Source organism: Bidens hawaiensis, unplaced genomic scaffold, assembly GCF_021521415.1.
Source record: "Bidens hawaiensis isolate Kalapana, Puna unplaced genomic scaffold, B.hawaiensis_p1.1 tig00012729_1, whole genome shotgun sequence".
NCBI lineage: Eukaryota > Viridiplantae > Streptophyta > Magnoliopsida > Asterales > Asteraceae > Bidens > Bidens hawaiensis.
In genome coordinates this window covers 14,207-66,776 of record NW_027492054.1, presented here as the reverse complement: position 1 = coordinate 66,776, position 52,570 = coordinate 14,207, and the positions used below count along the sequence as shown (strand labels likewise).

The window sequence follows — 52,570 nt, the reverse complement described above, 5'->3', positions numbered from 1 at the left end:
AAACATTAAGAAGCTTACAAATAATTATTTTATCCGTTTGTTTAATTTTTTGGAAGTTAAAGAAGCTTACACATTAAGCAAACACAAAATAATACTACACGCATCCACTAACATCCCTAAAAGGAAACTATTATGGATTATGACATCGACGTGCATACTTTTACACTTTTGTAGAAGTCTATCTTTACATGTGCTTTCTAGTTTTATACAATATTCCGTGTAATTGGAAATGAAAAATAATACATGACTATTATTATAACAATAAAAAGCAAACGACAATTAGGATATCACCATCGATCCAAATCCCCAATTATCATATGTTCTTCATTTTATGTGAGAAACATATATATTATAACACATATTAAAACCGCAATTGTTTTTTTTAAGTGATCACTTGAGGGCTTGCTTTTATTTTAATCACAAGGAGGTATTTCTCACTTGCTAGTGGTGAATTAAGATAAACCACAAGTGGGTAATTAGTAGGTTTCACTAAATGTAAGTAAAATATGTAAGTAAAGTTATCATGTAATATGTTATTTCACCACTACCGACAGTGAATTAAAGTGTTTTTCTTTAATCCTAGTGCTAACTAATCACCATTGTGAGATCTAAGAATGAGCAAACATAAATATAACGTGATATCACTCGGTTGAGGTATGTAAGAACTTAATATATACGTGAATAAAGTTTGTTGACCATAGTCTAGTCGTAGAAACTATGTAATGGTATATAAGGAACTTAAAGCTAGAGCTTAATCTGACATTTTAAAGCTAGAGCCTGATCTACATGCTAGGAACTTAATCTCATTAACCTTTTTCACTGCTTCGTTTTCTAACATTTTAAAGCTAAAGCTTGATTAGCATGCTAGGATAAATACTTATAATTGGACATAAATGTTGATAAGGTAAGAGGTTAAACTTCTTCCTTCCTTACATATAAGGTAAAAAGCATTTGGAATTCATCTAGTGTGTTTTGAAGGTAAATAGGTAATTTCCATTTTTTTTAATGGCCAACTAAGTAACGCCGGGTACCTCGTACGCGGCCCCCATTGGCTAAAGGTAGCCCGAGCCGGCCTTATTGTCTTTTTTTGGTCAAATGTAGCATCCATGTAGCATTTGTACACATGTATCCCTTATAGTATCAAACAATGCACATATTTAACTCATAAACGAAATACAACGTTTAAAGTTACCCAGGTATAAGACCAGTCATTGATTCCCAAGGCTCAAGCTTTGCAAGTTTCCATCAATTGTCAAGTCATTCATGTGTGAGCAAAATGGATTACAACGCGTGAGTCATCATATGATGATTAATGAACCAGTTCGGTGCTATGTGCACTTATGAGTTATGATTTTTATCAAAATAAAACTGAACAATCAATGTTAGAATTAGTTATTTTCATAAATGCCTCTCATGTGATTCACACAAAACCTCAGTCCTCATATAATGTCATCTAGTTTTATGTTTCATGTATCATTTGTACGCCTAGCAAATTTGAGGTTAAAACAAGGCAATACATGTCATAGGTGTGTTATTCGGGTTGTACTTTCAGTCGGGTTCCTCGGGTTTGAGAAATTTATTTCTAGTACTCATACACGACCCTAATCGGGCTCGGGTATCATGAGTACAAGTTAATCGGTTTTGAGTATTTGTCCTAGAAAACTAAAAATAAATATACATGTTAATACTCAAGCAAATATATCATTTTCAAAATTTAACTTACATAATCAAATAACAAATCACATAATCCAAAATACATAATCCTTAAACAACCGAAATTAATAAGTCAAATAATCAAGCATAAAAGTCAAATAATCAAGCATAAACGTCTTCAGTTCATGGCCGAATGATCATTTCTTCCTCCATTTCCACTGCTATATTAAAAGGGAAGGAAACTAAATTCAGTATTAGAATTGCTAGTTATTACATCGATTCGATAGGGTCGGAATGTTTGAATATGCGATAAAAAATTGGATAGTCAGCGATATAATATAATGATTGAATGGGCGACTAGGCCAAATTAATTATTCGGATTTACCCAGAACCCACTAAAAGTCCTCAGCACTCAAATTAGTTCGGGTTTATTAAATTCGGGTTCGTGTTTCATGAGTACATCTGCTTTCTGGTCCTCCCACGAGGTCTATATGGTCATTTCACACAAATACATTCCGTCAAACAAACCTTTCTCGTCTGCTCCCTCTTTTCCACCACCGGAAATACCGAAACTACCCTCAACAAGCGCCCTTTTAGTTTTCTCCATCCAACCTACAAATACTCACCGCCGATTTTCCGATCAAATTCCGCCACCAATAGCCGTCGTCGATGACTCTCATGACTCCGCCTCCCATTGACGTAACGCCACCAATCTTATTAATTCATTCACACACACTAATTCACACTTATCCACGTACATGCACACGCTATTCATATCTGTAACCGTATGTAATTATACACACATATCGATTCAACTTGCTTAATTACTCTGTTTTGATCTGCTAATTAAGTTTCGATCTTATAACCTAATCGTTTTGAATGTGATTCGTGATCTAATAGTGATACAGCTTCTCGATTTCGCCTTTTTTACTGTGAAATGCTTCGTTTTAGGGTTTTGAAATTTTATTATTATAAACTGCGATATAATTGTGTCTAGATCCAATTCGTTTATGTTAATTAGTTTGATTTTGCAGCCGGAAGAGGAAGAGATGCTAGTTCCACATTCTGAGTTGGCAACTACTGAAGGACCTGAACCAATGGATGGTATTAATTGAATTTGTATTGTAACTACTGTTATGTCTTATGTTTTTGTATGAATTAGTGTTGTAACATGGTTTGTGACCTTGTGTGGTTACTTGTTTTGCAAGTAAACTAATGTTATGGAGTTATGGCACTTTTGTTTTGTTAGTTGCACCTGCAGAGGCTGCTAATACAGTTGACGCGCCAGTAGTTGATGATCCACCGTCAGCGAGGTTCACATGGACGATAGAAAATTTCTCGAGATTGTCTGGCAAAAAGTTGTACTCGGATGCTTTCTTCGTTGGAGGATATAAATGGTATCTTTTGTTTGGCTGTAGTTTTAGTTAAGTTGTCCATATGGTGTTGGTTTAGAGTGTTTTGCTGATATGGTTTTTGGTTAGGCGTGTGCTGATATTCCCAAAAGGAAACAATGTGGACCATTTGTCAATGTATCTTGATGTTGCTGATTCTACAGCATTGCCGTATGGTTGGAGCAGGTATGCTCAGTTTAGCCTAGCTGTGGTTAATCAAGTTCACAGCAAGTTCACCATGAGAAAAGGTAAACCGTTCTTTTGTTTGCTCTTAACAAACTAGACTGTTGTACGTTAACAGTATTTAAGTTAGAACACACTTCATGAAATGCATCTATGCAAGAAGTTAAGTATTGTATGTAGGAAGCTTTGCAGAGAATTTAATTGTCGGATGATGGTTGAGAAATGAAAATTTTCTTAAAATATGACTATATGAGTAAACCACTGTATAGTCTACGCACATGGATATATTATTGTCTATGCTGCCAATAAAATTTTAATATCAAGTTGTGTGGTTTTTCCTTTGTATATTTTATTTGATGTCTTTTCCTGTCTCAACAATTAATTTGTCTTCTGGTGGTTATGACATCATATGACAAGCAAACTTATTGGATGGTTAGTTAGAAATAATTTACTTTTTTAAATATTTAACTAGCGCCAAAAGTTCTTTTAGATTATATTGAGCAATATTGGTACCCCTTAATTTCCACAACCCTCCCGCCAAAAGATGAAAGAATATTGAATGGAAGATAGGAAGTCAAAGATGACCTCAGGGTAGCATGTATACTGCAGGCTATGATGTAAGACAGTTTTTTTAAAATGGATAGCTTGATAAGGAATGGAGAAGATTCTGGTTTCCATCATAGTAGTTAAAGGTGCCACAGGCAAGCATGCAGCAAAACCGCCTTGAGTGAAGCAAGGGGCACTGAACCGGGAAAAAAGAGGGCCTGAACCTGGAAAAAAACGGGCCTGAATCGGCAAAAGCCTGCCTGAATCCACCAAAAGTAGTTTCAAACGGCTGAACCAGCCTAAACAAGCCAACATACGGATCCAATCACGATCTTATAATAAGAACAAGATATTTTTCTCGATCAATCCCCTTGCCCCTCATTTTTCGAGAATCAGAAAGATCCTTTCTAAACGAGATTATTTTGGAATACACATTGAATTATGAGATTAAGCATAGAATTTCTGTAGTAGATCCATAATAAAAGAAGTATTTGTGATTATTGCAATTGATTTCAATTTTGGCCAATTATAATTTATAATAACTAATAAAAATTGGCCTTCTAGATAAGCTTCACGGAATGGCTATAAGTTAACCCTTGTCAAGGGTTAGTGATAAATCTTGTTAATGAAACGGGTCCGATAGCCCTCCATCTATTCCTAATTTCCTAGGGAAATTAAAAAAATTGTCTAAACCAGCAGAAACTAAGTCTAAAACAGCTAAACGGTGACCTGGACTGGACATGTGTCTTGCACTCTTGCTCGTCTCAGGCATGCTCTTATTAAGCGATTCACCGATTCGTGTCTAGGTGACAGACTCACCATTTGCGCTTTGAGCCCACCTTGAACCTTATATAAACATGGAACTTTCTTTCAGTTATACTCCTTATCTTAGCTCACAACATTGGTCATTTTACCCAATGTGATGGGTCTGGAGAAGGGGTTTAGATGAAAGAAGGTTCCGTGTTTATTTAAGGTGGTTGTTCTCAAGATTTTTGTATGATGAGTTGAGCTTCTAAATTGTCTACTTAATATCATGATGTTATATGTGAGGCATGCAATACTTTTGGAATCTCGATAACTAGATTTTTATCTGTTTTATTATTGAAGGTATTTGGGACAAATGAGCAAATTTTGTATTAGAGAATTCAGATTTTCTTTTATATCAAAGTAGTTGTTTTCCCAAGTTTTCTCATGAGAAAGGCTTGGGAAGAGCGAAGGAACTTTAAAGTTAACTTTCTTTTGTTTTTTAAACTACCATGTGGGAAGCATTTATAAATACCGTGATGAGAAAGGAATGCCAATTAGCTTTACAAGTAGTTAGTGGCGAGCATGGGCCAGTTCGATCATTTGCTAAACCATCTGTTTCTCAATCGGTTCAGTTTTTTCTGTTATGGTTACGTTATTTGATTTTGTGCTTACTCTTAAGTAGTAATTGTTTGTTGTATTTTTGTTGGTTTCAACTTCAGGCATAGATTATTAAAGTCTGTTTTTTGTTAAAAATTTCATGATGAGACATAAGAGGGCATATAATGATATTGGTGTTTTTCGATACAAAGGATGATACTATGATAGGATGTCCACCGTGTGGTGCGTGAATAATTTTGTCCATTCAAGAGTGTTATTCAACACTTTCGGTTTAGAATGTTTATGTCCTGTGTATTGTGTGTTTGACAATGAAAAACATTGTTACCTAATACCTTTATATTATTTTAACAAGGTAGCCTTAGTGGTCAACACATGTATGTATGAAGTATCCTGTTGTAAATTCGGAAAACAAAGTCATGATAATTATGACTCTTTACCCTTGCAGATACCCAACATCAGTTTAATGCACGAGAAAGTGATTGGGGGTTTACATCATTCATGCCTCTTAGTGAGCTATATGAACCTAGTAGAGGCTATCTTCTGAATGATACTTGTATAATTGAAGCTGATGTGGCAGTCCGTAAGGTTGTTGATTACTGGTCACATGATTCAAAAAAAGAAACTGGTTATGTTGGGCTTAAAAATCAAGGTGCTACTTGCTATATGAATTCTCTACTCCAGACATTGTACCACATCCCGTATTTTAGAAAGGTTGGTAGTTACAATGATTATTTGAGATTTAAGTCTTACTGATATCAAGTAGTGGGCATTTTGTCCCATTTACATGTGAACTGGTCAGTAGGGTTGTATTTTGTCTCTTTACAAGTCAAACAGGTTAAATATTAAGAAGGAATCAAAGTTTAAAGGGTTAGAGGTCACACAAAATGTATTCAAAATGCAGTTTTGTTTTCATATATTTTTTTTTAATACTGATTAGGAGGCGGGAATGGGGTTCTAAGTAAAGTTCTGAATCGATTTCTATAGTCTGTAGTGAGGATTTAAATATATAGATCTGAATTATTCTTTCAATAGAGTAGGTAAGTAACTCTACCTTCATTAATCAATACCCATGAAAATGTAATTTATATAATTTAATAATTAAGAATTACTATAAGAAAGTAAGAAAGGAGAGTTAACTTATTTTTTCGTGACCATATTTATAAAACTATACTTATAAATGAATGCATTGTTTTATGCTGTCATTGTAATCATACACAAGCCGTTACTTATATTTGTGTTTTGAACCAGGCTGTGTATCATATGCCAACAACTGAGAATGATATGCCATCAGGGAGCATCCCGTTGGCTTTACAGAGTTTATTTTATAAGCTTCAGTACAGTGACACCAGTGTAGCCACAAAGGAGTTGACCAAGTCTTTTGGTTGGGATACCTATGATTCTTTTATGCAGCATGATGTTCAAGAACTCAATAGGGTTCTTTGTGAGAAGCTTGAAGACAAAATGAAGGTATATGATTTTTAATCTAAAGTTTAATATCTTTATTGATTATGTACCCTTAATTGTGGTTTAATTGTGAAGGGAACTGTTGTAGAGGGAACAATTCAACAACTGTTTGAAGGACACCATATGAACTATATAGAATGCATAAATGTAGACTACAAATCAACAAGGAAGGAATCTTTTTACGGTACAAGTCTTTGATTAGCAGTTAAAGTTTAACTATAATCTCTATAGGTGGAAAACAGTTTGTCTAATGGGTCAAAACATGTACTTTTTATATGCCAGTCAATATGGGTAAAAGAGTAATGTATAGACCATTGTATACTTGGGAACATGCAATTCACTCTTGCCCAATAAAGTGTAAATTATATGTTCTAAAAAGGGTAATCTTGGCATAAGCACAATATTTTTTTATAGTTTTTTGTATTGATATTACATTTTTATTGGGAAAAAGGGAAGTAAGTTCTCTTAGGTAAATATTGACCAGGAGTACATTATCCTTTCATTTAATTTTCCATATTAGATACGATATATTAAACTATATCATTAATGTTATAACTCTTTTTAATAAGATTATTTAGGATGTTCTAACTTCTAAGCATTTGGCGCGCATCAGTCTTGGCTACTTTTTTGCATTATAGCTGTTGGACTCAACAACTGGAACTATCATGTTTTCATAAATTGAGTTGAAAAGGCCACTTGTAATAATTCTAGTTTTTTGCTGAATTTTGTATGTCGTGTTAGACCTTCAACTTGATGTCAAAGGCTGTCGTGACGTCTATGCGTCCTTTGACAAGTATGTGGAAGTGGAACGACTTGAAGGTGATAACAAGTATCATGCTGAACAGTATGGGTTGCAGGTTGGATATATTTCTTTGAGTTTTAGTTAATTCTTATTTATTTGGGGTCAGGATTCAATTTTGGTGAAAGGGTAGGCTAAAGTTGTCATGGGTTGATGATCTCAAGATTTGACCATGCGAATGTTAAGTCACTTGATAAAAAACAAAACATAGACTTTTGTCATAGAGCATCCATAATGGCAAAAAACTGAGACGAGTGCTTGCTTTATGATAAATGTGCTACACAACTCTAAAAGCTTGATTACAAAAAGTATATTGTTAACAGGTAATCTTTATGTAAAACGGTTTTGGCATCATCTTCTAATTTAAGTTGGTATACTGTTTACTTTTGTGCAGTATGATGCACCATGTGTTTGGCTTTTCACAAAATAATCATGTAAATATGTACTTTCAGGATGCGAAGAAGGGTGTCTTATTCATTGATTTCCCCCCTGTTCTACAGCTTCAACTAAAACGTTTTGAATATGATTTCATGCGAGATACAATGGTGAAGGTCAGTTAAAAATTTAAAATTAATCTGCAGAATAGCTATTTTATTTTGCATTCATTTATACAACCACTACATTGTTAAGAATCATTGTTTAGTAGTTCTTTTTGTTCATGATATATCTGCCTTTATTTCTATTTCTTTACGTTTTACTTTTCGCTCTTTGAAAAAAAATTATATTTTTGTTTACAATGATAATTGTTGCTACAAGAAAGCTACTAGGCATAACATTCTCATCAGATTCTTTTTATCAAATTTGACAGATAAATGATCGATATGAATTTCCGTTGCAACTTGATCTTGATAGAGAAAATGGGAAATATCTATCACCCCAGGCAGACAGAAGCGTTCGCAATCTTTATACTCTTCACAGGTATTACATTTCATATCATATAAAGAAATATTTAATCTATTTATGATAATTACATTATTACATATTTTAAAAACACTGTGTAAATCGTCATATTTGGGTACGATATGCCCGAAGGATATCGATATCAGCATTTACTTTTTTTGACAAGATTTTCCCTAAGTTTTGTCGACCATAACAGCTTATTTTGTTTACAATTATATAAAAAAATCATTACAAGCTGTAATCATAAAAACTTAAAATATCAAAATTGACCACCTTTTTTTGTCTTGGGTTTCAGAACAAGCAGTGGGTTTTTTTTTTTTTTTTTTTTTTTTTGGGGGGGGGGGGGTTAAAGCTTTGGTGTCTTTGTTTTTTTACACTGTGTTCTACAATGGGATCCACTTCACCAGATGTAAAAGAAACTAACCTAGAAAATGACAATGGTGTTCAGTTTAGTGATTGAATCGAAAGGTTACATGGTGCTCAGCAAAGTAATTCCACGTCAAGAGTAAAATTGAGGGTACCATGGTAGAACAGAGTAAAAAACAGTTGGTGCTAAGGTTTTACCCCCCTAAGACCCTACTACTATAAAACCTGAGACAAAGTTTTTATACTTAAGTGATATAATTGTAGACAAAATAAACTGTTACCGTCTACAAAACTTATTGAAAATGGAAATGCTGACATCGGATCTCCTTTGTATTGAATTGATACGGTGTTTTTTTATAATAAGTAATTATCATGAATAGATTAATTATTTATTTTTAAATAACTTGGTCAGGGTAATGAAATATTTATCACCCCTCAGTCAGTTGCATCTTTATTTTTCGAATTCTTTAGTTATCCATTCTTCTCATGTTTTCCAAACTTAACCCTCAAGCATGCGGAATATATCCTAATACTAATATACATAGGATCATTTATATTTAAAATAAATCCTATACTTGTAGGTAACCTGTTCTCAATTTTATTGATGATTAAGTAGTTTCCTATCCAAAAGTTGAAGACCTATCTAATAATTAAATTAGTAACTTCATTATTTTTAACAATCCGAGTCCTATCATGGGTAGAACTCTGTTTTTTCAACACTGATTGGCGATAGTGTTCTTTTTTCACATATTGTGGTGGATATTTGTATTTGGTGCTAAGACAGCTTACTTAACAGATTCATTGTTATCTTATGCAGTGTACTGGTTCACAGTGGTGGGGTCCATGGCGGACATTATTATGCCTATATTCGACCAACACTTTCTGATCAATGGTAAACATTATTTCTAATTAGTAAAGGTGGCAAAATGGTTTTGGGAACTGGTCATTGTTATGTTCTGTTAGAAACAGGTCGGAGGGTGAAACTGTCAAAACATTTTTTCGAATTTGTAAAATCTTTAAAATATTTAATGCATTTAATTGTACAGAAACCTATATTGTTAAAAATATAAATTTTGTTTAAGTTAAAACGATTTAGATTATATTTGACTCTTTTAACATGTTTGACCCGTTTGGCACCTTATATGTTTCAACTCCATTGATATATTTTAGTGCATTATCAAACTAATACAACCCTAGTTGACCTGTTTTCATACTGACCAGTTGAATATCTGCATGTACGTTTTCTTATTTTCTGTTTATGCAATTCGCTCACAAACCGTTGTAGGCATTGAAGTTCTTAATTTTGCATTCACTGAAGTGAGTTTGTTATAGGCTGAAATTTGATGATGAACGAGTAACTAAAGAAGACATGAAGAGAGCGTTGGATGAGCAATATGGGGGTGAAGAAGAGGTAACTGGAAACATAATTAATATGCTGATGTGGCTTTTGGTCAAAAGTCTTAAAATTGAATTTTACATCAAAGCCAATTTTTGTCAAACATCTTATATTTTCCATTACGATAGATTTTGCTGAAAGTTTAGTTTATTTTAAATTTGGTTATGACACGCTTGACCAATTCTTAATCTGATGGTTACTTGTAAAGCGTTTTTGGAATAAATCCAAAGTCAAAAAGGGCCAAGGCTAAAGCCAACTTGGGACGGAGCCATGGTGGTGATATCTTTTTTTTTCTTCAAAGTATTTCTGACTTTACTTTTTTATTATTGTGGAACAGTTACCTCTAGCAAATCCTGGGTTCAATAACTCCCCCTTTAAATTTACAAAGTATTCAAATGCATACATGCTTGTGTATATACGTGAAAGTGACAAAGAGAAAATAATCTGTAATGTGGATGAGAAGGATGTGGCAGAGCACCTGAGGGTAAGATCGCTAATTTGTTTGTAAAGTTTGTTATGAATGGGTCGATTTATCTCAAATGGTTCAGATAGTTCAATATTTTTAACCTAAAGGCTAAAGTGGAACTTCGAAGATCTTGTTATTATTGTAATAACTAAGAATTTGTGATCATATTTTAACTCATTTTCTAATGACTACAGATTAGGTTGAAGAAAGAACAAGAGGAAAAGGAGCAAAAAAGGAAGGAGAAAGCAGAGGCACATTTATATACTATTATAAAGGTTACAACTTTCCGTGACCCATTTAGAAAAAAACAAGGTTTATTTATTACTGTTTGTGAATCAGTAATTTAATGTGAGTAGGTTGCCCGTGATGAGAATCTTCATGAACAAATAGGGAAAAATATATTTTTTGACCTAGTGGATCATGATAAAGTACGTAGTTTCCGTATACAAAAGCAGATCTCATTTGCTCTTTTCAAGGTATTATTACTGACCAACTTTCTTATTCTAGATTATTTTAATTTTCATTTTTTCATAGATCTTATTTTATCAAGCTCCAAATGTTACTTTTTCAGGAGGAAGTAGCCAAAGAATTGGGTATACCTGTGCAACATCAACGTTTCTGGCTTTGGGCAAAACGCCAAAATCATACTTACCGTCCAAATCGTCCATTGACTCTTTTAGAAGAAGCTCAATCTGTATGTACTTCTGATATTTTTAATTGCTTGGTGATCGTTAATATTACTGAATTTGAATTTTTTAATAAATGTTTAGGTTGGACATTTGAGAGAAGTATCAAATAAGGCCAACAATGCTGAGCTTAAGTTGTTTTTGGAGGTAGAAATGGGACAGGTGATATTCATTGATATAAATTATACACCTTTCAACTCTTTAATATATTTTAATATTAAAAATTTTATTTTATTAATTTACTGATTCTTTTATTGATGTAGGATTCACAGCCAGTTCCCCCACCTGTGAAAACTAAGGAGGAGATCCTACTTTTTTTTAAGCTTTATGACCCTTTAAAAGAGGAGCTTCGGTAGCCACTTCTCTTTTTCTCACACAAACACACACACACACACATATACATAAATGTTTTGTTTGCTGAGAACTGAGAGGGGAAAGAAATAGACGGGTAGAATTGTTGAGATGAAAAAGATTGGAATTAATTTAAATTGTTGGTATTGTAAATTGAAATTTTGTATAACTAAAGACTCTTTATATGCTCCCTTAAGGCCATATTTTTGCGATATTTTATCTTGTTTTATATGTTATTTTTCCATCTCAGCTATGTCGGACGGCTCTTTGTGAAGGGTACAGGAAAGCCTACAGAAATACTGCCAAAGTTAAATGAGCTTGCTGGCTTTGCACCTGATGAAGAAATAGAACTGTTTGAGGTCAATCTTTTTGTCTGTTTAATTGATATGATTTTATGCTATACTATTAATCATTTTAATTGTTTTCTAAACTCCCCTCTTTTCTTTCAGGAAATCAAGTTTGAACCTAATGTTATGTGTGAACATATTGATATAAAGCTAACATTTCGGGCTAGTCAGGTATGTTTCCGTATCTTTATGGCAGTTTCTTCTTTTTGGCGAGTGTTTCAAAATTGACCATTTTTGTTTTGGTTTATGTTTTATTAGCTTGAAGATGGAGACATTATTTGCTTTCAGAAACCTCTTCAATCTGGAACTGTAAAATGTCGTTATCCGGATGTTCCATCTTTTCTGGAATATGTTCATAATCGTCAGGTTTACCGTGAAACCTTTTTTCATTCAATTCATGAAGTTTCATGGTTATCTTAAGTTTGTTAGTGAAGGGTTTTTATAAGAAGGCATAAAGATTAATTTCATATGCATCCTTATGAATTTCATGATCATATTTATACTTTTTAATCATGTTTCTAAAGGTAATAAAATAAAATCAGTTATTTATAATCGTTTGTTTCATTGAATTAAGAAGTTGGAAAACAAGCATGAATCATCTAAGGGCATAATGTTTTTATTGTTCCATTTAATGAAATAGAAGTATGGATTTTTGAACTTTTAAAAGGATGTATATTGCGGTGCGCGCATATAATGCATATATGTTTGAACCCTCGGGTGGGCAAAAGTGAAATTGCACTAATTTTGACGTTATTTTACTAATCTCGTGAAAATAACTTTAAAAGTGACGGAAGTTTAATCAGGCATCATGTGGTGGCGTTGATAGCCGAAAGACAAGGGTACATGCACCAATCAGCCGGTGTCCCGATGATTGAGTGCTATGTGCCTTATGTCCAAGGCTTGATACAAAACTACTATCGAGCTGGGGGTCTCGCCGGAAGCAGCCTCTCTATCCTCATGGGGTAGAGGTAAGGCTGTCTACATCTTACCCTCCTCAGACCCTACCGTAGCTTTGCTATTGGTGGGATATACTGAGTACGATGATGATGATGTATATGAGTTTGCTCCTAATAAAAGAAAGAACGCAGTCTCACTGTTTGATTTCAGGGCAAAACTGGAAATCAGATAATTTTATTATGCTGTTTCGGTTGATTAAATAAATCAGTTTTATCAGTTTAACATATTGATATTATTACTAAATGACATAGGTTGTGCGGTTTCGTTCACTGGAGAAACCCAAGGAGGATGAGTTCTCATTGGAATTGTGAGTTTCCTGAAGATTTGCTCTTCTATATTTAACCAAAATGAATATTTTTTTATCTTGCACTTTTTATTTTGAATTGCAGGTCAGAACTCAACAATTATGATGATGTTGTCGAAAGGGTTGCGTCTCATTTGATGTTAGATGATCCATCTAAAATCAGGCTTACATCTCATAATTGTTATTCCCAACAACCCAAACCTCAACCAATCAAGTACCGAGGAGTGGAACATCTGTCCGACATGCTGGCCCACTATAATCAGGTTATTTTGTAATTTTTATGTTCACATAAACGAGCCAAGCCGCTCATGAGATTGGCTCGCTAGAGTGAGGCGAGCTTAAACAAGCTTAAGACTAAAATTGTAATTAAAATATGTATAAATATCATTATGAAATTTTGATAAAATTAACTAAATAGTATACATTGTGTTTTATATAAAATTAACAATTAAAATATGTTTAAACATAATCATGAAAGATACCAATTCACTTTTAGAAGAAAAAAGTAGACTATTATTGAAGTAATGTAACTCTTGTAATCATATGTGACATTAGTTACTTTTTAAAGAAAGTTTTGGACAGTTTTTGGGTCATCAAAAAGCAAGCCTTACCAAAAATCACTAGTTTGACTTTGATTTGAACATATGTTTTCCCATCACACAAATTTTGTCACTTTAGGATTACTTTTATTACATTTACATTTTTTTATATTTGTTTAATAATGATGGTTTTTTGTGCAGACTTCTGACATTTTGTATTATGAGGTACTCGATATTCCTCTTCCTGAACTGCAAGGTTTGAAAACCTTAAAGGTTGCTTTTCATCATGCAACAAAAGATGAAGTAAGTGCTGGCTTTTACTTTTCACTTGTTTTTTATTTTTATTTTTGAATTTCTCATTTTGTCTTGATATTTTTCGTTTGACCATCGGTAGGTAGTCATACATACCATTAGATTGCCAAAACAAAGCACTGTGGGCGATGTGATTAATGACCTAAAGACAAAGGTAAGTCTACCAACTTTGTTTGACCCATTAGATATGCAAAATAATACGATTCAACCCATAAATAAGTAAACGGGTCGAAATCGCCACGCCTTCTTTAGTTGACTGGCCAATGTATTATGGAACAGGTGGAGTTGTCTCACCAAGATGCAGAGCTTCGTTTGCTTGAGGTTTTTTACCACAAGATTTACAAGGTATTTGATATTTGAATATTCTTTTGCATTTACAAAAATGTTGACTTTTGACTTGTAATTACTTTGACCTTGTTTCTTAAATTCTATTTATTTTCAGATTTTCCCTCTGAATGAAAAAATCGAGAACATCAACGATCAGTACTGGACTTTACGGGCTGAGGAGGTTTGCTCTAAATGCTTTTATGTTTCATACCAACCTTTTGTTTTTTATTCTTTTTTAATGATATTTTGTTATTTACAGATTCCAGAAGAGGAAAAGGACCTAGGTCCTCTGGATCGCCTAATTCATGTTTATCATTTTACTAAAGACTCGTCTCAGAACCAGGCTGTATGTACTTGTGATTTACTAAAGACACACATATATATACAAGTCATTTTAACAATTTTAAAATGCAAGATAATGGTTGAAATGCAATGTTGATTCATCTCTTCTAATATCCTAAAAAAATATTTAAACAAAATTCGTTTGTTTATAGAATAAAAAAACATTTAAGCAAATTAATTTTGCAAATTCTCTTTTGTATAACAACAGCAAGTTCAAAACTTTGGGGAACCCTTTTTTCTTGTGATTCGAGAGGGTGAAACATTAGCTGAAGTTAAAGCACGCATACAGAAAAAGCTACAGGTTTCAGATGAGGAATTTTCAAAGGTATGCTTTATCTTTCTACCAGGAATATTCTCTCAAGCTTATACCAAATTATCATTATTATTTTTGTCTTGTTTTCTTAACTCTTTTTTTTTTTACTTTCAAATCATATTTTAACAGTGGAAGTTTGCATTTCTCTCTTTGGGTCGTCCTACTTATCTTCAGGATTCTGATGTGGTCTCCACCCGTTTTCAGGTTAAAACTCTCTCTCTCTCTCTTTATACATGTATACACACACACACACACACACATTTATGTATTATACTATTAATAAAATAGTAATAATCATAAGGGCAAACTGCAAGAAATAGACTGATGTTTACTCATGTTTGTAGTTTTAGAAACCATTTTGAAATAGCCAAATAGGTGTAAAATAGAAATAGAAACTAACTTATATATCATTACTGATTTTAACAACCAAATTACCTTTTTCATTACATGATTGTAGCAACAATTGAATTGTTCAACAGGTTAGCAGGTCATTCTTTTGCTTATTTTTCCAATAATCTTGTCAAGATATCTTATATTTCATACTACTGTGCATGTCTATGCCACATTGCATCTGATGTGACACTAAATAGTTGTTTTTCATTGTGGCGCCTGAGAAATTCTAAAAAATCAGTTTCAACTTTTTTTTTTCTTTCGGCACGCCTCAATCAAATAATAAATGACACTGGTTGCTAAAACAAATAATAACTTGTAATGGTTTGTGCTAAGTTCGTGTAAACGTAAAATTTTGTTATAGTTATGTTCACATATATGCATGTTAGAGTATGTATATATTGTATGTGTATGTATTAAGTGGGCGTGGTTAGTTTCAGAGAAGAGATGTTTATGGTGCCTGGGAACAGTACCTAGGAGTGGAACATGCTGACAATACACCTAAACGCTCATATGCTGCAAATCAGGTACATTAATATTGTCATATACCATAATTATGTTTTCAATCCCAAAACAGATAAAGAGTTTAAATTTGCCAAACAATCAATCCCAGAAGTAGATGGTTGTGTTAATTTTTTTAACTGACCAAAATACCCATAGGTTAAAAAAGGAATACAAAATTAAAACAGATGGTACCCACTTAATGTTAAAAAAATATGTATACTAATTTAGTAGAAAAAGGATGGGACCCTTAAGATATAGGTTTTTATTTTTCTTAATATGAAGGGGTGTTTTTGTCATTTAAAATACACTTAAAAAGAAAGTCTTAACGTCAATCCACTTCAGGGACCAAACATGTTACCCGTGCGCAAACTATTGGTTTAAGCCCATATTTTCTGAAAGTTAGGGGAAAAAACGATTTGAACATACCACAATGACTACTGTGTAATTTACTCCTTTATACAGGTAAAAAGGTAACAAGTCAAACAGGTCAAAAGTGATGTGCATAAAATCGTATAAAACGTTTTGCTAAATAAAGCCTAAATTACTATTGAAATAATATCACTTTTGAAACTATATATGACTAATGAGTAATGACGCTAACTATTTAGTATTTACACAAAAAAATGTTTTTAACAGACCGTTCAACCCAACCTGACTCATACATGAGCACATGTTTTGTCATACTTAAGCACATGCTTTGACTTGTAATCGAAATAAACACATCATATAGAAGCGACTCAACGATTGCTGTCTATTAATTGATTATATCATTTGGTTTATGCAGAACCGGCACACATTTGAGAAACCAGTTAGAATCTACAACTAGCTACAGGCATAAGGTGTAAGGGCATTTTGGGAAACATAATTATGGTTGTGGTAGATGTGTTTTGTGTAGCATCCCTCTATGGGGTGATGTAGTTGTAGATGATTGTATGTTATTAGAGAGTATTTATCATGCATAAGATTTTGGAGATTGGGATGTATAGATAGGTATAGATGTGTCTCATGTGTTGTGTGTTCTTCAACTTCAAATTTTAAAACCTTTTTTGTTTTTGTTTTAATATTTAACAGATGATTGTCTTCTTGTGATTTCATTAGAAGTTATATAGCGATTTATTTGTGGCTATCTATTATTGTCCACATACATGTGATAAAGCATCTTCATACCCAAAATGTGTTTATTCCTTGATACAGTGCAAGAATGCATGTTTCATAACATAGTGTGTATCTGAAGTTTACATTAAGTCGGTTTCTGATCCTTAAATAAAGTGTCAATTCAAATAAATGTTCACATGATGCATTGCATCTTAACTCGCGCAAGTATATCTTTGGTACAAACCATTTTACATATACAAAAAATGTATTTAAAGACATTCGTTAATAGAAACATATTTTAATAATGCATGCCTAGTTATGTGAGTTAATAATGTGATATGACGTATCAGAACTAACAAAATTTATTTAGGTCTAAAGTATCCTAATTTATCGCTTGCCATTATATCTTGTCGGCACCCATACGGTCTTAAAATTATAAATCACTGTATTCGTTTATCTTTGAATACAAAATGTAATGTAATGTAAAAATTTGAGTCTAATTAAGAACCATTTCACTATTGTCATTATAATCATATATACTTGTTATGTGTGTAGTACCTCGGATTGTAGCATACTAATACCACAATACATCAAAAATTATTCTAAATGACTATAATATGGTTAATAATAGCCAAAAATAAAAGTAACTATCTAATAATTATGTATTGATGTAATATCGTTATTGTATTTTGTTAGGGTGGCAATATCACTTTTATATTATACACTCGTACTTGTTTTAATGGTGTTAAATAGTAACTTATTATTTTACATCGAATTAATGTACACAAAAAAAATACTACCTATTCACGTCCAATACAAGAAATGCTCAAACAAATTATATTCTCGTTTTAAAAAATATGATTAAAAGAAATAGTCAAGCGGGCTAACCATGATAAATACATCGACACTCATGTAAATATATATTTTTATATGTCTAAAACCTGCTAAGTCGTTTTCACAACAAACTAAAGCATCATTAAATACTATCTGATGTAATCTAAATAAAATAATGTATAAAATATTCATTATCATACATAAGCACGTATGCAATAAAATTATTTAAGTTACTAAGCCCATCCGTATTTGAAAAACAAGTCAAGTTTTATAGCTCGCTAAGATATGTGAGTGGTGTAGCCTTTTAAACATATTGTAATCAATTACCGGACTATTCTTTATTTATATGTAGCTTACGGTACAAGGTAGGAGTCTTGGAGTGCATATAAAGTTATCTAGATAGCTATAGATATTTATCAACTTTGGATTAATTATCTTATTGTTTTTATTATAATATTAGAGTCCTAGTTATAGCCTAAACGAGTTTATGCTTAACTATATATATCAAGTCATGATAATAGTTGCAATTAAGTTTTAAGTTATTTTCTTAATTAATAAAACTTTAGAGTTTATTCCAAAATTAATTTACTCAAATACCCGAAGAAATGGGTCGTGTTTGTGGGCCACCTTGAGAATACAATTGTAAAATGGGTCGTGTTTATGGGCTACCGGATTGACTCCAAATTTTACACGAGCTCGAAAACCATAAAAACCCAAAAAAAAAAAGAAAAAAGTATGAACACGTCAACCTAAACATGAAACAAAGTTTCACGGGTTAGCATGACAATATACAAATTTATATTTATTAAAAACTTTTTGGTGTTTGTCATAGTGAATTTATATATACATATAGTTGTCAACGACTCAACGTGCCACCAATATATACACCCCGCCTGTCTTCCATATATCCCTTTACACACATACCGACAAAACATATCAAATTTGATTTTGCTTTCAACTTTCAACAACCTATATATATATATACGCACACACAGGCTGCAGTGTTACAACATCTTAAATATTATTATTCCATCTTGCTAGCTATTTTCACGAGAAACCAAAATGATGAAGATACCGGTGTTAGAGAAGGTGATGTTTAGTGAACCATCTGTTTGGGTTACAGCCACCACAGTGGCAACATTAATATCAACTCTTTACTTAGGCTTTGGTGAGATAATCGGTAATCATCTCCAATACTCCAAATTTACAAATCACTCAAACAAACCATCGGTTAAGATCTCAAGCAAAGTAGGCATGTTGACGCTTTACACGCCCGCGTGTCTAGCTGGACTTGTTTCTTTCTTCCTATTCCCTGCCCCTGCCGGTGATCTCAGATTCTTTCTTCTTAAATTTGCTGTCACCTTTCATTTCTTCAAAAGGGACTTAGAGGTAATCAATTTACATTATTTTCATTTTTTAATTTGGTTTATTTTATTTGATAATTATAAGTTTTTTTTTTATGATGAGAATTCTTGAAATGGTCGTCATATATGATATTTACTAGATATGGTGACAACCAGCAATAGATAAGAGATTGTCAACATTTATGCATTTATATAAAATATTATTTGTCCAGATTTTTTTATTTTGTATACAACTTGCAAAAATCTCTGGAAATTAATTTGGTCAAAACTGAAATTAAATAATGCAAAATAATGACACATAAGATCGGGTTGATGCATACATGCAAGAACATGCTATTTAATTTGTAAAACCACCACATATATAAAGAAGAAAGATGCAAGATATATATAAAAAGCAAAATATATATACTTGTCTGTTAGTTTTTTACTTTTATATATGTTTTACATATTTCTTTCGATACGTGTTTTCAAATTTTATGTAAGTTTTCGTTTTATCGAGGTCCAACTTAAATGATTTTCACATTTCTATTCAAAGTTTATTTATTAAATCTTTATTCATTAAACATATATTGTTGTCTTGGTCATTCAAATTAATTAGACAGTTGTTTATGCAATTGTCCTTATCATGATTAGATGCTGGATATGGCATTTGTTATATTTAATGAAATGATAACTTAATTATTAATTAAATAGCATAGCACAAATACGCAGTAATGACCAATTCAAATGCTAGACATCACGCAAAGATTTAATAATATATAATGATGTGTTATTACAAACATAAACGTTTCTTTATATGATTACGTATATGTTAAATGATGTGGTGTGTACATGTGCAGGTTTTATTTGTTCACAACTACAGTGGCGATATGGTTCTAGGCTCAACCATTATCATCACACTGTTTTATTTCTCTGCGGCTGCGGGTTTGATCATCGTCCAATATATGACCCTAGGACTCCCTGAACCATCAATCGATACAAAATACATTGGTTTGATCCTTTATATACTGGGAATATTAGGAAACTTTTATCACCACACTCTCCTCTCGAAACTAAGGAAAAACAATGAAAAAGTGTACAAGATTCCTCGAGGTGGACTGTTTGATCTCGTTATTTGCCCTCATTATCTATTTGAAATCATTATATTTGTCGGGATATCACTTATTGCCCAAACACCATTGGCTTTCGCGTGCACTTTTGGAGATGCTTTGTACCTAATTGCAAGAAGTTACGTGACTAGAAAATGGTACGTAAACAAGTTTGAAGATTTTCCGAAAGAAGTTAAGTGTGTGATCCCGTATGTATTTTGAAAACTGTGCCCGGAATTATGATCATGTGTATTTCTTTTTATCACGAAGTTGAAACAAATTTTTATGGATAAATTGTGTTTGCTCTTGAATAATTGAAATTGTTGGTTACATATGTATTTTACTTTTGTGAGCCTTTTATGTTAGTTTATTTGGTTAATAATTTATGTGATAATAAAATAATCCAATCCGGTTGACATTAGGTGTGAAAGACAAATTCTTTATAAAGTAGGTTGTAACGATATTTACATGGTGACATAAATCTAGGATATTGTCTTTCTTTGTCTCACTTAAGTTAATGATAACTTGGGCGATGATGATGAGCGGTGAAGAGAGGGATTGTTGGGAATTTTGGAAATTGTAAATTGGATAATTCAGAGAGTCATGATAATTTTTGGATAAGAAGTTATTTTTGTAGTTCTCCAAAATACTATAATCGGAAAAAACTCTGAATGAAATCAAGAACTAGTTATGGAATTTGTGAGAAAGATGAGAATTTTTTTAATAAAAAATATGGGGTATTTTTGAGATTCCTATATATTTGATGGTTGTTTTGTTAACCACAAATAGGATATTAGTTTTTAATAGCGGTGAATAAGAAATTTGGTATAGGTGTATAAGAGATGACTAGAGGGTTGACAAGCAAGAAACTTTTATTTGTGTTTGACAGTGGCGAATAAGGTTAATTTTGTTTGATAGTTGCGAGTAAGGGTGAAGTCATGTGACCAGATATTATTAGCACTTGGAATTGGCGAAAAACCTTAATACCACTTGATATTGGTGGGTAAGGCTGCTAGCACTATATCGAATAAAACCTATTACTACTGGGTTCACATCGTAAAATATGAAAACAAATTAAAAAAAAAAGAAGATAAACATTGATGTTCTTAAACGTGAAAAAAAAAACAAGTCAGTTGAGTGAACAACGGTTTTGTATATATATAGAGAACCTTTGCAGATGTATGTGATTCATTCTGCAAAGGTTCTCTATATGACTATATACAAAAGCTTGGCATGCAACCAATGTTGTTAAGATCGGACTGGACCGGCCGGTTGAACTGGTCAGACCGGGATTTGGTCAATCGACCGGTCCGTTCTATGCAGTTTGTTTGTTCCCAGAAAATCGGTTTACTATGAAAAAAAAATATTTTTTTTTTGAAAATTACCTTTTTTCAGGACAAACCACTATTTTTAAGGGAATATTGTTCGGTCGTTTCGACCGGACCTGTATCAACAAATTTTTATCAACTAACCGTCTATAAAAAAAAAACAGAATTTGCATGCATGCATCAAAACTTTGGTTGAAATTAAATTATTGAGGTCAGAATCTCCGAGAATTTTGTATGTGACCAACAGAGAGACTACAACAGATCCGATTTCATCGGCTACTTATTGAACGAACCATGTCATTTCCACAAACAAGTAATCGAGAGAGAAAATAAGAAGAAGAAGAAGAAGAAATTGATAATGAATCTGACGAAGAATTGCGTAAGTTAAGGAGATCAATCATGTCTATCTGGACGAAATGCTTTAGAGCTGGTTCAATTCGAAGGGAGCTCTGATCGATTTACATGTCAGAAGAATCGTGCATTATATAGATTCATCCGGATTAACAATTCTTAGCTAGGGTTTCCTTCACCTTTCAATATGGTACGTAGCTGCATTATTCTGTTTATTAATCATACTCGGTATATATGAATGAATGTATATAATCATATGTTTATAATGTTACCGCTCCCTAAATTATGAGGGCTATGATCATTGTCAATTTTGATGCTAATTAGAATATTATGCACAATTGAATCAAATGCACGTTGTGTAATTATTAATTTTAATCTAATTAAATAATTCCCTATGAACATTGGCACACACATTCTGTTTTGAGCAGTTTAATTGCCAGTAATTTTAGTATGCATATTAATTAACTGGCCAGATAGTTTCGGTTTGCTGTTATGCAGCTCACCAGGTGGAATTTTATACATACATGCATCTGTCCGTATGACTATCTGTTCACTGATGATTGATGCATTATTATTATTATTATTATTATTATTATTATTATTATTATTATTATTATTATTATTATGTACATACATGTGTAACTAGATGCATAACTGTACTGTAGTTGTTGACTTGTTTGTTTGTTCAACAGAGCTCTTTGGTGAATATCATAGTAGGATCCCATGTCTGGGTTGAAGATCCAGGCAAAGCATGGATCGATGGGCAAGTTACAAAGATTACTGCCCAAGAAGCTGAGATCGAGACTCCTGACCTCAAAAAGGTTGCTAATTCATATATTTTTATACTTTTGATGATGTTTTGAAGTTAATATCAACAATTGATAACATGTATTTTGTTATGGTTTTCTTTCAGGTTAAAGTGAAGTTATCAAATATATATCCAAAGGATACAGAAGCTCCAGCTGGCGGTGTTGATGACATGACAAAACTATCATATTTGCATGAGCCAGGAGTCCTGCAGAACTTAAGAACCAGATATGAACTCAATGAAATTTATGTAGGTTACCTTTTTCTCATGTTGGAATACATATATAATTACTTTGTTTGATCTTCACATGTTTCAAAACCATTGCAGACTTACACTGGAAATATTCTTATTGCAATAAACCCGTTCCAAAAGTTACCTCATTTGTATGATCGTCATATGATGGAAGAATACAAAGGAGCACCGTTTGGTGAACTCAGTCCCCATGTGTTTGCAGTTGCTGATGCATCTTACAGGTCTGTCGGTTTTTGAGTGACTTTGCAATCATTTTAGCAGTCTTTCAATATATAATTAATATAATCTTTAATGAAATTAGGGCTATGATTAAGGACGGTACAAGCAATTCCATTCTTGTTAGTGGTGAAAGTGGAGCAGGTAAAACGGAGACAACCAAAATGCTTATGCAGTACTTAGCCTATTTGGGTGGCCGGAAAGCTACTGAAGGGTGCACAGTTGAACAACAAGTTCTCGAAGTATGATACATGACGTATAGTTCTATATTAACACTACTTAATTATTCTGAAATAGTGTAATATATGGAACTTGGCATATATATACTCAATTTACTCACATAAATATGTACATGTACATGTATAGAAGTACATATATGCTATATGTATATATGCATATGCAGAACCAGGAATGCAGGATCAAATGCGAACACAAATATTGGTATGAACAGAACTAAGGAATCCAAATTTTGAAATTGAGTCATATAAATTGACAAATTCACATTTTTTATTTGTTCATCTGGATGCATCTATGAGTTTGTTGACTTCCTCTGATGGAAAATGTTTCATAAAATGATCAAACACTAAATAGTGAATTATTCGATTTGCATGATTTGGATTAAAAAAATTGATGGATTCTTAGTTTCTTACTGCTCTCATCTCTATTTATGTTCTAACTGGACCCTTCCCCTGCATGCATATGTATATGTATTTTATGTAGAATAACATGTGTGTGTGTTTGTGTGCGTGCGCATTATATATACATATCATTATATCATTCTGATTAAGCTTGTGTCACCATTGTGAGTGCAGTCAAATCCAGTTCTTGAAGCCTTTGGCAATGCAAAAACTGTTAGAAATAACAATTCCAGGTGATGGCTTCATTCTATTAGGCTTCGAATATTACATTTTAGCATTATAAATTGTTAAGCAGCCAGCCAGTAGTAGACATAGTAGCTCCATAAAGAGACAATCAATTTCTGTTTGTGTTTTATGGCTTCAATTAGAGGCAACTAATTCAAACGGGCTAAATTAAAAACTCAGCTAAAATGGAAATGGTTCAACTATGTCAAATGGGTTAAAAGTTGTCTAAAGTTTTTCTAGTGAATATAACTTATATGGACACCTCTAGTTTCATTCAAAAAACAAGTTATAGTTATGTTACCCTTTCATTATTCAGATTTAACATCAAAGTTCTGTTGTCTTCATAATGTTTCAGTCGTTTTGGAAAATTTGTTGAAATCCAATTTGATAAGCACGGGAGAATATCAGGAGCAGCCATCAGGACCTATCTTCTAGAAAGGTCTCGTGTTTGCCAAATAAATGACCCTGAGCGCAACTATCACTGTTTTTACCTTTTATGTGCAGCACCACAAGAGGTATCTTTTTTTCTAACTAAATTGTTAGCAAAATAATTTTCTCATCTGACATTTTATATTCTTCTTTAATCAGGAAATTGAGAAATATCAGTTGGGAAACCCAAAATCGTTTCATTATCTTAACCAGTCAAAATGCTATGAACTGGTTGGTACAAATGATGCCCATGAATATCTTGCCACTAGGAGAGCTATGGATATTGTTGGAATTAGCAAAGAAGAGCAGGTATTTCCCCCAAAAGTTCCTTCCTTTTTATAAACTTAGAGGTGGCCGTTTTGACCCGTCTATGAGTACACTGGTTGATTTCGGTTAAACTGATAAACTTTTGAATCAGCTAGAATGAAAGCAGTGCAAATGGGGTTTAATAAAAAAATAATCCAAGCTTGTAAACAAATCGATGAACACGGACGGAGCATGTTCGTGTTTGTTTATGTTTGTTTGCTAACAATATAAACAGACGGTTTGGGAACATAACTGAACATAGATGAATGAACATAACTGAGCTAAGACCAATTAAGAGTAAATGTGAACAACAGTGTGATGGGTTTAAAGATTATTAAAACTAGTCTAAGTTGTAATGGACCTAAAAATTTAAAGAGTATATTAACGAAAGTAACAGAATGAACTTAATAACAAACCTAAATGAACATAAGGAATGAATATAAATGAACGAATGCAAACTTAAATGAACGAGCGTGACATTTGTTCATGTTCGTTCGTTTAACTAAATGACAAAAATTTTCGTTCGTCTATTAAATAAGCGAACATAAACGAACTTTCAGCAAGAACGGCTCACTGTACGTTCAGTTCATTTACAAGCCTTAGAATATGAACTAAAATGGAAACACACTCAAATGAGTGAAACTCATCGAGAGTGTATTAAAATGCATAAAACCTCCTAAATCATTTTAATATGAAACTTTGATTGCATTGTAATAATATATTTTTTTAACGACATGTAATACTCTCACAGGAAGCTATTTTTAGGGTTACTGCTGCTATTCTTCATCTTGGCAATGTTGAATTCGCCAAAGGGAAAGATGCTGATTCTTCAGTTTTAAAAGACGACAGGGCTAAATTTCATTTAAAAATGAGTGCAGAACTTCTTAGGTATATATATCTTTTTTGAAATTCTTTGAAAATTTGTTAGTTTTATAACTAGTTTTTCGTTAGGTGTGGTTCTGCGGGTTTGGAAGATGCATTGTGTAAACGAGTGATGATTACTCCCGAAGAAGTTATAAAAAGAAGTCTTGACCCTCTTAGTGCAGCAGTCAGCAGGGATGGGCTAGCTAAAACAATATATACCAGATTATTTGATTGGTATGAAGCTGTTAAACAGAATAGAGGTGGAAAAATGGGTGTGTTGACTGGTTGGGTAATGGGTCAAAACGTGTGGTCAACAGAATATGCAATTTTCATCAGAAAACTTCTTTGATAAATTTCAAATGCAAATGACGTTTGTATTGAGATATTTGAAGGCTAGTGGATAAAATCAATGTCTCAATTGGACAAGATCGCAACTCAAAAAATCTGATTGGGGTCCTTGATATATACGGTTTTGAAAGCTTCAAGAACAACAGGTGACAACCGGATATGTATTTCATGTTCCAGATATAAGCGCTATATATCAGGAAACGTCAAGTAAATTCTATTTTACATATACTTTTTAACAAACATTAAAGTGCAGCTTTGAGCAGTTTTGCATTAACTTCACGAATGAGAAACTGCAGCAACACTTTAATCAGCATGTGTTTAAGATGGAGCAAGAAGAATATACAAAAGAGGCTATTAATTGGAGTTACATTGAATTTGTTGATAACCAAGATGTTTTAGATCTCATTGAGAAGGTATTACCAATTTCAGTTGCATTTACCCATTTGTGGCTGCAAATATGCATAGAGATGCATCTATATGTATGTATGCATATGCAGCACTAGTTTAGTTTTTTTGTTAAAATATCTTCACTTTTGATCCGACACAAACACGCCGCATTCCTTTCTACTTCTCTATAGTGCAAAGTAATTTTAAGCATTAAAAACTTTATTTCAGTATCTGCAATCAGTGTTCTAAAAGGGTAAGGTCTGCAAACAGTGTAGTTTTAATATTTTATAGGTATATAGAATATATGGTAATTTTATTTCTATAACTAATAAATCTACTGGATATAAAACGAGTTTATCAATGCTTTGTGAACTACATAACTCTATGAAGATGTATTTGTATCACAGAAACCTGGTGGAATCATTGCTCTCCTTGATGAGGCTTGGTAAGATATTCCTTTCTTTAAATTTTGTAATTTAATTATAAATAAAGTGGATGTTAACAAATCATAGAAGTGACAATTTCGGCCCATTTACTTATCAGCGAGTCAATTTGGGTTGTATTTTTATAAAATGATTGAACGAGTTAAAATTCTCCGAAAGTATGTTTTTGTAATGCATGCAGCCTCTTCATGTTTTTGTTAAACTTTTTAGATTGTTACGCGATAGTATTGCTTTCGCAATCATTACTAACACTTCAAATTTTTTTTAAAATCATAGAAAAGGGAAAAACAGTTGTTTGATTGTCAACCCAGTCTGAATCGTTTTGAGCGTAATAAAATATGACTCGCTCAAACCAAATCCATCTTGACCCTGACCTGCCTGTATTGCCACCTCGTTTTATAACACTCCTTTAATCTCACTACTGAATCTTTTTACCTTAGTATGTTCCCAAAGTCTACACATGAAACATTTTCAAACAAGCTTTATCAGACCTTCAGAAATCACAAACGCTTTGTGAAGCCCAAGCTGTCACGTACGGATTTCACAATTGGACATTATGCTGGAGAGGTATATATGTGTTTTAGTCAGATATATTGCTAATAAATGTAAACCCATGCATCTTTAATTGTACTCTTCTAATTGTAACTTCAGGTCCAATATCAATCCAATCAATTTCTTGACAAAAATAAAGATTATGTGGTCCCTGAACACCAAGACCTGTTGGGTGATTCTAGGTGTGCCTTTGTAGCTGGTCTTTTCCCTCCAGTTGCTGAAGAATCTCCCAAATCTTCCAAGTTTTCTTCAATCGGGTCTCGTTTTAAGGTACTGTTACTTATATAAACATGTATCAGCTTTTATGTTTTTTAAAAGCAAACAAGCCTTTTTGAGTGTTGGACAAAGAAAAGTGCTTCTGCAGTTCTGCTTATCTGCTTATTTTAGGGTGAAATAAGTTTTTGTTAATAAGCAGTTTGAGTTAGCTTATTTCAAACTACTTATTCTTGGTGGTGTTGGGTTGACCCGAAACACTTTGTCCAAAAGTTGAACCCGATTCAAGCCCTCTCTATATGCGTATGAACAACGTGGATTCCATCAACGGGTACATACATTCAAGAGAGTGGAATTTATTCAATATTATTTTAAGCATAGTTATTAAAAGCCTTCGCTTCTTGTGCCTAGGCCCATTTTCCAGGCGAGGCCTATGCGCCTTGAGTGCGGCTAGCACCTTTGATAACTATGGGTTTTATAAGCCACATGTTGCTGTACACTAACATGCAACTAATTGATGCAGTTGCAATTGCAACAACTGATGGAGACACTAAACGCAACAAAACCTCATTATATTAGATGTGTAAAACCAAATAATCAACTCAAACCTGCCATATTTGAGAATCCCAACGTCTTGCAACAGTTACGCTGTGGGGTGAGCACACAAATTATTTTTCCCTTTTGTCTCTTACTGCTTATTTTATCAGTTTCATTTATAGCTAATTGTATGTGACTATTATATAGGGAGTTTTAGAAGCTATCAGAATCAGTTGTGCTGGTTATCCTACTCGTCGTCCTTTCTATGAATTTATAAACAGATTTGGACTTCTTTGCCCTGAAGCCTTAATAGGATGGTAGATCTTTCCTTCACTCTCAAATGTAACACTAAATTATATCTTGTTTTTTACATGTAAATTTGAGATATGTTACATTCTTAAAACGTTTCCTTACTGTCTCAATCAGCTTTGATGAAAAGGTTGCATGTGAAAAGATTCTAGAAAAGAAGGGAATTAAAGGCTATCAGGTATTATACACACACACACACAAATGTGTGTGCATGTATATATATATATATATATGTATGTATAGCGTGCAGTTCCAAGTTCCAACGAAAACCACCATTAACTTAAAAACCATGACACACACACACACACATTTGTTTTGTCAAAGTTTAATAACATATAAAAAGAATTAAAAAAATAATAAAAAAAATTATGGTTTCAATGTGGTTTTTGTTAAGTTTTTAAGTATGTGAATGAACCCTGATAATCACATTATCTTTTATACAGGTTGGTAAGACAAAGGTTTTCCTGAGAGCTGGACAGATGGCGGAATTAGATGCAAGGAGAACTGAAGTCCTAAGTAGGGCAGCGCAAATTATTCAAAGGCGAATGCTAACTTATATTGCTCACAAACGGTTCATTGAAACTCGGAAGGGTTCAATTGTCATGCAATCTTTTTGTCGAGGTGAAACTCTTACTACTTTATCTTAGAGGTGGAATATGAATATGGGTCAAGTCACACGGGCTGGGTTCAGGTCAAAACAATTAATTCTTTAGTATGGGTCGAAACGGTTCAGTTCAGTTTGGGTTGACATGAAACACTTGGTTAGCAGAATGCCAGTTTTACCTTCCATTTAAGACACCATTTACTTGGAAAACTTGCATTTTATTAAGGGTAATTAATGATAAAATGGGAAAAGTAGTACATTATAATTATCTGAAAGTGGACAATTTTTTTGTGAGAGGAGTAATCATTTAGTGTAAAAATGATTTTAGAAGTATTATTGTTTCAATAATAATATGATCTTTAGTGTGGAATTTTTTTTTGATGGAGGGAGTAGTGATTATTGTGTCCCTTATGGTTTAAATAATATTATATATCATTAGATCTTTCATGGAAAAAAAATTATTTAATTTATGCATCAGAAACACATTTTGGATAGTTTTCAACAAGGCAGACAAGTTTTTTTTAAGTTACCTTTTGTCGGTACACGTTTGATCCGTTAGAGATAAAAAATAAACCAATTCTACCCATTTAAACGTCATATGTTGCGATCTTCAAATTTGTTTTAATAATAATATGATCTTTACTTGATCAACTAACATATTTCATTGTCATCTTTTAAATTAATCTTAAAAGATTCCAGTTGCTTGAATTATTATTCAAACTGTACACGTGTAACTCCAATGACTTTTAGGTAGGTTGGCTGCCAAACGTTTTGAAGAACTGAGAAGAATAGCAGCTGCAATAAAAATAGAGAAAAACTTTCGTAAATACCACGCGTCGAATGTCTACAATAAGCTCCGTGTGTCAGCGCTTAGGGTGCAAACAGCCATACGTGCATTGAAGGCCCGTAAGGAGTTCCAATTAAAGAAACTAACTAAAGCCGCAATCATGGTGCAGGTTAGTTTGATAATACTGGCACACATGTAACTATTCATGTTCTATACACGTGGCAAATGGGCTGGTTGGGTTATGGGCCAAACTAGATTCTGGTAAAATGGATAAGTTTTTTATTCTGGTGAAATGGATAAGTTTTTATCTTTTACTTTATTGAGTTTTGAATAAGAATGATTGAAGATGGTTTTATGCATTTTCGGTGTGATTCGATTTTTGGTGATTTTGATTGCATTTTCGATGACTTGCAAACATTTTTGTTTTAAATAATTAACGCTTTTGAACATTATGACAACTAATAAAATTTTTGGTGATTTTCGACTGGTTTCGGTTTAACAATTATTTTTTAGTTTGGTTGCTTTCAGTTGAGGTAAAGTATTATTGGAATCGTCCAGTTTACCCACAAAGGGTAAAAAGTGACACATGTAATTTTGCAGCTTATCAGTTATATATATTTTTCCTTAGTTATATTTTTTTCCAGTCTCGATGGCGTGGTCGTAGATGTTATTCATACCATAAAAGGCTAAAGAAGGGAGCTATTGTTACACAATGCAGATGGAGGGGGGTAAAGGCAAGGAGGGAGTTACGACGACTTAAACAGGTCGATTTCAGTATTTGTCTACATTTTAAATTAAAAGAATTTAGTTTCACGAGTCATTTTTCAGGTATAAATTATATATGAACTTGTCTTGCTTTTCTGCAGGAACAAAAGCAAGCAGGTTTCCTTAAAGAAGCGAAAGATAAACTTGAGAAACAATTGGAGGATCTAACATGGCGTTTACAGTTGGAAAAACGCTTAAGGGTAAGTATTGATATTATGAATACTAGTGTATCAAATATGACTTATAAAAATTCTATTATTTTAACAAGATTTGGTGTCATAGAATAGCAATATACTTATGTGTGTGGTTCATTTTTGTAATTATACTTTTCTGAAATGGGCTAGTCTGGTAATCTAGTGGACTTGTAACGTTACATATGGTAAATAAATGATTTATGAGGTTTTAAGCTTTAGAAATACATTATGGGAAACATTGACAAGTTATTATTATAATTAACATGTACAAATGATTCAAATGACTAATGTTGAGCTTATATCTCCAGACCGATTTAGAAGAAGCGAAAGCCAGTGAGGCTAACAAATTTAGAAATTCGTTAGAAGCTTTGCAAAAAAAACTCGATGAAGCAAATGCAACAATAATCAAGGAAAAAGAGGCAGCGAGGAAAGCTATAAAAGAAGCACCTCCTGTTATTCAACAAAAAGAAGTAATCATTGAAGATACTAAAAGAATTGAATCCCTCACTAAAGAAGTCAATGGATTAAAGGTAATTTACTCAAACAAAGTATCCCCTTGCTGTTTTTTTATATTTATTTTTATGTTGCTCATAAGATCATGAAATGCGCCATTTTTGCTTCATTTTTCCATGCAGGCGGCATTAGCAGCTGAAAAGGAAAATTCTGCTAATTTAGAAAATAAATATGCTCAATCTCAAGATCGTAGTGAAGATCTATTTAGAAAGTTGGAAGATTCAGAAGATAAAATCCAACAATTACAAGATTGTGTGAGCAGGTTAGTGGATTCATTCTTGAGTTTTCCTTTTCGTTTCAGAATTCAAAATTTTATTTTCTTTAGATTGATATGGGCAATTTATATGTCTGAATAGGCGATGTCGCATCCACATCAGCCTAATGTTAACAAAGCACCCACTTATTAATAAATTTGTAAAGTAGTATTTACACCAACCAATGTTTTGAATATGCAAATTTACACCGTTTATCAAGATAAACTGCATGTTCTTGTAAACATCACTGAGTCTTTACTTTTGTTATGTTCTGTCACATTTACTGTTATTTTCTTATCCTACATAGGCTGGAAGAGAAACTACAGAATATAGATTCAGAAAATAAAGTTTTCCGCCAACAAGCTGTGTCAATGACACCTAATAAGTTTCTCTTACGTTCCAAATCTATCCTTCAGGTATTTATATTCAGAAATTCACTCATCAAATGTGTCATAATAATGCTAATTCTGAAAAGTTCATCTCATTCATATGAAAACATGTTAGTTTGGGTTAAATTTTGTTGGCAATAAATCAAACAGGTAAAATAGTTTGACCACACTTAGAAATTACTCCTTCTGACCAGTTAACCTGATTTAACCCATTCATATGAAAACGAGTTAGTTGTATTAAACTTCATTGATAAATGGTCAAACAGGACAAACATGTCAAATGGGTTGCAATATAGAACATATATTTCAGTACTTCAATAATACTAGTTTTACAATAATACAATCATATTTAATAGATTTCCAACTTTCAATCTTTTTGCAGAGGTCCGAGAGCGGTCATTTATATACAGACGCAAAGCCACCTCTTGTATTGTTTCTCTTAACACTTCTAGATGCATAAAATGTATATTTTAGCCTTTACTTTTAATTGTTGTCATATTTGAATTTAGGAACTGCATAGCATGTCAATGAACCAAAGGGATCTTTCAGAGCTGGATGACAAACCACAAAAATCACTTAATGAAAAACAAGTAGAGAATCAAGAATTGCTTATCAAATGCATTGCACAACGTATAGGATTTGCAGGAAACAGACCACTTGCAGCTTGTATTATTTACAAATGCCTTCTGCAATGGAGATCTTTTGAAGTTGAAAGAACATCTGTTTTTGATCGCATCATCCAGACTATAGGTCAAGCAATTGAGGTTCTAACTATTCCCGTTAGATATAAACCATAACTGAAAATCGACCCATTGACAAGTGATTGGGTTGTACTTATGTTTGCAACTATTCTCTGCTAAAATGTCTTTTTGTGTTTTTTTTTACAAAAGAAATCCCAGGATAATAATGAGATATTGGCTTATTGGTTGTCGAATGCATCAACTCTTTTGCTTCTACTTCAACGCACTTTGAAAGCAAGTGGCGTGACAGCTGGACTAGGCCCACAACGCCGTCGATCATCAGCTACTCTTTTTGGGAGGGCCAATACTGTAATTTCACGAGTTTTCTTTAACTTCTATTTTCTGCACGGACATAATGGGTAGATTGGATAACGGGTTACTTAAACAATAAGATTAAATACCAACATACTATCGGCTTTGTCTTGTTTTAGTCAATGTGCTTGTTCTTTTGTACATTTGCATAATATTTTTGCCCCGTTTGGGTCTTCATTAAAATACCCTATAATGACCTAAACATGACAAAAGTACGCCTTTTATTGATTTAAATGCACAAAAAGGTTACAATGACTAAAACAGAAAAAAGTTGTATCATTTAATAAATAATATAATTTCTCTTCTCAATAAAATGATTTAGGGTATATATACATTAAAAATACACTTTGAATGACTTTCGATTTTGACCCATTCGATTTTACTCGTTTGACCCGTAACATAACCGAAAATGACATGTTGGTTAATGATTTAGTTAAAGGGTGTTTGTTTATTTCTTGTTAGAGTTTTCGTGGAACTCCTCCAGGAGTGAATCTTTCTTTTGTTAATGGAAGTTTGAGTGCATTAGATGCCGTAAGCCAAGTAGAAGCCAAATATCCTGCTTTGCTTTTCAAGCAACAACTTACTGCATATGTTGAAAAAATATATGGAATGATCCGAGATAATTTAAAAAAAGAAATATCTCCATTGCTTGGCATGTGTATTCAGGTAATCTCATCTCTTTTTTCTTTTAATTTTAACTTAAATGTGTGACACAGCAACATACTTTCGCGTTTATATCATTAATGTCAATGTTTAACATGTTTCTGGTTAAATGTTGATGTGGTGCCCACATCAGCAGCTATGTGAAATGATAATGAATGTATAGGCCACCTAAGTATTTACCTATTTTCAATAAGATCATCCATCTGTTAAAATTACTTTATTGGCCATCCAAGTATGTATCTTGTCACATTTAACCTATAACATGCTGACATTCTTTCAAAATTTTAATGGCATTTTCGTCATTTGACATTCTTTCGTGAAATTTTTCCAACCAATTTAGTGCAAAACATGTTGGATGAAGAAATTTCCCTTTAAAAGTTGAATACTTGGGTGACTATAACTAAAAAAATTGAATCATGGAAAACAATGTAGGTTGTTATTTTTCACAATTTACTGTTTAATTTTATGTTAATAATTTTGTTGTGCTGATTAATGTATTAATCAAAGGCACCAAGAACTTCCAGAGCAAGCCTAGTAAAGGGAACATCACATCCGTTTAATAACGCAGCTCAACTTGCTTTGATTGCTCATTGGCAAGGAATTGTGAAGAGCCTTGGAGATTTCTTGAACACTTTAAAAACAAATCATGTTAGTGAAACTTCCTTTTATTTACTTTTTCATTTATTTTTGTTTCTCTTACTAACATCCATCTACAGGTCTGATTTTGTTGATAATTTCAGGTACCGCCATTTTTGGTCCGGAAAATTTTCACACAGATATTTTCATTCATCAATGTTCAATTGTTTAACAGGTATACTTCATGCCTAGACTGTATATGTATATTTTTGTGTATCCATATGCACATATGATGATACGAATATAATTTTGATTTTTTTTTACTTCTGGTTGCAGTCTTCTTTTGAGACGTGAATGCTGCTCGTTCAGCAATGGTGAGTATGTGAAATCAGGACTTGCTGAGTTAAAAGACTGGTGTTACAATGCAACCGATGAGGTATTTAACTTGTTTTAGTTTAAAACATTTTTCTAACTATGATCTGAAATTAAATACTTTTGAGAAAAAAATTAGGATCGGTTGGGACCATTGGGCCTGAGTCAGTCCCTTTTCCGCACACATGACCGGGACTGGGCCTAGGCCCAAGCCCGATCTTTGTGCACCTCTACTATCTGCTAAACAAAAATTACTGCAGTATGCAGGTTCTGCATGGGAAGAACTTAAACATATACGGCAGGCTATTGGGTTTTTGGTAAATAATCATTATTTTTTATAGAACTTGTTATTTTATTGAGATGAGTCACAAAATAAATCAAATATTTGTAATTCAATTCAGGTAATTCATCAAAAGCCGAAGAAAACCTTGGAGGAAATAAGTCGTGGCCTGTGTCCCGTGAGTGACTTGCTATAAAAAAATCTAATTTATTTTACATTACAGTTTTACGTGCGCCTTTAACTGTCATTTTCTATTTTGTTTTACAGGTTCTTAGTGTACAACAGTTGTACCGGATCAGCACAATGTATTGGGATGACAAATATGGCACACATAGTGTGTCCCCGGATGTAAGTTTATATAGATGTTACAAGTGAAAATTTTGACCCACCATTTATGTGTAAATGGGTCAATTTGGGTTGTGCTTTATCTCAAACGGGCCAAAATTTACTTTAACCTGTTTTTAATATAGTAACCTCCTAAATATATTTCTTTGTAATCATGTTATTTATGAAAATGGATAAGATGGTGTATTCAGGTCAACCCGTGCAGGCCCGTTTCAGCATATACAAAAAAAATCTGTTCATTTTAACCCGAGCATGTTACAACGTTACCCAACCGCCAATCTTGGTTGATTTGGGTTGTTTCAACCCGATTACTTATATATGGGTCGATTTGGGTTATGAGTTATCTCAATCTCAAGCAAAACTCATTTTTCCAGTAATATTATTTTTGTAATAATATTGTTATGTAACTGTTGATATTATGTTATAGGTTATATCCAGCATGAGGGTTATGATGACGGAAGAAAATAATGCAATAAGCAATTCTTTCCTTTTGGATGATGATTCCAGGTTACTTTCTCCTATTTATAGCATCTTCTTCATGTATATTTATATTTATCTTCTGGCCCGCTTGAGGTGGCAAAATGGGCGGGCCAGCCATGTGGGGTAATGTGTCGGGTCGAGTTGGACTGGAACTGTAGCATCGTTCCATTTTCGAGTAATATCAAGATTGCGAGTCTTTGTTAATTTTTTTCATGATTATATTTTTTACAGCATACCATTTTCCGTTGATGATATATCAAAGTCAATGGAACAAATTGAAATCACAGATGTTGAACCACCACCTTTAATCCGTGAGAACTCCGGTTTTAGCTTTTTGTTGCCACAAGCCGACTAACTGTTGTGTTTACTCATTTGGCCTTAATCCTTCTCGGGTGCTAATTCTCGTTCAATAACAGAAGAACAAGTGTGAAGAAACCACCCATCTCGGGTACTAATTTGGGCTCGACTTAGCCTTTTTTGGCCCCACCGTAATAATCTCATGTATATCTATATCGTATTTTGTATAACTAAATATGTTGTTTCTTGTACAAACTGTAGAGTCAAGATTTCATTCATCACCATTTACTTGTACATTACTCTTTTTGACTTCAATCTCCATTTCAATTGTCAAGAACACCATGATTGTTATCGGTTAACTAACTTGGGTTTCCGCCTTCCTGGGTTAACTTGACTTGTGGCTAAAAGGTTTACATGTGAAAAACAGGTTGCAACACTAATATGTAAAAATAAACAAGATAAACAAGGTTATGAGTTGTTAACTTGATTAAAAGATGCAGCTTAATATAAGGCACAAAATTGATTGCACAATCACTAATACATCAAAGAAAGCTTACAAAGTATAAAAAAAAGAAAAAAAAACTCAACATAATAATATTATAAAATAATCTAAAACAGCTTTCTTGATAAATTTTTCAATCCGCATCCTATGCATTTAAGCATGACAGTACCCGTTGCTGGCTCTGGCTTGATTACAAATTTAACACCCAAAAAATCTCTGATATTCCTGAGTGTTTCAATCCCATAAGGCACAAGCTTCCCTACCCGAACCTTTGATACATCTTGTGGGCATAATGCACATAAAAGAAATAACAAACCCTGAAATTCAGATAATACATAATTATTATATTATAACAAAATACAAAATAAAATGAAATTATCTCGAGGATAAATTTTATCTGGATCGTGGACGTTATCTAAAATTACATAAGAATTAGAGTTGGCAATTTCAAAACAATCACTTTCCAATGGATCAAACCATGCTATATTTTGTCTCCAACGGGTCAAACAGATAAAATTGTAAAACGAGGAACTTTAAAATAAAACACGTCAAACAGGTTCAAAAATACACCAAAATGTATTTTAAACATTTGATTAAGGAGTGCTGTATTTCATTTATATACCCCTCAACTCCCGCAAAATATACATTTAGCAAAATTTCAAGTGGCCTATATGAAATCCTAAAAAAAAGTAGTTTATTTCATTGAAAAATATAGTTTATTATTATAAAAAGTATACTTAAGGTGACCAAAATTGGCATTATATTTATTAGAAAAACCGATAGCTTTAGATAAAAAAGCATTTTTGTTTCTCAAAATGCAGAAGATAATCTTTTTTAACCTTAACCTGTTTGGCCCATTACCCAACCAACCCGACCCACCAATATTGCCACCTCTAATAAAAAAGTTATGTGTATAAATAAAGTCAAATTTAGAAACAAACCTGGTGCGTAGAATCTATAACACCACCTTGTTCGATCTCACCAAGTAACAAGGATGCAATTTCCTCGCCAACTTCCTCTGGAGGCATAAGCTCTTTCTTTTCATCAATATCCATGTCATCCTTGCCTCGGGGAAAAGAAATTGTCGTATCCACAGATATGAAACATCCAGATGTCGTTTCAGCAACCACTGATATTCCATTACCAGGTGAACTTCAAAACAAGAACAAATGCGATTCATTAAACCACGTGAATCATACAATGTTTCAATACAAAATTATACCTATGTAAATTTCTTAAATAACGCTAATGAGTAATGAATAAATTTGGTAAAAATTTAGCTAGATAGCAGACTAGGTGGGTCTGGTAAAAGCTTAAAACTGGACGAGTTGAGTAAAAAGTAAAGATAGGACCACGTGGCAAGATGGGTGAGTCAAACAAAAGGTCAAAACCAGTTCGAGAGTAAAATATGCCAGCTATAGACCAGGTTAATTTGGATTGAGTTGTTGACCAAGAAACACTAATATTTCTGCAAATAATATTATTACAAAAATAATCTGAATCTTTAATCAACCAATTTAAAAAGGTTGTATGAATTAGAAAAAGAGTATGTGCGACTTTCAAAACCCTTGAGTTCTCTTTTAGGTCTAATTTTATTCCACACATTAACGGTCGACAAACCAAATTGACCCGTTTGCAAGTAAATGGGCTCTAAAAATACTTACTTTCCAGCTTCTGCACCAGCTTTATGATCAGCAAAAATGTAAACATCAGGAAGCAATTGGTTAAAGATTCCTCTAGCTGCGTGAATCATTGTATTTTCAATCTGGCGTGATACACGTGTGGAGAAACTGGTTCCCCTGATTCTTTTAACCATACCTTCATCAGTCCATGTGACTGCCTACAAGCCCAACCCAACCATGGTTATGAAAGAAAGATCAAGTTTTTAAAGATTAATATATAAAAAATAATTAAACTTACCTTCAAACTATCGTGAATAATAGGAACGGAAAGTAAAATTTCACCACCGCCTTTAGGAGCAACTCCCCTGCTCACAATCTTTAGATCCAACCCTTCTGATGGGACTCCAAATCGCTTCAACAATGGTAAAGTGATTGATCTAAATGTATCAACAGACGGATCTTTTGAATCATTTGTGATACCTAAAATACAACATGTTATCAATTTATCATTTCCATTTAAATTTATCACCTTTTGCAGCTAAATCACCAAAAGTACCTTTGAGCTTAATTGAAAGGGGCTTCTTCCCGAACAAACCAAGAACAATCAACGGTTCCAGAAAATAACCAATTGACCTACTCAATCCACAATCATGCTCCAGATATCTTCCACCCATCACTATCCCAGGCTTGTACTTCAACTTAGTACCTACCAATTCAACAAAATTACAATACTTTCATCCTAAATACAACAAGAACCGTCATATTGATTTATAAACAACATCAAACTTGGCATTGCAAAAAACAGAAAAAAGACATGCAAGTCCTAAAATTCACTGCATTCTATTCATTTAAGAATAAAAAACTGTACTTTCTGAATGCAATACTTATACCAGTAACTTATTTTCAAAAATCCAAGTCACCATAAATTGTACTTTGTAAAATTTGACATCACAAAAAGCTACTTTTGTCCCTACCCACGGTTGTAAAATCCCGCCTAGGCGTTGATTAATCACTGCCGATTAATCCCTGTTTGGTCGAAATCGGTCAAAACTGAAAATTGTATATATAAAATTTGATGTATATATATGTGTGTGTGTGTATTTGAAATTTTACATATATAATGCAATCTGATTAATCGCTAGTTCGCTAGTCCCTACCCCACTGCCAGACTACCGAGTTCTACAACACGAACCATCGAACCTACCTACAACATTTCAAGCTAAATACAACCACCACATCATTTAAATCTAAAAACAACATCAAATTTGAAATTGCAAAAAGCTTCAAAATTTATTGCATTCCTGTTAATTTAAAAAACCACACACTGTAATGCAATCAATATTTACACAAAACCCATGTCAAAATTCACAGTAAAAACAGTTTAATTTCACAAATAAAAAAAAAACCTAGAATGAATTAATAATTACCAGTCTCGTTGATTTCGACAAGACAGTCATCAGAAACAGTTTCCAGAAGACGAAGAAACGAGACCTCGTGAGACTGAAGCCCCGGCCACGTGGCTTCGGCGCGTATGTCTTCGATTAATATCGGAGTTGAAGAGAGAGTTGACAGAAGCAGTCTTTGCCTTAGGTTTTGACTACCCTTAAGCTTCATATACGATATCTTTCCCATGTTCTAATCTTCTGTTATTCGGCGGCGGCGGTGATCTGCCGGAATATACTATACAGATGTGTGTGTAATTATTATTGGTTTATAAAACCCTGAAGAAGAAGAATCAAGGGTTTTATTTTTACATACAAAGTTTTATAAATGGTCCCTTACAAATTCAATTGTTTACATGTTTTATTTTCGGTTAGTTGGTTAGTTAGTTCGGATTGGTTTATTCGGATTTTTTGTTTTTGTATTTGCTTGATTCAACAAATCTACCTAGAATCAAGTTGCATCGATATAAACAACATCATGGAGTTCCAAGAAGACGTTACAAGTCATTATCATAGGTGAGCCCCAAAAGAATAAAGGATGTCTTCTAGATAGCTGTCCAATAGCAACATAAACTGATTCATTCGAAGACCATTATCTCTAATGTAATTGTATATGTGATTTTTATGTATGTATACATTATTACAATGTGAATCATATGTGCGCATGTGTGTACACACAAATGTTGTAAACATGTAAGGAGTCTCATTCATGATCTATGAAAAATATTTTTGTTGTGTGTTTTCACTCTCTTACTCACTCTTATCGCCATCTTCACTACATTCAATCTAAATTATTTGATAAAGTGCATATTTTCATTTATCCATAATTCAGTGGTGTTTTCATTAACATTGGTATCATCTGGTTTCGTGACGGAAGAAATTGAGAGGGGTGTTTGTTTAAGAAAGCAACAACAATTATGTAGAAGCAAGCAAAAAAGGATTGGAAGTAACATCGGAGAACGGAGAAATTAAAATCGAAGGAGAAGATGACAATTTGTCACAAAAATCAATTCAAGACGAATTGGGGATAAGAATTTGAAGTTTTGAACCTACCACCTTATTTCTAAAGGGGTAAACACCATACTACTTGTTAAAAATATCTAAGTATTCATTCATACTAGTGAACTTAGTGAACTGGATATGCTATTATTCTTTTATTAATAAACTTTGAGTGTTTTTTGTTTTTTGTTTTTTGTTCAGAAGTAAGTACAGGGACTTAAGTTGAAAATGTGACAAGGGGCTAATATGAAAAATGGTTGCTATATAACAAAGGTTCAAGATCTGATTGTTAAGTCAGTTAGCACAAGTTATTAGAGATTTCATTTTTCATATAGTCTCTCAATAATCCTATGTATGTTTCTAGTTCAATTCATTTTGTATTTTCTGTAATTGATCAACTGATAAAGATATCCAGTTGATCAAAACTTCTTGTATTGAAAGAACTTAGAGAGATTTCTAAGTTCTACGGTTTGGTTGGGTGTTTTTCTGGTTTGGGTGAAGATTAATAAGATTTTGTCACCGTGTTTTGCCGCCTACATCTCTGTGTTCGTGTATGATATTGTGATTTTGTTCACTACTAAACTATTAGGATTTAAGAAAAAAAATAAAAGAGAATCATAGTTAACTCTATTTTTAAACAACACCATTTTCTTATATACTTTTTCAGCACCACCTTAAAAAAACTTCCATAATCCTCAAATTATGAATGCCGAGAAGACAGTTTAAGCCCATGTGTAGTGGTATGCATCCACTTAGGGCGTTACGTGACATGTGGCACACGTGTCATGAAGAGATTGGTTGGAGGACAATTAATAATTAATTCTTGTAGTTTAAATTAAATATAAATAATATAAATAGGTGATTGGTTGGAGTTTGTGAGTAAATAAATGATTGGTTGGAGGACTAAAGAGAGGCACCTTCCAAAATGCCCAACATTAAAAAAATCTCATAGGACCCTAGGGGTGATGTTCTGGGCTGTATGAGGCGTTGTCTCCCTCTCCAAAACGCTCACTACATATGGTTAATTAATTGTATGTTTTAAGACAATTTTTTTTATATGTTGAAACTTGAAAGTGTCAAAGTACAACATATAGGGTCAAGTCGTAATGACATAAAAACTTTATTGTTTTCTTAAATGTGAATCATTAAATAGATGGCTAACTTGGTTAGAATGTCAACTCAACTATTGCCATTCATTTATTTTGCTTTTTCTACACTAAAAGACAATTATATTATTCTCTATATAAATTATCAAAGTAACACACCAACACCTAAACACAACTTCTAAATATGAAGTTAAGTAGTGTTACGTTGATCACCACTAGAAAACAATGGTCGATCCTCATTGTTCTTTTTACACTAGTCCTAATTTCTTCAGAAGCAAGAAAACTACGGACCTCCTCAAAACCTGAAGTTAGGACGTTGTTTCATTTAATCCATTTATTAGCGTTCATGGCCTGTGACATATTGTAGGTTACCTCCAGCGACCTTTCAGTTTTATTAACAATATATCTGTTTGGGATCAAACTGATCGTTAGCAGCATCCGATACTCTACTTCGGGTATTATTGTTTGCCCTCATATACATACTTATTTACTTTTGAATGCTTTGTATCGGTGAAAAATGGTGTTTTTATATATTTTTTGCCATATAATTGTAGTAGCCAATTGGTTATTTCTTTTCAGACTTGGCGATGATAATATGGACAATAATGGACTTATCCAACTTTAGGCAATCTTGAATATGTAAGTATACTTTTTTGATTTGGATCAAACAAACTGAACATATTTAATTCAGAAGTAATTAGTCAATTTAGATTTTAGACTGAATTTTATTTAAATACATTCTACACAAGCTTTGCCTTTGGTCAAACTATTTGATTATTTCAACTCAAAATTATTATTGTGACCAAAACACCCCTTTTTGGTTTACAACAGCTTTTTGCAATCAAATGATCAATACCTTTAACATTCACTTTGTAATTTTTAAGAGTAGTAGATCCACTTTTGTGACAATCGTCAATTTCAGGTTAACTCCGTTAACTCAACTCCGTCAATTCAAACTTAAGATCATTGAATCTATAACGCACACTTCATTACATTTAAACTAGGGTTTAAATGACGCTTAACACTTACTACATGTGTAGTCTTTCGGGATTTACACCGAAACGCAAACGAGTGACGCAAACGATTGATGAATAAACGAAAAACGTCAACATAATAATTATGTGTTAACATATGTGTTACTTGATTATATTGTGTGTAATGCTAGACAAGAAACAAGAACTAAATTGGTTTAAGCTAGGAAAAGTAATACTTAGAAGTGGAGGGGCCAAGGTGTAACATAGTACTCTATAAATACATCCTTAATAACTTAACCCTAACTTATTATCATAACCCACAAGATCCTGATCGGAAATCCCCTTGAGCACCCTTGGCTGCCGTCGACTTTTGCACACACATACAATCAAGAAATCAAGTGTTTGATTGAGGAACTAGGTGCTAGGAAGGTATAATTGATTATCCTATACATTCTTATTACTTGATTTTGATGTTTGTTGGGTTAATTGTAAACCCTAAGCTGCCGATTTCATATATACATGTAATCAATATGATTGTTGTTGATTGAGTAATGATTTGATAAGTAGAATTGAAATTGTAACATGTTGATTGTTGTGTCTTTGATTTGAGTTCAAACAAAAACCCTAATCATGTATGTAATGTGTAATTGATGTGCATGGATGGTGTTTATGGAGTCTAGAGTGTTATATGAATGCATGATAGTTCATAGGTTGTTAATATATTGAGTTTGGATGCAAACAGTTTCTGGACAGAATATGTATATGATGTTTAAGTGACTGTAACGAAGTGTAAACGTGAAAATTGGTTGAGATTATTGGTACTACAGTAAACTAGGTTGAGTCTAGTTTCTATAAAGTATAAACTTGTAATTTTTGGACAAGTAGAAGTTAACTTTTATGATTTTACAAAAACATTGTGCAAAGCTGAGCTGTTAGACCTGCTGTTAGGTTGTTTTGTAAATGTTATATTTCATGATCTACGAGACCAATTGGGTTGGTTCCACTTCTGGAAGTTGACTTATTGAGTTAGGAACCTAACCCAAGTGGTCTTGCATTTATTGGATTTTTCGTTTAACGGGAATTGCAAATAACATTCTGTTGCGCATGAATTTGACTGTTATGAGTTTGCTGTAATGATTTGATTATTGTGAGAAAACTATGTGGAATAAAAATATAATAAAATATGTTCTGGAAACCTAAGACATATATACTTCTGTGATGATTTTTGGTAAATTAATTGAGATGCTATGATCGGTGAAATAGTACAATCTTTCTAGTAGGATTTCTGTCTCGGTGAAACTAGCTGCTGAGTTGTGTGAAAATGCATGAAACATGATACTTGCTATATAATTGTTATGTTTTGACCAAAATACCCTTGCGGGGAATAACTGCTAATTGATTGTCATAATTTGACCAAATTGCCCTTATGGGGAATAGTTGCTAGTTAATTGTTATGTGTTGACCAAATTGCCCTTACGGGAAGTAATTGCTAGTGATGTACTTTATGAATACGTGACACGTAAATGATTGCTTACACATGTAACGTATCACAAATACATTGTTAAAGTCACACACGATTCACAAACGAAACACGAAACATGTTATGTGCATAGGTATTATGTGCCGGGTCTAGAGACTCGATAATATTCCGACACTTAGAAAAATCTCTTTATTGTTTTAGAACGCTAGAGAGAGTTTTTCGGTGACGCGTATCTTGGTGATTTAATTTGGGAAATTCTTCGCAAACAGTGAGTTTTACTTTCCCCTCTTTAAACTGTTTTCAAACGTTTTTCACTTGGGGGAGATAACATACTCCACAACGCATTTAAGATTTTGTTATAAATTATATATCACTTGTAAAGGCTAAGTGGCAAACGAAACATTTGAAGTCCTACACATCGAACCGGTTAATATTTAGAATAGCGAGTCACTGTTGAGTAGTACTACTGGGTTTGACAAACCCCACCCAACGCTAAACTCGACTGGAGGTCGAGCGGGTGTAATTTTGGCTAACACGTACCATGGTCTGGAGGACCTGGTGACAAGGCACTTAATAAACGAGTCAGCTTCGGTGTCGAACACTTAGTAATACTTGTTGTATAGACTAGCTACCTATCGATATATAATTGACATAACACTATCTGGTAACGCAAAACGCTGTAACGCGAAACGCTGTAACGCTGTAACGCAAAACGCTGTAACGCAAAACGCTGAACGCAAACGCTAAACGATTTATTTTTATATAACTTGTGAACTCACCAACCTTGTGTTGACACTTTTAGTATGTTATTCTCAGGTAGCCGAGGCGGGCGCGCGGTTTAGGAACATGCATTGATTGAAAACGCTTTTGTTATGCAAACTTATTTTTAACGGTTACCATAGGTTTTAAGTCGTCCTGCGTGACGCAACTTTTGGATTAAAGGTTTTTACGCTTCCGCATTTATTTACTCGTAAACGTTTTCATGGTTTTGAAACTTTGTTTTATGGTTTGATTATAACTGATGATTCCGATCCTGTTAGTTCACACCCTCTGACGGTAAAACTCCGTTAGTGGATTTTGAGGGTGTGACAACTTTGAACTTACAAACCATATCCAATACATGTGCAAGCATTACTTTTGACTTTTGACTTGGTAATTCAAATTTTGTGAAATGCCTGAACTATTATCATTGTTTGTGGTTTAATATAGTAACTGTATGTGTTTGAGGAAGTGCTTATGGCTCTTCTTCACTAATAACTAATTCATAATTTTCGTGTATGCAGGGTTTCCTATTCATTGTGGTTCTATAGCACCACTTTCCTAGGTATATACTTGCCGAGAAATAGCTTTGCTGAACTTGATAGCAAATTATCCTTGTAGCAAGTGTTTATTTTTAAAATAATGTAATAGAAAACAATTTACATTCAGATTTGAAACATTGCAAAGAAACATTAATTTTGACTGTTCTTTTGTCTTTGACATTTCAGTAATTATTGGTAATAGTTTTCTTAGTAATAAAGAAATTAAAAAGAGTAGGAGCTCTAACTAGCTTTAGAGAAAGTTGGATAGGATAGAATCATGTCGCGCAACAAGCACGTATAAACGTAATAATGCGCCGCAACGCGCGGGTCTAATTACTAGTACAAAATCCAAACATAACATCGATGACCTCATGCGCAGATCTATCAGTTCTTCAACCCTAATTCTTCAACCCTATCTTACACTCTCTGCCGGCCGCTCACTACCCTTCTCGACCCTTGATGATGCTTTGGTAAGTTTATGAGAAATTAACAAAACTGATTGCTATCTCCGCGTTAATTTAATACTTATTTTTTCGTTATTAAGTAATTTAAGAAAAAGAGTAATCACTATCTCACTCATCTATGACTAGCACATGATGGCTGTTAAATGATAAAATGGATGGACGCTCATCAAAAAGACTAAAAATGAGACATGATTTCATATAAAGGATCGATAGTGAGTGAAAGTCAATTTTATAAGGAAAATTGGTTTTTATTGGTCTTAACTATTGCCTTTTGGTCATTGTCGGTCCCATCTAATGAATTGGTCACTGGTGCTCTCAACTTTTAATGTATTTGTTCTTAACGGTCCGAGACTAACAGAATCCTAACGCCGTTAGTTTTAGGTCGCCGGAAAAACGTTTTTGGCCTGGAAAGTCAATTTTTTTTGCCGGAAAACACCACCTAAACACCGCTACCACCACTAATTGACTCACCGCCAACCAACCACCATCACTTAAGCACCATCAACTGATTCCGACGATGGTTTTAGGGTTCCGACGACCTCAATAATTTGGGCTTTTACTAGAAAAATGTTCATAAAGGTACGATACAAATTTACCACGATGTTTGGGACAAAATTGTTGAGTTTTCTGGAAAAAATGTGTGTTTTCCGGCCAAAAGGCGTTTTTTCCGGCGACCTGAAATTAACGACGTTAGAATTCTGTTAGTCGCGGACCGTTAGGAACAAATGCGTTAAAAGTTGGGACCATCAGCAACCAATTCGTTAGTTAGGACCAATAAAAACTAATTTTCCATTTTTTAAAGGACCCACACCGTAATTTGCAATAGCATAAATTAAGAACAAACATGGTAGTCTTTTGTTTAATGGTAAGAGTATAATAATAAGTTTACACTCACAAGGCAGCACTAGTGTTACTCGCAACATAGTATTTAGAAAGGTGAAGAACAAATGTGCGGAACAAGTAAAACACAAACACACGCACGGAAAAATCCATGTTATTTCTTTTCGACAACAAATTTTTCTACGTAAAAGAATTAAACTACAATAGAGAGACATGTAAGTGGACAACAAGCTGCGGCGTCACCCCATTGAATGACAAAGATCCTATCAAAAACAAAGTTATCGTTCTTCGACGTCGATAAAGAACTGTGCACATCCCACTGGACTATTTTAAAAAACGTAGCAACATCAAGGTCAAGAGACACAAATGTATCAAAAACAAAAGAAATGAAGGTGTGTTGATTCTCGACACATGCCTTATCGCGCTTAGCAATTTTTTCTGATTCTGCATTTAACACGGCCTACCTTGCAACAAACCCGATGTTTCTAAGCACGACAATAGGGTACACTTAAGTAAGGTCCACACAAGCATTCCCCATCCAAACATAAGAGCGTCCGCTAGTTGAATAACGATTAGTTCAAGCATCATTTTATTTTTGAAGAAGCAAACACCAGACTATTAGAACATTAGTTTATGAGAGAGAAAAAAACATCTAATTGTTAACTCTATTTTTAAACATCATTTTGTTATTTATTTTTTCAACACCACCTTAAAAAAGAACTTTAATCAGGCGTCAAAATGTAAATGCCAATAAGACATTTTTTTCCATACGTTGAAACAGTCTAATCAGGACCGCGTGCAGGGTCAAGTCATGAAGACAAAAACTTTTTATTGTTTTCTAAAATGTTGATTAAATACATGAAAATTTGGGTAGACTTTCACCTCATTGCCCTTCGTTTATTGTTCCTTATTTTCTATGAAAAGACAATCATATTATCCTCTATATAAATCAAAGTAACACATCAGCATATAAACAGAATTTCTAAAATGAAGTTGAGTAGCGTTACATTGATCGCTACTAGAAAACAATGGTTGATCTTCATTGTTCTTTTTACTCGTTTTTCTTTTCTTTGATTGGTTACAATGTAAGTGCATTCGAGGAGTAGTTCACAAACTCTATATTTTGCGAGATGTTACATATGTAACACGTCACGCATTTTTTTTTGTTAATCGTGTGTAACGTTGATTAATTTTTTTATTCTAGTTTTTTGTTACTGGGCACATAATCTAATCTAACTATCTATATAATTGCTTATCATAAAATCCTAGGTGTCACTCTCAGGTTTTTCCCCACATTATCTAGAGCCACCAGATTGCTTGATTTATAAATAGAGACTTCTCATGCATTTAACCCGAATTTGTGGGTATGGGTCTTACCAAACCCGGATAGTCTTTAAATGGGTTATAACATCTCAGTTAATTGTAAAACTATTTCATAAACAAACAATAATTTTCACGGGTCATGGGTCTCACCAAACCCAGATAACCCTTAAACGGGTTATAACATCTCATTTATTTGTGAAATAACCAATTAATTATCAAAGAATAATTTTCACGGGTTATGTGTTTTACCAAACTCTAATAGCTCTCAAATGGGTTATAAGATCTCATTTATTGATAAACACTTTTATTATCAAACCCTAATTTAATTTTTTTGTTTTACATGTTCTTCGTTGCTGGTCTATCATCTTCATCGTCGGTTAACTTCCAATACTACCCACCATCGTCAACTAAATCAACGCCTCTTTTTTCATTAGACAAATATTTGTGTTCATGTTTGTACATTTAAAAAAATCAACATGCTCGTGTTCGTATATGTTTGTTCGTTAAAAATCTAAAAAACCTAAACATCTCAACTGATAAAACCCAAATGTTAAAAAATATAATAACAAACTAATATATATGTATTAAATTAAAACAAAACTACGTTAAAAAATAAAATAATCATCATAAAATAGCAAAACGATTAAAAACAAAACTTTAAATAAACTCCCGTAACACGGGAGGATCAAACTAGTAACATATATTACACTATTAAAAAATATTGTGTGTTACACTGGGTTTTAAAATTATTAATGCCTTATATGTGTGTGTTAATCTATATTCATAGTAGTTTCTTTTCTTTTGTGTTTATGTAGGACCCATGTATACAAGGAAAGCACGAGACACTATGAAGTGGCGCCGTGGGGGTTGGGGTTTTTGTTGGAAGTGTTGGTCTGCACCTAAGCCACCGCCTGGTCATCGTCACCTATTGACTATATGGTTGGAATATTGATGCAAAATATGAATAAATTGCTTCATATTTTATGTATCTTGTTCATGAACTTTTGGCTATAGTTGTTGAGGGAATATTTAATTATATGTAAACTCATATAATTAAGCCCGGCGACTATATTATGTGTATTTAGTCGGAGGCCTGATTCATTTGGGTCACGTTATTCATTTGTGTTTTATATATTGTTAGTTTTGAGACATATAACATATTGTCAGAACAATATAAGAAATTGAAGTCAAATAATGTATGCATTTTAATTAGTAACAAGTAAGTAGTAATATTACCCGCATGTTTCGACAGAACGTGTTTTATACCCAATAACTGTTCAGTTGGTATTTGTATGGTTTGTTAAACATTACACGACTTATATATTATCTCTAACGAATTCCAACACACCGACTCGGTGAAGATCTGTCGAGAGCTGAAGAATCCGTATCAAAATCCAAAGTCTCTTTCTCTACTACTGAATAGAATCAAGAAACTTTTAAGGAAGAAAAAAAGCTACATAAATATGCTTACAATTTCAGATCCCGGGTATGTTACAGGTATGTTACAGAAACAACGTCATAAATATGTAGAATAATGAAAACCCCGTAAGGTGTAATGTATTATTGATCAACTATATATAGAGGAATACAATGAGATAAATACAAGGAAACATAATCAAATACAATCTCCTAATTATGGTAACACTATTATACTAAAACTCTAATAATATATTCTTCTACAATATTCTCTAACATTCCCCCGCAGTCACAGCGGTAGGAAATCGGACGCTCGGACTGGAGCGCAAAGCTTGTGAAGATATACGACCGGTTGTCACGTAGAGCAGAAACTCGATCGGTTATAGGATCTAACAAGATCAGCGGTGTCTTGACAGTGGCCAAATGACGACTAGGTTTGATCATAGGTGCTTCGACTGCAACGGCAGGAGCTAAAACTGAGTCGGCCGAAGCAACGACTTGACGGCACAATGACGACATAATTATAAAAAATAAATAAATAATAATAATAAAAATTAACGAAACACACGATGCAGAAGATCAGCTAAAGGAATTACTTAGGAGAAAACCTTCGTGAATGGAATAAAAAACTAGATATATGGATAGAAAAAAACAAAAAATATGAAAAATAAAAAATTCTAATTCTAAAAATAAGGTTATTGATGAGATGAAAGAAATTGCCATTGATGAGATCGGAATGTTTAATTTGCATGAGCTTGAAAATAAACAAAGTGTTTGGTTTGAATGAAATTAAACAAGTAAAAGAAAATTACATTACAGAAGGTAAAAAGCTAAATAAAAAAGATAAAGAACCATCGAGAAGATGAAAACAAATATATTAAAAGAGAAAACAAAATTGAGAATAAAGAATCAAATAACTCAAAAGTCAAATGCGATTCTCCAAGTTTAAAACATGATTTTGTATTATGCTTAGAACCAAAAGACAGAACCGGGTAGTTGGTGGTGTGTGACGAAGTGATGGCTTTTACGTATGTCCATTGTTGTGTCATGTGTGGGTTTGAGATAGAAAGAGGTGATCGGGATAGACCGTAGTCTATGGCGGGGCTGTAATTGTAATCTATAGCAATTGATTACAAAGCGGTAGCGGGTAGCCGTAGTCAATTATATATTCGTGTGCACAATCGTCCCGATGTTGAACGAATGAAAAAAAGAGAAAGAAATAGGCCGGAATCTTAAGGCTCTGATACCATGTAGAATAATGAAAACCCTGTAAGGTGTAATGTATTATTGATCAACTATATATAGGGAAGTAAAATGAGATAAATACAAGGAAACATAATCAAATACAATCTCCTAATTATAGTAACACTATTATATTAAAACTCTAATAATATATTCTTCTACAATATTCTCTAACAAAATAGACTTTGTTCGTGGTCTTGATTATTACTATTACTGAAAATTTAAAATGTTAACATCCTTTTTGCAGTATAATGCCACGCCCATGTAAACATCTCTCATGCTACCATTAAATTCTCTCAGATATCTTTTACATGAATACTTTATCCTCATTGTCAGGTTCATCCTAGGAAGCTAAGTTGATCGTTTATGTGGTTCACTTGGGGCACCCAGGATGCTTGGCAGCATCGACTGTACACAATATTGATAGTGATTAAACAATGTTACACCTTGTCAAGTTAAACATTAGCGAGGTGATCATCCACACTGAACCATATTTCTTAAAGTTGTGGCATCATATATATGATCTTTGGAGTCGGCATGCATTCTTAAGTGTTTTCAGATCAAACAATATTTTTTAGACCAATCGCCTATTTTTTACGGACATTATAAATGAACTTGTCCCCGTCCATTATAAATGAACTTGTCCTCGTTCATTATAAATGAACTTGTCCTCGTCTTGTCAGAAGTCCGTAATGCTAGATCTCAATTTGGCAGTCGTATTACGTGGGAAATACTTAAGAACGAACTTCTCAATCATCCGATTACATGGCATGATGAATCCGGCTGGAGGTGATTCGAACTACTCCAAAGAATGACTACGAAGCTTAAAAGGAAAAAGCCTAAGTCTAATGTCGGCATCCAACTAGCTCATGTGGATCTTGAACGTTGCACAAATTCGTAGAAAACACGACATTTAAGCATGAGGATCCTTGTCGTGTAGACCATTGAACTTCATGCAATTCTCTACCATGTGGATTGTAAATACAAAACTAATAGTTTCCTTTTGTTTTTCTTTGATTTGTTTTGTCCAACCACCAATAATTGACACACAGCATACTAGTAGTTTTTCAATTATTTTTGTTTTTCTCTTATTTGTTCTAGGATATGATTTTTTTATATAAAATTTCAAATATTTAGTTGCGAGGTGCTTAATTTTATCTAGCTTGGGTGTAAATTTAAGTAAAATAGAGCTGCGTATGATAATTTACAAGTCATCGAAGCGCAAACCTTCATGCTATTAAAGTTGCTTCATGATTTAGATTTGTTTACACCTTTTTTTTTTTTTTCATTTTGGCTTTCATCTTGCTACTTTAAAACTTATAATGTTGCGATGTGAACTTTTTTCCAATCCAAATTGTGAAAAGTAATGTAAAGATTATCGAGGAACAAACATATAAGTCAAAGTAAATCAGGTTTTTCTTTCCCTCTTTTTTATGGCGTCACTACGTGCTTATTTTATCATCGTGTTAATGGGCGACGTACTTATCGTTTTCTATGATTCGATGTAAATTGTATTCAAATTCAAATATAACATGACAATGTGCATATGTATCTTTTTTCCACTTTCCACATTCATTTTAAAAAGCGAACCTTACAAATTCCCCGCCGCTTTAACACCTGTGCTTCAAAGCACATGTTCAACTACTAGAATGATAAAACAACGAGATTTTGAAATTTCTAATAACATTCGCATATTTGACCTGGCCAACCTTCATAAAAGCTCAGAGCCTCAAATTCAGTGTTCCAAACTTTGACGTCAACCCCTGCAAGTTGTCGTTCTTTCATTTCAAAAGTTTGATC

The 52,570-nt window shown here is 33.3% G+C and overlaps 4 protein-coding genes across 7 annotated transcripts; 3 read left to right on the top strand and 1 right to left on the bottom strand.

Annotated features, from left to right (window-relative positions):
* Nucleotides 1-2,137: 2,137 nt before the first annotated feature.
* LOC143541999 (ubiquitin C-terminal hydrolase 12-like) lies at nucleotides 2,138-16,977 on the top strand. Of its 4 annotated transcripts, none has more exons than XM_077034670.1 (32): nucleotides 2,138-2,352; nucleotides 2,688-2,757; nucleotides 2,903-3,050; nucleotides 3,135-3,292; nucleotides 5,584-5,849; nucleotides 6,387-6,605; nucleotides 6,678-6,786; nucleotides 7,344-7,459; nucleotides 7,854-7,952; nucleotides 8,210-8,319; nucleotides 9,485-9,559; nucleotides 10,000-10,078; nucleotides 10,401-10,547; nucleotides 10,724-10,804; nucleotides 10,886-11,005; nucleotides 11,101-11,223; nucleotides 11,300-11,377; nucleotides 11,479-11,567; nucleotides 11,817-11,925; nucleotides 12,016-12,084; nucleotides 12,172-12,279; nucleotides 13,122-13,177; nucleotides 13,260-13,437; nucleotides 13,915-14,016; nucleotides 14,108-14,179; nucleotides 14,305-14,370; nucleotides 14,468-14,533; nucleotides 14,612-14,698; nucleotides 14,903-15,019; nucleotides 15,137-15,211; nucleotides 15,838-15,924; nucleotides 16,686-16,977. In XM_077034670.1, the coding sequence occupies exons 1-32, from the start codon at nucleotides 2,323-2,325 to the stop codon at nucleotides 16,725-16,727; spliced, it is 3,351 nt and encodes a 1,116-aa protein (XP_076890785.1). In that variant the 5' UTR covers nucleotides 2,138-2,322; the 3' UTR covers nucleotides 16,728-16,977. The 4 variants fall into 4 exon arrangements, with proteins under 4 accessions (XP_076890785.1, XP_076890784.1, XP_076890783.1 ...); XM_077034669.1 differs by having other exon boundaries at nucleotides 15,832-15,924; XM_077034668.1 differs by having other exon boundaries at nucleotides 11,817-12,084.
* Nucleotides 16,978-18,873: 1,896 nt separating this feature from the next.
* On the top strand, nucleotides 18,874-20,897 carry LOC143541987 (uncharacterized). The gene is made up of 2 exons (XM_077034657.1): nucleotides 18,874-19,219; nucleotides 20,034-20,897. The coding sequence occupies exons 1-2, from the start codon at nucleotides 18,893-18,895 to the stop codon at nucleotides 20,502-20,504; spliced, it is 798 nt and encodes a 265-aa protein (XP_076890772.1). The 5' UTR covers nucleotides 18,874-18,892; the 3' UTR covers nucleotides 20,505-20,897.
* Nucleotides 20,898-22,657: 1,760 nt separating this feature from the next.
* Nucleotides 22,658-36,117, top strand: LOC143541998 (myosin-11-like). Its single transcript, XM_077034665.1, has 36 exons — nucleotides 22,658-22,782; nucleotides 22,875-23,018; nucleotides 23,097-23,242; nucleotides 23,323-23,479; nucleotides 24,050-24,108; nucleotides 24,456-24,615; nucleotides 24,689-24,838; nucleotides 25,587-25,723; nucleotides 25,787-25,933; nucleotides 26,092-26,193; nucleotides 26,301-26,460; nucleotides 26,842-26,879; nucleotides 27,318-27,444; nucleotides 27,529-27,699; nucleotides 28,166-28,297; nucleotides 28,387-28,496; nucleotides 28,606-28,666; nucleotides 28,932-29,109; nucleotides 29,843-30,048; nucleotides 30,524-30,643; nucleotides 30,746-30,844; nucleotides 31,147-31,368; nucleotides 31,474-31,613; nucleotides 31,913-32,021; nucleotides 32,377-32,421; nucleotides 32,504-32,758; nucleotides 32,885-33,043; nucleotides 33,509-33,712; nucleotides 34,217-34,357; nucleotides 34,450-34,520; nucleotides 34,622-34,721; nucleotides 34,918-34,974; nucleotides 35,059-35,115; nucleotides 35,205-35,285; nucleotides 35,710-35,789; nucleotides 35,994-36,117. The coding sequence occupies exons 2-36, from the start codon at nucleotides 22,941-22,943 to the stop codon at nucleotides 36,115-36,117; spliced, it is 4,383 nt and encodes a 1,460-aa protein (XP_076890780.1). The 5' UTR covers nucleotides 22,658-22,782; nucleotides 22,875-22,940.
* Nucleotides 36,118-36,518: 401 nt separating this feature from the next.
* On the bottom strand, nucleotides 36,519-39,894 carry LOC143541997 (putative RNA 3'-terminal phosphate cyclase-like protein). Its single transcript, XM_077034664.1, has 6 exons — nucleotides 39,611-39,894; nucleotides 38,740-38,889; nucleotides 38,482-38,663; nucleotides 38,226-38,401; nucleotides 37,503-37,713; nucleotides 36,519-36,878 (listed from the first exon to the last, which is right to left on the bottom strand). The coding sequence occupies exons 1-6, from the start codon at nucleotides 39,813-39,815 to the stop codon at nucleotides 36,669-36,671; spliced, it is 1,134 nt and encodes a 377-aa protein (XP_076890779.1). The 5' UTR covers nucleotides 39,816-39,894; the 3' UTR covers nucleotides 36,519-36,668.
* Between the last annotated feature and the right edge of the window lie 12,676 nt (nucleotides 39,895-52,570).

Bases quoted from the DNA above. Each gene is read 5' to 3' on its own strand.
- LOC143541999 (XM_077034666.1), top strand. From the start codon at position 2,323: ATGACTCTCATGACTCCGCCTCCCATTGAC. The intron at 11,224-11,299 runs GTATGTACTTCT...ATAAATGTTTAG, and splicing joins TTTTAGAAGAAGCTCAATCT to GTTGGACATTTGAGAGAAGT. The intron at 15,925-16,685 runs GTACATTAATAT...TGGTTTATGCAG, and splicing joins GCTCATATGCTGCAAATCAG to AACCGGCACACATTTGAGAA.
- LOC143541987 (XM_077034657.1), top strand. From the start codon at position 18,893: ATGATGAAGATACCGGTGTTAGAGAAGGTGATGTTTAGTGAACCATCT. The intron at 19,220-20,033 runs GTAATCAATTTA...GTACATGTGCAG, and splicing joins TCTTCAAAAGGGACTTAGAG to GTTTTATTTGTTCACAACTA.
- LOC143541998 (XM_077034665.1), top strand. From the start codon at position 22,941: ATGACAAAACTATCATATTTGCATGAGCCAGGAGTCCTGCAGAACTTA. The intron at 28,497-28,605 runs GTAGATCTTTCC...TGTCTCAATCAG, and splicing joins CCTGAAGCCTTAATAGGATG to CTTTGATGAAAAGGTTGCAT. The intron at 34,975-35,058 runs GTAAATAATCAT...AATTCAATTCAG, and splicing joins GGCAGGCTATTGGGTTTTTG to GTAATTCATCAAAAGCCGAA.
- LOC143541997 (XM_077034664.1), bottom strand. From the start codon at position 39,815: ATGGGAAAGATATCGTATATGAAGCTTAAGGGTAGTCAAAACCTAAGG. The intron at 38,890-39,610 runs GTAATTATTAAT...TTGAATTGGTAG, and splicing joins TGTCGAAATCAACGAGACTG to GTACTAAGTTGAAGTACAAG. The intron at 38,664-38,739 runs GTACTTTTGGTG...GTTGTATTTTAG, and splicing joins CCTTTCAATTAAGCTCAAAG to GTATCACAAATGATTCAAAA.